Source organism: Passer domesticus, chromosome 4 (assembly GCF_036417665.1).
Source record: "Passer domesticus isolate bPasDom1 chromosome 4, bPasDom1.hap1, whole genome shotgun sequence".
In the NCBI taxonomy this organism is placed as follows: Eukaryota; Metazoa; Chordata; class Aves; order Passeriformes; family Passeridae; genus Passer; species Passer domesticus.
Window position 1 is genome coordinate 3,781,545 of NC_087477.1, and position 58,087 is coordinate 3,839,631.

The 58,087-nt window shown below is 50.5% G+C and overlaps 2 protein-coding genes and 1 long non-coding RNA gene across 7 annotated transcripts; 1 reads left to right on the plus strand and 2 right to left on the minus strand.

Annotated features, from left to right (window-relative positions):
• Positions 1-16,623: 16,623 nt before the first annotated feature.
• Positions 16,624-17,658, minus strand: LOC135299900 (uncharacterized). Its single transcript, XR_010361739.1, has 3 exons — positions 17,556-17,658; positions 17,256-17,445; positions 16,624-16,981 (listed from the first exon to the last, which is right to left on the minus strand). It is a non-coding gene; the product is annotated as an uncharacterized LOC135299900 (long non-coding RNA).
• Positions 17,659-17,774: 116 nt separating this feature from the next.
• Positions 17,775-25,306, plus strand: LOC135298417 (uncharacterized). Of its 5 annotated transcripts, none has more exons than XM_064415973.1 (2): positions 17,775-18,940; positions 21,049-25,306. In XM_064415973.1, exon 2 carries the CDS (start codon positions 23,066-23,068, stop codon positions 24,221-24,223), a length of 1,158 nt encoding a protein of 385 aa, XP_064272043.1. In that variant the 5' UTR covers positions 17,775-18,940; positions 21,049-23,065; the 3' UTR covers positions 24,224-25,306. The 5 variants fall into 5 exon arrangements, with proteins under 5 accessions (XP_064272043.1, XP_064272042.1, XP_064272044.1 ...); XM_064415972.1 differs by having other exon boundaries at positions 17,776-18,940; positions 20,946-25,306; XM_064415974.1 differs by lacking the exon at positions 17,775-18,940 and having other exon boundaries at positions 18,947-21,186; positions 22,056-25,306.
• Positions 25,307-25,746: 440 nt separating this feature from the next.
• Positions 25,747-26,793, minus strand: LOC135299901 (ribosomal RNA processing protein 1 homolog). The gene is made up of 3 exons (XM_064419301.1): positions 26,637-26,793; positions 26,314-26,521; positions 25,747-25,996 (listed from the first exon to the last, which is right to left on the minus strand). The coding sequence occupies exons 1-2, from the start codon at positions 26,658-26,660 to the stop codon at positions 26,318-26,320; spliced, it is 228 nt and encodes a 75-aa protein (XP_064275371.1). The 5' UTR covers positions 26,661-26,793; the 3' UTR covers positions 25,747-25,996; positions 26,314-26,317.
• Positions 26,794-58,087: the final 31,294 nt, after the last annotated feature.

Sequence of the window (58,087 nt, forward strand, 5' to 3'; positions counted from 1 at the left end):
CGTTAGAAGTCTCTTTTTCTCTAACTTAGCTGTCGAAGGAAGAGTTGAGAAGTATGTGCTTCACTCTCTTAAGGTTGATTTTTATATTTTGTCTAAAACATTTTTTTGCTGGCCTGCTGAGGTTTGTTCAGCAGGTCAGCTTAAGGTACTCTTTTTGCCTCTTGGGTTGGTGTTATCTTTTATATTAAAACCTGACTATACTATGTTTACAAGAATGTTTTAATAGCTATTACTTAAGTTAGATAGTGACTTTCTACTTGAAACCAATATGTGAATGGTAATATCGTCTTTCATATGGATGCTAGCGAGAAGAAAGAGGAAGGACTGGGTACACCCAAATTTTTCTATCTATGTAGATAATACCAAACTCTTTCGTACAAGGTTCAAAACCTCTGTCTACAGTGCTCTAAATGTTTTCCGTTCACTTTGTGATTACTATTACTAGACTATCTAAATTGTTGTGACTTTTAATTCTTGACATAAAGGTGGTAACATGCTTTATGGGTTAAATTCAAAGGCCCAGGGGTCTTTGGCTACATGCCAGGGTCTCTGAACCCCCTGCCAGGGATTTAAAGCCCCCTGGCTGGGGCTGGAATCATTTAGGATGGTCAGGGGGAGGTCCGGGCTTCTGACAGTGCCCAAAGGAATGAGAAAGAGAAGTGAAGTTTTATAAAGAATCATTATTTATTTGCTGAACATTGGCAAACACGAGGATTTACAGAACACATTTCATTACAACAATCCTCATAACAACAACAACAACAATCTACTGCACATATTTCCATGGGATCCTATGGAGTAACAATCTTCAAAACATATTTACAAAGAACTACTAACCTAAGAACATATTTACAAAAATATCCTAACTTTTCAAACATATATACACCGCCGTAATATCTACAGCCATCATCTGCATCAGTCCTGGAAGGAAGAAAGAAGCAAAGCTGGAGTCAGCTGCCAGCACTGGGCCCAGCTGGGCCCCAGGAGCTGGGACAGGGCTGGCAGGGCTGGTGTGGCCCCAGGCAAGTGCAGGGCAGGCCAGGGCTGGTGCTTGTGGCAGCACAATCCAGGCCCCCTGCGGGCAGCGTGTCCCTGAGCGGGGCCATCCAGCCCAGCCCCAGCCTGGCGCCAGGGCAGCCACTGTGTCTGTGGGCAGGGCATGGGGAGCATCTGCCTGTCTTACTTGTGGGGCTCCATCTTCATCCAAGGACCATGGGCTCCTCCTCATCCTTCTCATCCACTTCCATCGCCTCGATGTCATCCTCCTCATCAACTTCCATCTCCTCAACCTGCTCTTCCACGTCCACCTCCATCATCTCTTCCTCATTCAGCACCATGTCCACTTCCATCGCCACCACAGTGTCTCTGTTAATCTGCAAGAGACAGCACAATCTCACAGTGGGGCTCCTGTCCCACACCATCCATTCCCACATGGCTGCAGCCTGCTCAAGCAGGCTGCCTCCTCCCTGGAATGGCACAGTACCTCCACTGGCGCAGCAGTGCTCATCCTGCTGGGGTTGGTGCTCCAGAGCAGGCAGCAGGAAAAGCCCAGGCAGCAGCAGCAACAGCTGAGTGCTGACGGGCAGAGCGCAGAGCGAGCGCCAACTGAGCGCTGGCAGCAGGCAGAGTGTCTGCTGTGGTGGTTTCCAGGTGCTGGACGTTCCACCTGGAACACTGTGGGAGCTGTGATGTCACAGAAGTTTCAGGGCCGCTCCACACTGGGAGGTGGGCATGGTGGAATGATGAAATCCTTGAATGGTTTGGCCTGGAAGGGACCCTAAGGATCATCTGGTTGCAAGCTGAGCAGCCTCCCAGCACAGCAGGTTGCTGCGGCCCCTGTCCAAGCTGGCCTTGGATGTTGGCGGGCATGGGGTATGCACAGCCTCTCTGCGCTGGTCCCTGTGTCAGGGACAAGCACCCTGACAGGAAAGAACTTCTTGCCATCATGGAATGGATTCCAGCTCTTGCAGTTTGATCCCATTCCCCCTTGTTCTGTGACTTCACTTGCTGACAAAGAGTCCTCTCCCACTTCCCTGTGGGTCAGGCTGTTCCTGCAGTGTCACACATGTGGCTGAAGCTGCAGCCAGGAGAGAGAGAAGCCAAGCTGGCAGAGAGAGGAAATGGGGAAAGTGACATGAGAGATGAGAGGAGAAGGAAAAAGTAGAGACATGCAAGGCATTGGGTTGGGTGGGCTGTGGCATTCATGCCTTTTATTAGAGGCCAGGTTCTCTGGTGCACTCAATGACTGTGTGATTGCGGCGTGTCCACAGTGAGCCCGTGTGAGCGAGCTGCACTCCCAGAGGCCGGAGCACACTTGCTTCAAGTGCTGATGAATGAGGCCAGAGATGGGTCTTTGTGTGGAACTCCAAACGCTGTGCATTGCCATGAAGAGGGTCCAGGGCCAGAGAGAAAATGAGGCTGGGGTCTGAGGGTTTCATTCGGGGGGGAGAAGGGGTGAAGCCAGGACCAGCAGGGGAGAAGAGAGAGGAGAACATTCTCTGGAGAGTAGATATAAGGAAAAAATGGCAGTTGAAGTGGGTGATAGCAACAAAACCTGCGGATTGCAAGAGGCTGCAAGTGGCCATGGGTGAGAGCCTTGCATTCAGAGGGGTTTCTCTGTTTCACCTTGGTCCCCTTTGCCCTAAGGTATTACAGTTGCAATGAGAGGCCCCTGGGCCTCCACAAGTGCCCCCTTTTTGTTTTCAAGAATGAAGGCTTCTGCCATGGACTTTTGCAAGCGTTGAGCAAAACTGGATAGAATAACCAAGACAATGAATACAAGAAACAAAGCCCACAAAACAGTCTTGACTAAATCACAGAATCACAGAAACATGAGTTTGGAAGAGACCCCTAAGGTCATCAAGTCCAACCTATGCCCTAACATCTCAACTAGACTATAGCACCAAGTGGCATGTCCAGTCTTTTTTTAAACACATCCAGTGATGGTGATTCCACCACCTCCCTGGGAAGACAGTTCCAGTGCTTTATTATTCTTTCAGTGAAAATTTTTTTCCTAATATCTAACCTATACCTTCCCTGACGTAGCTTGAGACTGTGTCCCCTTGTTCTGTCAGTTGCTGCCCGGTGGAAGAGACCGACCCCCACCTGTCTACAACCTCCCTTCAGGAAGTTGTAGAGAGCAATAAGGTCACCTCTAAGCCTCCTCTTCTCCAGGCTAAACAACCCCAGCTCCCTCAAATGTTCCTCGTAGGGCTTGTTTTCCAAGCCCCTCACCAGCCTCGTTGCTCTCCTCTGGACACGCTCAAGTATCTCAATATCCTTCCTAAATTGAGGGGCCCAGAACTGGACACAGTACTCAAGATGTGGCCTCACCAGTGCCGAGTACAGGGGGAGAATGACCTCCCTGCTCCTGCTGCTCACACAAGTCCTAATGCAGGCCAGGATGCCGTTGGCCTTCTTGGCCACCAAGGCACATTGCTGGCTCATATCCAATCGGCTGTCAACCAGCACCCCCAGGTCCCTTTCTGCCTGAACACTATCCAGCCACACCGTCCCCAGCCTGTAACGCTGTAGGGGATTTTTGTGGCCAAAATGCAGAACACGGCACTTAGACTTATTAGACTTCATATTGTTGGACGTAAAGATGAAAGCCAGCCTTTCATGCCCCAGTCTTTCAACAGTCCAGTGAGCCAGTCGTTGTTGCCTTTTGTCTGGATCTTATTGATTTGATCTGTGAGCAGCTGGCCGCTCTGGTATACTGAGTCCCTATGTGAGAAGAGGTTGACATGCGTGGCCATGGGCAAGAAATTGTGGCTTGGCTGTGGAACCACCCATGCGAAGGCATGCGGCATAGTTAGGAGCATCCAGCTTCCTGCTGCAGTGGCAAGAAAGGACAGCATCCTTTGACTTTAGCTAATTTAGTAGTGGGTGGAGGCTTGGGTGGCCTGAAAGTAAAGAGATAGGGAGATTGCAATGTGAAACTGAAATTCTGGTCCCACTAAACTTTCTCTTCTGTAAGGCAAGGGTTTGAAGTCAGCTTATTAGAAGAATCAAATATCAAGGCTAGAATACAGTTTTTCCAATTGTTAAGCGGTATATCGCAGTTAGTGGTGTCTGAGCTCTCTTGGTGTTGGTCTGTGCGGTCCACACTGCTTAGGAGATCTTCTTCTGTCCTTCTTCTTCTTCTTTTGCAGGCTGCTGCTGTCTCTCTTAGGCTTTTGTTCTGTTTTTCTGATGGTGGCTGTGGTGTTTGCCTGGCCATTGGCAGAAGAGTTTTATGTTTTTTGCTGGGATGCGTCTTGGGCCTGCTGCTGTAGAGACACAAGCATATCCTCCCTCCCAAGTAATGAATGGGAAAGGGCCCATAATTTCTTTGGATTCAGGGTCTTTGATCAACACAGGTGGCTTTTCTTTTTATTGGGCTGCCAATTAAATATAAAATGCCTGATGACTGGGGGAGTTGTTGAAAAAGTTGAGCACATCAAGGGCCTTGGCCTCCAATGGGAGATACTATGTGGACTCCCTGTCTCTGTTGATCAAGGATCCTTTGGATGGAAGAGTGGGCCCTCTGGACTATGGACTGTCCTGTGGCAGAGTGTGGTATGGCTGTGACATGTTTTGTAGCCCACTGGTCAGAAAATGGTTGGAATCAGTGGGAGGTATAAGCAGGACCATGATCAGTTTTAATTTCCTGTGGAACAGGGAAGGTGGAAAAGGCTAAAAAGTAACGTTTTATAGCATCTTTTGATTTTTCAGCAGCATGGGCAGGGGCAGAAACCGCAGCGTTGTCGGTGTGGATTGAGACGGGGATGTATTTTAGTCTCCCAAAAGGGGCTTGGTGTGTGATGTGAGATTGCCCGATCTGGAGAGTCTTTAGTCCTCTTGGATTGAGTGCAGCTCTGACAGAAGCAAAGGCACGTTGCTGACAATTTGGGCAGGTGGCTGCCATGAATCTTGCCTGATCTTGGGTAATTTTAAAGATGCTGAGCGGTGCAGGAATGTTTTGATGGTAGAAGTGGTGGCGGATCCTAGCCTGGTCAGAAAGATTCCGTAGGGAGGTTTGGAGAAGCATTGCTGAGGCATCTGCTCTAGCATTGCCTACTATAAATGCAGGAAGGGTGGTATGAGACCTTGTGTGCATGATATAGTGTGGGTGTTGTCTGTGGGACAGAAGAGAAATGAAAGGGGAAAGCAAATGCTCTAGTTGGGGTTAGAAATGTCTTTGAAAATGGAATTTTCGGCCCGCTGCACTAGGTCATAGACATGTGCCGAATCAGTGATCAAAGGAAGAGGTTCTTTGAAAGTGGAGAAGGTCCTAAGGACTGCAGTCAATTCAGCAATTTGGGCAGGGTGAGGATCCCCTGGCTTGGCTTTTGTCTCTTGAGCAATGCGGGCCCAGGGCAATGCAGAGCAGGCCGGGAAGCAGAGCCCGGAGCCTTTGGAGGCTGCAAGCCTTAAACATCAGCCCCTGCAGCAGCCCAGATGCAGGTGCCACAGTTGCCAAGGCTGTCAAGGCCTTGAGAGCGGGCAGGTGGATTTTGCATCCCTGTGGGCTGATGGCGGCTCTGGAGCCAGGAGTGGCTGTGGCTGCAGCAGGAAGGGTGGCTGAAAGTTTCCTGCCTTGCTTTGGTGGCATGGCTGCAGGGGCCAGTGCAGCGAGAGCCCCCTCTGTGCTGGTGAGAGCTCAGCTCTTGGGGACGCGGCTGTGCCCCAGCCCAGGAGCAGCAGCAGTGGCCAGCGGCAGCAGTGGTGTCAGTGGGACCCCCTGTGCACAGGGAGCCCCAGCCGCGGGGTAGCCGTGGCAGCAGCCCCAGGGAGCTCCAGCCCCGGGATCCCGGAACAAGTGGAAATCCCAACTGTGCAAACGCTGCCTGTGCCTCTTGGGTTTTCTTTGGTTGAGGGGATTTCGAGGTACGTTAGAAGTCTCTTTTTCTCTAACTTAGCTGTCGAAGGAAGAGTTGAGAAGTATGTGCTTCACTCTCTTAAGGTTGATTTTTATATTTTGTCTAAAACATTTTTTTGCTGGCCTGCTGAGGTTTGTTCAGCAGGTCAGCTTAAGGTACTCTTTTTGCCTCTTGGGTTGGTGTTATCTTTTATATTAAAACCTGACTATACTATGTTTACAAGAATGTTTTAATAGCTATTACTTAAGTTAGATAGTGACTTTCTACTTGAAACCAATATGTGAATGGTAATATCGTCTTTCATATGGATGCTAGCGAGAAGAAAGAGGAAGGACTGGGTACACCCAAATTTTTCTATCTATGTAGATAATACCAAACTCTTTCGTACAAGGTTCAAAACCTCTGTCTACAGTGCTCTAAATGTTTTCCGTTCACTTTGTGATTACTATTACTAGACTATCTAAATTGTTGTGACTTTTAATTCTTGACATAAAGGTGGTAACATGCTTTATGGGTTAAATTCAAAGGCCCAGGGGTCTTTGGCTACATGCCAGGGTCTCTGAACCCCCTGCCAGGGATTTAAAGCCCCCTGGCTGGGGCTGGAATCATTTAGGATGGTCAGGGGGAGGTCCGGGCTTCTGACAGTGCCCAAAGGAATGAGAAAGAGAAGTGAAGTTTTATAAAGAATCATTATTTATTTGCTGAACATCGGCAAACACAAGGATTTACAGAACACATTTCATTACAACAATCCTCATAACAACAACAACAACAATCTACTGCACATATTTCCATGGGATCCTATGGAGTAACAATCTTCAAAACATATTTACAAAGAACTACTAACCTAAGAACATATTTACAAAAATATCCTAACTTTTCAAACATATATACACCGCCGTAATATCTACAGCCATCATCTGCATCAGTCCTGGAAGGAAGAAAGAAGCAAAGCTGGAGTCAGCTGCCAGCACTGGGCCCAGCTGGGCCCCAGGAGCTGGGACAGGGCTGGCAGGGCTGGTGTGGCCCCAGGCAAGTGCAGGGCAGGCCAGGGCTGGTGCTTGTGGCAGCACAATCCAGGCCCCCTGCGGGCAGCGTGTCCCTGAGCGGGGCCATCCAGCCCAGCCCCAGCCTGGCGCCAGGGCAGCCACTGTGTCTGTGGGCAGGGCATGGGGAGCATCTGCCTGTCTTACTTGTGGGGCTCCATCTTCATCCAAGGACCATGGGCTCCTCCTCATCCTTCTCATCCACTTCCATCGCCTCGATGTCATCCTCCTCATCAACTTCCATCTCCTCAACCTGGTCTTCCACGTCCACCTCCATCATCTCTTCCTCATTCAGCACCATGTCCACTTCCATCGCCACCACAGTGTCTCTGTTAGTCTGCAAGAGACAGCACAATGTCACAGTGGGGTTCCTGTCCCACACCATCCATTCCCACATGGCTGCAGCCTGCTGAAGCAGGCTGCCTCCTCCCTGGAATGGCACAGTACCTCCACTGGCGCAGCAGTGCTCATCCTGCTGGGGTTGGTGCTCCAGAGCAGGCAGCAGGAAAAGGCCAGGCAGCAGCAGCAACAGCTGAGTGCTGACGGGCAGAGCGCAGAGCGAGCGCCAACTGAGTGCTGGCAGCAGGCAGAGTGTCTGCTGTGGTGGTTTCCAGGTGCTGGATGTTCCACCTGGAACGCTGTGGGAGCTGTGATGTCACAGAAGTTTCAGGGCCGCTCCACACTGGGAGGTGGGCATGGTGGAATGATGAAATCCTTGAATGGTTTGGCTTGGAAGGGACCCTAAAGATCATCTGGTTGCAAGCTGAGCAGCCTCCCAGCACAGCAGGTTGCTGCGGCCCCTGTCCAAGCTGGCCTTGGATGTTGGTGGGCATGGGGTATGCACAGCCTCTCTGCGCTGGTCCCTGTGTCAGGGACAAGCACCCTGACAGGAAAGAACTTCTTGCCATCATGGAATGGATTCCAGCTCTTGCAGTTTCATCCCATTCCCCCTTGTTCTGTGACTTCAGTTGCTGACAAAGAGTCCTCTCCCACTTCCCTGTGGGTCAGGCTGTTCCTGCAGTGTCACACATGTGGCTGAAGCTGCACGCAGGAGAGAGAGAAGCCAAGCTGGCAGGGAGAGGAAATGGGGAAAGTGACATGAGAGATGAGAGAAGAAGGAACAAGTAGAGACATGCAAGGCATTGGGTTGGGTGATTTGTGGCATTCATGCCTTTTATTAGAGGCCAGGTTCTCTGGTGCACTCAATGACTGTGTGATTGCGGCGTGTCCACAGTGAGCCCGTGTGAGCGAGCTGCACTCCCAGAGGCCGGAGCACACTTGCTTCAAGTGCTGATGAATGAGGCCAGAGATGGGTCTTTGTGTGGAACCCCAAACGCTGTGCATTGCCATGAAGAGGGTCCAGGGCCAGAGAGAAAATGAGGCTGGGGAATGAGGGTTTTATATTGGAGGGCGAAGGGGCGAAGGAGGGGAGAAGAGAGGGAAGAACATTCTCTGGAGAGTAGATATAAGGAAAAAATGGCAGTTGAAGTGGGTGATAGCAACAAAACCTGCAGATTGCAAGAGGCTGCAAGTGGCCATGGGTGAGAGCCTTGCATTCAGAGGGGTTTCTCTGTTTCACCTTGGTCCCCTTTGCCCTAAGGTATTACAGTTCAATGGCAGGCCCCTGGGTCTCCACAACTGCCCCCTTTTTGTTTTCAGGAATGAAGGCTTCTGCCATGGACTTCTGCATGCGTTGAGCAAAACTGGATAGAATAACCAAGACAATGAATACCAGAAACAAAGCCCACAAAACAGTCTTAACTAAAGGTGAAAGCCAGCCTTTCGTGTCCCAGTCTTTCAAAAGTCCAGTGAGCCAGTCGTTGTTGTCTTTCGTCTGGATCTTGTTGATTTGATCTGTGAGCAGCTGGACGCTCTGGTATACTGAGTCCTTATGTGAGAAGAGGTTGACAAGCGTGGCCATGGGCAAGAAATTGTGGCTTGGCTGTGGAACCAGCCAGCTGAAGGCATGTGGCATAGTGAGGAGCATCCAGCTTCCTGCTGCAGTGGCAACAAAAGACAGCATCCTTTGACTTTAGCTAATTTAGTAGTGGGTGGAGGCTTGGGTGGCCTGAAAGTAAAGAGATAGGGAGATTGCAATGTGAACCTTAAATTCTGGTCCCACTAAACTTTCTCTTCTGTAAGGCAAGGGTTTGAAGTCAGCTTATTAGAAGAATCAAATATCAAGGCTAGAATACAGTTTTTCCAATTGTTAAGCGGGATATCGCAGTTAGTGGTGTCTGAGCTCTCTTGGTGTTGGTCTGTGCGGTCCACACTGCTTAGGAGATCTTCTTCTGTCCTTCTTCTTCTTCTTTTGCAGGCTGCTGCTGTCTCTCTTAGGCTTTTGTTCTGTTTTTCTGATGGTGGCTGTGGTGTTTGCCTGGCCATTGGCAGAAGAGTTTTATGTTTTTTGCTGGGATGCGTCTTGGGCCTGCTGCTGTAGAGACACAAGCATATCCTCCCTCCCAAGTAATGAATGGGAAAGGGCCCATAATTTCTTTGGATTCAGGGTCTTTGATCAACACAGGTGGCTTTTCTTTTTATTGGGCTGCCAATTAAATATAAAATGCCTGATGACTGGGGGAGTTGTTCAAAAAGTTGAGCACATCAAGGGCCTTGGCCTCCAATGGGAGATACTACGTGGACTCCCTGTCTCTGTTGATCAAGGATCCTTTGGATGGAAGAGTGGGCCCTCTGGACTATGGACTGTCCTGTGGCAGAGTGTGGTATGGCTGTGACATGTTTTGTAGCCCACTGGTCAGAAAAGGGTTGGAATCAGTGGGAGGTATAAGCAGGACCATGATCAGTTTTAATTTCCTGTGGAACAGGGGAGGTGGAAAAGGCTAAAAAGTAACGTTTTATAGCATCTTTTGATTTTTCAGCAGCATGGGCAGGGGCAGAAACCGCAGTGTTGTCGGTGTGGATTGAGACGGGGATGTATTTTAGTCTCCCAAAAGGGGCTTGGTGTGTGATGTGTGATTGCCCGATCTGGAGAGTCTTTAGTCCTCTTGGATTGAGTGCAGCTCTGACAGAAGCAAAGGCATGTTGCTGACAATTTGGGCAGGTGTTTGCCATGGATCTTGCCTGATCTTGGGTAATTTTAAAGATGCTGAGCGGTGCAGGAATGTTTTGATGGTAGAAGTGGTGGCGGATCCTAGCCTGGTCAGAAAGATTCCGTAGGGAGGTTTGGAGAAGCCTTGCTGGGGCATCTGCTCTAGCATTGCCTACTATAAATGCAGGAAGGGTGGTATGAGACCTTGTGTGCATGATATAGTGTGGGTGTTGTCTGTGGGACAGAAGAGAAATGAAAGGGGAAAGCAAATGCTCTAGTTGGGGTTAGAAATGTCTTTGAAAATGGAATTTTCGGCCCGCTGCACTAGGTCATAGACATGTGCTGAATCAGTGATCAAAGGAAGAGGTTCTTTGAAAGTGGAGAAGGTCCTAAGGACTGCAGTCAATTCAGCAATTTGGGCAGGGTGAGGATGCCCTGGCTTGGCTTTTGTCTCTTGAGCAATGCGGGCCCAGGGCAGTGCAGAGCAGGGTGGGAAGCAGAGCCCGGAGCCTTTGGAGGCTGCAAGCCTTAAACATCAGCCCCTGCAGCAGCCCAGATGCAGGTGCCACAGTTGCCAAGGCTGTCAAGGCCTTGAGAGCGGGCAGGTGGATTTTGCATCCCTGTGGGCTGATGGCGGCTCTGGAGCCAGGAGTGGCTGTGGCTGCAGCAGGAAGGGTGGCTGAAAGTTTCCTGCCTTGCTTTGGTGGCATGGCTGCAGGGGCCAGTGCAGCGAGAGCCCCCTCTGTGCTGGTGAGAGCTCAGCTCTTGGGGACGCGGCTGTGCCCCAGCCCAGGAGCAGCAGCAGTGGCCAGCGGCAGCAGTGGTGTCAGTGGGACCCCCTGTGCACAGGGAGCCCCAGCCGCGGGGTGGCCGTGGCAGCAGCCCCAGGGAGCTCCAGCCCCGGGATCCCGGAACAAGTGGAAATCCCAACTGTGCAAACGCTGCCTGTGCCTCTTGGGTTTTCTTTGGTTGAGGGGATTTCGAGGTACGTTAGAAGTCTCTTTTTCTCTAACTTAGCTGTCGAAGGAAGAGTTGAGAAGTATGTGCTTCACTCTCTTAAGGTTGATTTTTATATTTTGTCTAAAACATTTTTTTGCTGGCCTGCTGAGGTTTGTTCAGCAGGTCAGCTTAAGGTACTCTTTTTGCCTCTTGGGTTGGTGTTATCTTTTATATTAAAACCTGACTATACTATGTTTACAAGAATGTTTTAATAGCTATTACTTAAGTTAGATAGTGACTTTCTACTTGAAACCAATATGTGAATGGTAATATCGTCTTTCATATGGATGCTAGCGAGAAGAAAGAGGAAGGACTGGGTACACCCAAATTTTTCTATCTATGTAGATAATACCAAACTCTTTCGTACAAGGTTCAAAACCTCTGTCTACAGTGCTCTAAATGTTTTCCGTTCACTTTGTGATTACTATTACTAGACTATCTAAATTGTTGTGACTTTTAATTCTTGACATAAAGGTGGTAACATGCTTTATGGGTTAAATTCAAAGGCCCAGGGGTCTTTGGCTACATGCCAGGGTCTCTGAACCCCCTGCCAGGGATTTAAAGCCCCCTGGCTGGGGCTGGAATCATTTAGGATGGTCAGGGGGAGGTCCGGGCTTCTGACAGTGCCCAAAGGAATGAGAAAGAGAAGTGAAGTTTTATAAAGAATCATTATTTATTTGCTGAACATCGGCAAACACAAGGATTTACAGAACACATTTCATTACAACAATCCTCATAACAACAACAACAACAATCTACTGCACATATTTCCATGGGATCCTATGGAGTAACAATCTTCAAAACATATTTACAAAGAACTACTAACCTAAGAACATATTTACAAAAATATCCTAACTTTTCAAACATATATACACCGCCGTAATATCTACAGCCATCATCTGCATCAGTCCTGGAAGGAAGAAAGAAGCAAAGCTGGAGTCAGCTGCCAGCACTGGGCCCAGCTGGGCCCCAGGAGCTGGGACAGGGCTGGCAGGGCTGGTGTGGCCCCAGGCAAGTGCAGGGCAGGCCAGGGCTGGTGCTTGTGGCAGCACAATCCAGGCCCCCTGCGGGCAGCGTGTCCCTGAGCGGGGCCATCCAGCCCAGCCCCAGCCTGGCGCCAGGGCAGCCACTGTGTCTGTGGGCAGGGCATGGGGAGCATCTGCCTGTCTTACTTGTGGGGCTCCATCTTCATCCAAGGACCATGGGCTCCTCCTCATCCTTCTCATCCACTTCCATCTCCTCGATGTCATCCTCCACATCTATTTCCATGTCCTCAACCTGCTCTTCCACGTCCACCTCCATAATTTCTTCCTCATTCAGCACCATGTCCACTTCCATCGCCACCACAGTGTCTCTGTTAGTCTGCAAGAGACAGCACAATCTCACAGTGGGGTTCCTGTCCCACACCATCCATTCCTACATGGCTGCATCCTGCTCAAGCAGGCTGCCCCCTCCCTGGAATGGCACAGTACCTCCACTGGCGCAGCAGTGCTCATCCTGCTGGGGTTGGTGCTCCAGAGCAGGCAGCAGGAAAAGCCCAGGCAGCAGCAGCAACAGCTGAGTGCTGCCGGGCAGAGCGCAGAGCGAGCGCCAACTGAGCGCTGGCAGCAGGCAGAGTGTCTGCTGTGGTGGTTTCCAGGTGCTGGACGTTCCACCTGGAACGCTGTGGGAGCTGTGATGTCACAGAAGTTTCAGGGCCACTCCACACTGGGAGGTGGGAATGGTGGAATGATGAAATCCTTGAATGGTTTGGCTTGGAAGGGACCCTAAAGATCATCTGGTTGCAAGCTGAGCAGCCTCCCAGCACAGCAGGTTGCTGCGGCCCCTGTCCAAGCTGGCCTTGGATGTTGGTGGGCATGGGGTATGCACAGCCTCTCTGCGCTGGTCCCTGTGTCAGGGACAAGCACCCTGACAGGAAAGAACTTCTTGCCATCATGGAATGGATTCCAGCTCTTGCAGTTTCATCCCATTCCCCCTTGTTCTGTGACTTCAGTTGCTGACAAAGAGTCCTCTCCCACTTCCCTGTGGGTCAGGCTGTTCCTGCAGTGTCACACATGTGGCTGAAGCTGCAGCCAGGAGAGAGAGAAGCCAAGCTGGCAGAGAGAGGAAATGGGGAAAGTGACATGAGAGATGAGAGAAGAAGGAACAAGTAGAGACATGCAAGGCATTGGGTTGGGTGATTTGTGGCATTCATGCCTTTTATTAGAGGCCAGGTTCTCTGGTGCACTCAATGACTGTGTGATTGCGTCGTGTCCACAGTGAGCCCGTGTGAGCGAGCTGCACTCCCAGAGGCCGGAGCACACTTGCTTCAAGTGCTGATGAATGAGGCCAGAGATGGGTCTTTGTGTGGAACCCCAAACGCTGTGCATTGCCATGAAGAGGGTCCAGGGCCAGAGAGAAAATGAGGCTGGGGTCTGAGGGTTTCATTTTGGGGGGAGAAGGGGTGAAGCCAGGACCAGCAGGGGAGAAGAGAGAGGAGAACATTCTCTGGAGAGTAGATATAAGGAAAAAATGGCAGTTGAAGTGGGTGATAGCAACAAAACCTGCGGATTGCAAGAGGCTGCAAGTGGCCATGGGTAAGAGCCTTGCATTCAGAGGGGTTTCTCTGTTTCACCTTGGTCCCCTTTGCCCTAAGGTATTACAGTTCAATGGCAGGCCCCTGGGTCTCCACAACTGCCCCCTTTTTGTTTTCAGGAATGAAGGCTTCTGCCATGGACTTCTGCATGCGTTGAGCAAAACTGGATAGAATAACCAAGACAATGAATACCAGAAACAAAGCCCACAAAACAGTCTTAACTAAAGGTGAAAGCCAGCCTTTCGTGTCCCAGTCTTTCAAAAGTCCAGTGAGCCAGTCGTTGTTGTCTTTCGTCTGGATCTTGTTGATTTGATCTGTGAGCAGCTGGACGCTCTGGTATACTGAGTCCTTATGTGAGAAGAGGTTGACAAGCGTGGCCATGGGCAAGAAATTGTGGCTTGGCTGTGGAACCAGCCAGCTGAAGGCATGTGGCATAGTGAGGAGCATCCAGCTTCCTGCTGCAGTGGCAACAAAAGACAGCATCCTTTGACTTTAGCTAATTTAGTAGTGGGTGGAGGCTTGGGTGGCCTGAAAGTAAAGAGATAGGGAGATTGCAATCTGAACCTTAAATTCTGGTCCCACTAAACTTTCTCTTCTGTAAGGCAAGGGTTTGAAGTCAGCTTATTAGAAGAATCAAATATCAAGGCTAGAATACAGTTTTTCCAAATGTTAAGCGATATATCCCGGATAGTGGTGTCTGAGCTCTCTTGGTGTTGGTCTGTGTGGTCCATACTGCTTAGGAGATCTTCTTCTGTCCTTCTTCTTTTCCAGGCTGCTGCTGTCTCTCTTAGGCTTTCATTCTGTTCTTCTGAAGGTGGCCCTGGTGTTTGCCTGGCCATTGGCAGAAGGGTTTGATGTTTTTTGCTGGGATCCATCTTGGGCGTGCTGCTGTAGAGACACAAGCATATCCTCCCTCCCAAGTAATGAATGGGAAAGGGCCCATAATTTGTTTGGATTCAGGGTCTTTGATCAAGACAGGTGGCTTTTCTTTTCACTGGCCTGCAGTGACATGAAATGCAAAATGCCTGATGACTGGGGGAGTTGGCTCCATAAATGAGGTGTTGAAAAAGTTGAGCACATCAAGGGCCTTGGCCAGGCTCTCAATGGGAGATACTATGTGGACTCCCTGTCTCTGTTGATCAAGGATCCTTTGGATGGAAGAGTGGGCCCTCTGGACTATGGACTGTCCTGTGGCAGAGTGTGGTATGGCTGTGACATGTTTTGTAGCCCACTGGTCAGAAAACGGTTGGAATCAGTGGGAGGTATAAGCAGGACCATGATCAGTTTTAATTTCCTGTGGAACAGGGAAGGTGGAAAAGGCTAAAAAGGAACGTTTTATAGCATCTTTTGATTTCTCACCAGCATGGGCAAAGGCGAAAACCGCAGCGTTGTCGGTGTGGATTGAGACGGGGATGTATTTTAGTCTCCCAAAAGGGGCTTGGTGTGTGATGTGAGATTGCCCGATCTGGAGAGTCTTTAGTCCTCTTGGATTGAGTGCAGCTCTGACAGAAGCAAAGGCACGTTGCTGACAATTTGGGCAGGTGTTTGCCATGGATCTTGGGTAATTTTAAAGATGCTGAGCGGTGCAGGAATGTTTTGATGGTGGAAGTGGTGGCGGATCCTAGCCTGTTCAAAAACATTCCGTGGGGAAGTTTGGACAACCCTTGCTGGGGCATCTGCTGTAGCATTGCCTACTATAAATGCAGGAAGGGTGGTATGAGGCCTTGTGTGCATGATATAGTGTGGGTGTTGTCTGTGGGACAAAAGAGAAATGAATGCTGAAAGCAAATGCTCTAGTTGGGGTTAGAAATGTCTTTGAAAATGGAATTTTCAGCCCGCTGCACTAGGCCATAGACATGTGCCGAATCAGTGATCAAAGGAAGAGGTTCTTTGAAAGTGGAGAAGGTCCTAAGGACTGCAGTCAATTCAGCAATTTGGGCAGGGTGAGGATCCCCTGGCTTGGCTTTTGTCTCTTGAGCAATGCGGGCCCAGGGCAGTGCAGAGCAGGGTGGGAAGCAGAGCCCGGAGCCTTTGGAGGCTGCAAGCCTTAAACATCAGCCCCTGCAGCAGCCCAGATGCAGGTGCCACAGTTGCCAAGGCTGTCAAGGCCTTGAGAGCGGGCAGGTGGATTTTGCATCCCTGTGGGCTGATGGCGGCTCTGGAGCCAGGAGTGGCTGTGGCTGCAGCAGGAAGGGTGGCTGAAAGTTTCCTGCCTTGCTTTGGTGGCATGGCTGCAGGGGCCAGTGCAGCGAGAGCCCCCTCTGTGCTGGTGAGAGCTCAGCTCTTGGGGACGCGGCTGTGCCCCAGCCCAGGAGCAGCAGCAGTGGCCAGCGGCAGCAGTGGTGTCAGTGGGACCCCCTGTGCACAGGGAGCCCCAGCCGCGGGGTGGCCGTGGCAGCAGCCCCAGGGAGCTCCAGCCCCGGGATCCCGGAACAAGTGGAAATCCCAACTGTGCAAACGCTGCCTGTGCCTCTTGGGTTTTCTTTGGTTGAGGGGATTTCGAGGTATGTTAGAAGTCTCTTTTTCTCTAACTTAGCTGTCGAAGGAAGAGTTGAGAAGTATGTGCTTCACGCTCTTAAGGTTGATTTTTATGTTTTGTCTAAAACATTTTTTGTCTGGCCTGCTGAGGTTTGTTCAGCAGGTCAGCTCAAGGCACTCTTTTTGCCTCTCGGGTTGGTGTTATCTTTTATATTAAAAAGTGCGTATACTATGTTTACAAGAATGTTTTAATACCTATTACTTAAGTTAGATAGTGACTTTCTACTTGAAACCAATTTGTGGATGCTAACATCATCTTTCATATGGATGCTAGGGAGAAGAAAGAGGAAGGACAGGGTACGCCCAAATTTTTCTATCTTAGAACCTCTGACTTCTATGTAGACAATTCCAAACTCTTTCGTACAAGGTTCAAAACCTCTGTCTACAGTGCTCTAAATGTTTTCCGTTCACTTTGTGATTACTATTACTAGACTATCTAAATTGTTGTGACTTTTAATTCTTGACATAAAGGTGGTAACATGCTTTATGGGTTAAATTCAAAGGCCCAGGGGTCTTTGGCTACATGCCAGGGTCTCTGAACCCCCTGCCAGGGATTTAAAGCCCCCTGGCTGGGGCTGGAATCATTTAGGATGGTCAGGGGGAGGTCCGGGGTTCTGACAGTGCCCAAAGGAATGAGAAAGAGAAGTGAAGTTTTATAAAGAAGCAGTATTTATTTGGCGAAGATCGGCAAACACGAGGATTTACAGAACACCTTCCATTACAAAAATCCTTATAACAACAACAACAACAACAATCTACAGCACATATTTCCGTGGGATCCTATGGACTAACAATCTTCAAAGCATATTTACAGAGAACTACTAACCTAAGAACATATTTACAAAAATATCCTAACTTTTCAAACATATATACACAGGAGTAATAGGTACGGCCGTCATCTCCAGCAGTCCTGGAAGGAAGAAAGAAGCAAAGCTGGAGTCTGCTGCCAGCCCTGGGCCCAGCTGGGCTGGGAGGTGGGCCACAGGAGCTGGGACAGGACTGGCAGGGCTGGTGTGGCCCCAGGCAAGTGCAGGGCAGGCCAGGGCTGGTGCTTGTGGCAGCACAATCCAGGCCCCCTGTGGGCAGCGTGTCCCTGAGCGGGGCCATCCAGCCCAGCCCCAGCCTGGCGTCAGGGCAGCCACTGTGTCTGTGGGCAGGGCATGGGGAGCATCTGCCTGTCTTACTTGTGGGGCTCCATCTTCATCCAAGGACCATGGGCTCCTCCTCATGCTCCTCGTCCACTTCCATCTGCTCGATGTCATCCTCCACATCTACTTCCATGTCCTCAACCTGCTCTTCCACGTCCACCTCCATCACTTCTTCCTCATCCAGCACCATGTCCACTTGCATCTCCTCCACAGTGTCTCTGTTAGTCTGCAAGAGACAGCACAATCTCACAGTGGGGTTCCTGTCCCACACCATCCATTCCTACATGGCTGCAGCCTGCTCAAGCAGGCTGCCCCCTCCCTGGAATGGCACAGTACCTCCACTGGTGCAGCAGTGCTCATCCTGCTGGGGTTGGTGCTCCAGAGCAGGCAGCAGGAAAAGGCCAGGCAGCAGCAGCAACAGCTGAGTGCTGACGGGCAGAGCGCAGAGCGAGCGCCAACTGAGCGCTGGCAGCAGGCAGAGTGTCTGCTGTGGTGGTTTCCAGGTGCTGGACGTTCCACCTGGAACGCTGTGGGAGCTGTGATGTCACAGAAGTTTCAGGGCTGCTCCACACTGGGAGGTGGGCATGGTGGAATGATGAAATCCTTGAATGGTTTGGCTTGGAAGGGACCCTAAAGATCATCTGGTTCCAAGCTGAGCAGCCTCCCAGCACAGCAGGTTGCTGCGGCCCCTGTCCAAGCTGGCCTTGCATGTTCGTGGGCATGGGGCATGCACAGCCTCTCTGCGCTGGTCCCTGTGTCAGGGACAAGCACCCTGACAGGAAAGAACTTCTTGCCATCATGGAATGGATTCCAGCTCTTGCAGTTTCATCCCATTCCCCCTTGTTCTGTGACTTCAGTTGCTGACAAAGAGTCCTCTCCCACTTCCCTGTAGGTCAGGATGTTCCTGCAGTGTCACACATGTGGCTGAAGCTGCAGCCAGGAGAGAGAGAAGCCAAGCTGGCAGAGAGAGGAAATGGGGAAAGTGACATGAGAGATGAGAGAAGAAGGAACAAGTAGAGACATGCAAGGCATTGGGTTGGGTGATTTGTGGCATTCATGCCTTTTATTAGAGGCCAGGTTCTCTGGTGCACTCAATGACTGTGTGATTGCGGCGTGTCCACAGTGAGCCCGTGTGAGCGAGCTGCACTCCCAGAGGCCGGAGCACACTTGCTTCAAGTGCTGATGAATGAGGCCAGAGATGGGTCTTTGTGTGGAACTCCAAACGCTGTGCATTGCCATGAAGAGTGTTGTCCTGGGTTGACTATATGATGCTTTTATCCCCAATCGTCTTGTTCTGTTTACGCTGAATAATATGTTTTAAACCTTTAAGACTCTCTTCCAGACAGTGAGGACGGGAGGGAAGAAGCGCACAGTTTGTTTTCAGACTGCTCTCACTCGTCCACATTCCTGCTCCTGGACTGTGTTGTCTGCGGATGGACAGACAGCCGGACAGAGCTCCTTTTTTCCCTTTTTCTTTTTTTTAGTTAGTTTTAGCTGGCTGAGGCAAAGAAGTTCTCCAGATTGTGATTTTTTTCCTGTTTTCTTGGACCTGTTCAAGCCTGCTCTGCACTGAACACCCAGAAGAGCACCGGCAGCTCCACCTGTAGCCCCTGGCCAGGCCTAGGCCGCGGCGTTTCCAGCACCAGAGACTGATCAGAGACTGAGTGAGCCAAGCTGCAACCAAGAGAGAGGACTGTTCTGAGTTTGCTTTCCTTGGATCAGTGAGAAGTTTTATTGTTTAATATTGTTTGGTTTCTATTGTTTAATAAACAGGTTTCTTTCCACTTTTCTCCAAAGAAATATTTTCTCCTGAACCGGTTGGAGGGTGGAGGGGCAATTGGATCTGCTTTTGTAGAGAAGCCCCTTTGGGAGTTATCTCCCAAACTTGCCCTAAACCAAGACAAATACAGCTAGTGGCGCCCAACGCGTGGCTTGAGAAAGTGGAAAAAAAACCTTTATTGATTGTAGGTTTGTTGTGCTTGGTGTGTAGTAGGTTAAAGTACCCAGTAGCCATGTTATTTGAATTTGTAATGTCTCTTGGGGAGGCCTTTATGTGGCTCTGGTCTCTAGACCTTTTTGAGGTTTCAATACCTTTCTGGTCACTAGGATTATTGTCCCTATCACGTAGTTTTTGCGGTAAAGGGGCATGGATTAGATTAGCTATTGTGTTAGCCTTGGTGATAATGATTTATAAGGCGTTTACAAAAATACTGGCGTCTGTTTACGATATGTATGGTTTATGGTTTCTTCGTCTTACCCTGCATCCCAGTTCTAGCAGTATGTTTTGGGAATTTATTAGTAATTGCACCCAGCTGGTTAGAGGAGGAGCAGGGAATGAGGCTTTCCAGCCTTTCCTTTCCTTCTTCTCCTTTGAATCTGTTATGTCACTTTTGGAGAATGTTCAGTTTCCCCTGAATATTAAAGAGACCATCTTTCTGGCATTTAATCTAGTAGGCTTCCTCTATATGGTCTGCAGCTTCTCTAGAATGAGGGCTGAGATGTCTAGAAGAGCTGATGAGACCCCTGACCCAGAAGTAGACCCACGTGTGGAGAATCCTGAGTGGGGTGGAGAATGGGAAAATATGAGCCAAATCCTGAAAGAATTCTCTGACCCTATAGTCTGGGACTTTCCCCATGAACAAATTCAGAACCCAGCTGAAGTGGGGAAATATCTGAAAGAGAAGTATCTCAATGATAGCCCTAAGGAGAAAAGGATCATTGCAGTGAGCTGGGCCCTAGCATATGCTTATCGTACACTGCTAGATACTCTAGGGCAGCAGACCGAGGAACGGGGGCAGGGAGATACATCAAGAGCTATCCCAATCGCTCAAGTTGCAACCAACACCCCAAGCTCAAAACCAGCAGCTAAACCACATAGTGAACCTAAGCCAGTGGTTAAACCAAACAATAAGCCTCAACCAATAGCTGTTGCTACTAGCACTAAAAGTAAGAAGTGCACAGACAAGACCGATCGACCAATAGATGATAATGATGATGATGCAAAAGAAAGACCCTCAACATTTCCTAACATAAAATCAGGAGTCAAAGCAACTAACACAAAATCAGAAGCCAATATTAAGTCCTTCTCCCTAAAAGACCTGCGTGGCCTAAGGAAGGATTACACCCGACGATCTGATAAATCCATAATTAGCTGGTTAGTCTGTCTTTAAAATGCTGCAAGCGAAGCTACAATTCTGAATAACACAGAAGCGAAGCATTTGAGATCCCTGTCACATGATCCTGTCATTGACCAAAGCATGATGAGGGGGGCTAACCCTCACAGCCTCTGGGTACAGGTCTTAAACAGTGTAGCACAAAGATACCTGTGTGCCGATGATCTCTACATGCAGCAAACACAGTAAAAAACCATAGAACAAAAGATTCAACGCTTGAAAAAAATAACAATAAGAGAAATTATATTCTCAGATGACATAACAACTAAAAATCCAGACTTAGTACCATGCACATCTGTGATGTGGCGAAAACTAGTACAACTTGAACCACATGAATATGCATCTGCTCTAGCTATCATAAAGCGAGATAACACGGATGAGACTGTGCTTGACATGGCAAAGAAACTCCGAGCTTATGCAGATGCTGTGCATAGCCCCACACATGCCAGAATCGCAGCGGTGGAAACACGTCTGCAGAGATTAGAAGATAAGATAAAAAAGAATCATAAGAAGCTTAGAAAAGAGATTAAAGAAAACCTTCTCCAAATCTCAGCAGTACAGATCAGAGGTTCTAGTACCCAACGCAGACGTTCCCCAGATGGAGAAAGAAAGTACACCCCACGAGCTGAGCTGTGGTTCTTTCTGCGTAATTGTAGAGAAAACATGAAGCTATAAGATGAAAAATCCACCGCTGCTCTGGCCCGAAAAGTACGTGAATTAAAAGAAGACAAAGCTCAGAGAAGAAGTTCCACCACAAGGAAAGCAGCTCCAGTTACCCATAGCCAAACTGCCAGGTATGATAATAATAATGACATGTCTAATCCCCTTGAAAAAACCTCTAAGACATATGCCCAAAGAAAGAAAGATAACCAAGCTTAGAGGAGCCCTGCCGCTAGCCAAGTAGAAGCTAAAAAAAATCGTGTTTTCTGGACAGTATAGATTCGTTGGCCTAGCACATCAGAACCACAAAAGTATAAAGCTTTAGTCAACACTGGTGCACAGTGTACCATAATTCCATCAAGACACGTAGGGACAGAATCCGTTTCTATCGCTGGTGTGACAGGGAGATCACAAGACTTCACTTTAGTAGAAGCTGATGTGAGCTTGACTGAGAATGAGTAGAAGAAACATCCTATTGTGACTGGCCCAAAAGCCCCATGTATCCTGGGCATAGATTATCTGTGAAGTAGGTATTTCAAAGACCCAAAAGGACTGAAGTAAGCATTTAAGATAGCAACTATAGTAACAGAGGGCGTCCAGCAATTGAATACCTTGCCTAGACTGTCTGAAAATCCATCTACAATAAAGCTTCTAAAGAGAAAAGAACAACAAGTACCAATTGCCACTTCCACAGTACATCATCGACAATATAAAACCACTCGAGATGCTGTAATTCCCATCCATAAGATGATGCGAGAGCTAGAGAGCCAAAGAATAGTCAACAAAACCCACTCACCCTTCCACAGCCCCATCTAGCCTGTGCATAAATCTAAAAGAGAATAGAGACTGACGGTTAACTACCGTGCATTAAATAAAGTGAGTCCACCACTGAGCGCTGCTGTACCAGACATATTAGAGCTCCAGTATGAGCTTGAGTCCAAAGCAGCGAAGTAGTATGCCACTATCAATATTGCCAATACATTTTTCTCCATTCCGCTGACAGCAGAATGCAAGCCTCAGTTTGCCTTCACCTAGAGAGGTGTGCAGTACACTTGAAACCGACTGCCCCAGGAGTAGAAGCACAGTCCTACCATCTGCCATAGACTGATCCAAAGTACACTAGAAAAAGGTAAAACTCCAGAACATCTGCAGTATATTGATGACATCATTATATAGGGGAAGACAGCAGCAGAAGTGTTTGAGAAAAGAGAGAAAATTATCCAAATTCTCCTGAAAGCCGGCTTTACCATCAAGAAGAGCAAAGTCAAAAGACCTGCTCAAGAAATCCAGTTTCTAAGAGTAAAGTAGCAAGACGAACAGCGTCAGATTCCCACTGATGTCATCAACAAGATAACAGCAATGTCTCCACCATCGAACAAGAAGGAAACACAAGCTTTCCTAAGTGCCATAGGTTTTTAGAAAATGCACATTCCTGAATACAGTCAAATCGTGAGCCCTCTCTATCTAGTCACCCATAAAAAGAACACTTTCCACTAGAGCCCTGAACAGCAACAAGCCTTCGTCCAAATTAAGCAAAAAATCGCTCATGCAGTAACCCTTAGCCCAGTCAAAACAAGACCAGATGTGAAAAATGTGCTCTATTCTACAGCCGGGAACCATGGTTTGTCCTAGAACTTGTAGCAGAAAGTGCCTGAAGAGACTCGAAGCCGACCACTGGGATTTTAGAGTCGAAACTACAGAAAGTCTGAAGCCAACTATACTCCAACAGAGAAAGAAATTTTAGCAACCTATAAAAGAGTCCAAACTGCCTCAGAAGTAATAAACACCGAAGCACAACTCCTCCTGGCACCCCGACTACCAGTACTGGGGTGGATGTTCAAAGCAAAAGTTCCCTCTACCCACCATGCCACCAGTGCTACATAAAATAAGTAGATTGCTCTCATAACACAGCGTGCCCGTATTAGAAAGCTGAATTGCCCTGAAATTCTAGAAATAATTACAAACTAGCCAGAAAGTAAAAACTTCAGTCTCACTGATAAAGAAGAACAAGAAATGACACATGCTGAAGAAGCTCCTCCATATAACCAACTGCCAGCGGAAGAAACACAATATGCTCTTTTTACTGATGGTTCCTGTCGCATGGTAGGAATGAATCGGAAGTGGAAAGCAGCCGTATGGAGCCCCACACGACAGGTTGCAGAGGCCACTGAAGGAGAAGATGGATCGAGCCAACTTGCTGAACTCAAAGCTGTTCAACTGGCCTTGGACATTGCTGAAAGAGAGAAGTGGCCAAAGCTCTACCTCTACACTGATTCATGGATGGTAGCCAACACTCTGTGGGGATGGCTGGAGAGGTGGAAAGAGGCTAATTGGCAGCGTAGAGGAAAACCAGTTTGGGCTGTTGAAGAGTGGAAAGACATCGCTACCAGGGTAGGGAGGCTACCTGTGAAGGTCCGCCATGTAGATGCCCATGTCCTCAAGAGTAGAGCTAATGAGGAGCACAAGAACAATGAGCAGGTAGACCAGGCTGCAAAGATAGGGGTGTCCAAGACAAACCTAGATTGGGAGCATAAGGGAGAGTTATTCCTAGCTCGATGGGCCCATGATGCCTCAGGTCATCAGGGTAGAGATGCCACCTATAAGTGGGCACGAGACCGAGGAGTGGATTTAACCATAGACAGTATTTCTCAAGTTATCCACAACTGTGAGACGTGTGCTGCCGTCAAACAGGCCAAGCGGATGAAGCCCCTATGGTATGGTGGGCGGTGGTCCAAGTACAAGTATGGGGAGGCCTGGCAGATTGACTACATCACACTGCCCCACACACACCAAGGCAAGTGCTACGTGCTCACAATGGTAGAAGCCACCACAGGATGGTTGGAGACCTACCCTGTGCCTCATGCTACTGCCCAGAACACCATCCTGTGCCTGGAAAAGCAAGTCCTGTGGAGACATGGTACCCCTGAGAGGACTGAGTCAGACAACAGGACTCATTTCAAGAACAGCCTTATTAGCACCTGGGCCAGAGAACATGGCACTGAGTGGGTGTACCATAACCCCTACCATGCACCAGCTGCGGGAAAAGTGGAAAGGTACAATGGGCTGCTAAAAACCACCTTAAAAGCCTTAGGTGGGGGATCTTTCAAAAATTGGGAGCAGCATTTGGCAAAGGCCAACTGGTTAGTTAATACCCGAGGCTCTACTAACTGATTGGGCCCTGCCCAATCTGAGCCTTTGCATAGAGTAGATGGAGACAAAGTCCCAGTGGTACATGTCAGGGGTTTGTTAGGGAAGACAGTTTGGATCAATCCTACCTTGAGTACAGACAAACCCATTTGCGGAGTTGTTTTTGCTCAGGGACCAGGTTGCACATGGTGGATAATGCAAAAAGATGGAAGAACAGGATGTGTACCTCAGGGAGATCTGATTGTTGGGTGAGAACTATGTATAAATATCACTGTTTGCTGAATGTTACCACCATTGTCTGTGTATAGCTGTATATTAGATGTATAATATATGTGTTTGTAGAGTAAGAATATATATTAGTTTTAGTAGTAAGCCGATGATATGGGGATAAGGGGTGGAATGTCCTGGGTTGACTATATGATGCTTTTATCCCCAATCGTCTTGTTCTGTTTATACTGAATAATATGTTTTACACCTTTAAGACTCTCTTCCAGACAGTGAAGAGGGGAGGGAAGAAGCGCACAGTTTGTTTTCAGACTGCTCTCACTCCTCCACATTCCTGCTCCTGGACTGTGTTTTCTGCGGATGGACAGACAGCCGGACAGAGCTCCTTTTTCCCTATTTTCTTGCTTTTAGTTAGTTTTACCTAGCTGAAGCAAAGAAGTTCCCTGGACTGTGATTTTTTCCTTTTTTCTTGGACCTGTTCAAGCCTGCTCTGCACTGAACACCCAGAAGAGCACCAGCAGCTCCACCTGTAGCCCCCCTGTCTGGGCCTGGGCAGCAGCATTTCCAGCACCAGAGAGACTGATCAAAGACTGAGTGAGCCGAGCTGCAACCCAGGGAGGTGGCCGTTCTGAGTTTGCTTGTTTTTTTGGATCAGTGAAAAGTTTTGTTGTTTAATATTGTTTGGGTTCTATTGTTTAATAAACAGGTTTCTTTCCACTTTTTCTCCAAGGAGATATTTTCTCCCAAACTGGTTGGAGGGTGGAGGGGCAATTGAATCTGCTTTTGTAGAGAAGCCCCTTTGGGGGTTATCTCCCAAATTTTCCCTAAACCAGGACAAAGTCCAAGGGACAAATTTGTGCCAATGAACTTCACACCTTGAACTAGGAGGATCTGTGCTCAGCAGAGTCTGGGGACAGAGAGGGTTTCCAAAGGAAATCTTGGTCCATGTGGGGCTGAGGCTCCCTCCAGGCTGGCTCCAGCCCCTCAGGGTGCCCACAGCCCAGTGCCCCCTCCTTAGCCCTGGGGCTGCCCAGGGAAGAGCCATGGCTGAAGCTCTGCAGGAGCACACAGGCTCAGCCCTGCTCCAACATGGGATTCATGGGCCAGGGCACGCTGGGCTTTGCCCCTACAGCTCCCAAGTGTGTCCAGAGAAACTGCAAGGAGAGGCTCACCTCTGTCAGTGGGACCCCTCTGTGCACAGGGACCCCCACTCCTGGGGAGGCTGTGCCAGGGACCTCCAGCCCTGGGAACCTGGAGCAAGTGGAAAGCACAACTTGTCAAAATGCTGCCTGTGCCTGAAGCAAATGCAAGGAGAACTGAGATGTGAAAAATAAAATTTGTTTATTACAGAAGAACAGAAGCAAAAATACAGAAGATATTTACATTCTAAGAATGTTTGTAACAACAACAATTGATAGAACATATATAGAGAAAAACCTACCTAGCAAAACTATGTGAAATGTATTTACAGAAGTCCAAAATAGCCCTAAAATCTATATTCTAAAAAACAACAACAAAGTGTAAAACATATATACAAAAGGGTGGTGCCTCTGTCGGTGATGTCTATCGCACCTGGAAGAAAAGCAAATGCCACGGTCACTCCAGTCAGGCACAGAAGGCTCTTGCATGTGCCCCCAGGCTGGCACATGCTTACCCAGCAGCAGGACTCTGCTACCAGAACTGAGCCTGGCTGGGTCTGGCATGGAGCTTGTGTGGAGCAAAGCAGGCACAGGACGGGCTGTGGATGGCCACCAGAATCCAGTGGCCTGGCTACAATGTCCCTGAGCAGGGAGCACCCAGCCCAGCCCCAGCCTGGCAGCAGGAGACCCACTCTGCCTGTCCTGCTGCTGGCATTGCTCTTCATGCCAAGATCATGGCCGCTTCCTCACCTTCTTAATCAATATCCATGTCCTCAATGGACTCTTCCATATCCACATCCATCTCTTCGTCCTCATGCACATCCACGTCCATCTCTTCTTCATCATCCTCATCCACATCCATCTCTTCCTCTCCAGGGTCTTCTCCGTCTATTTCCATCTCCTCCTCCATATCAATCTTGGTATCTACCTCCATCTCCTCCTCTCTGTCTGGGACAGCCTGCAGAGGTAGGTAGCAAAAGCTCAGAGCGGGTCCCTGTCCCACTCCATGCCCACAGAGCTCCAGCCCACCCGGGCAGGTGGGGGGTGTCCACCTCCATGGAATGGCACCATACCTTCCTCAGAAGAAAGGGGAGCATCCTGCAGGGCTGGATGATGAAATCCAGGCACTCAGGAGCTGTCAGGAATGATCGAGGTGATCGGGGTATCGGGGGGATAAGAAGAGTGAAAGGCGAGGGCAGGAGCAAGGTGCAGAGCGTGTCAACACAGCGGCCAAGGGTTGTGTTGTGCCCTTTGCTGGGCGCTGGACGTTCCAGCTGGAGCGTGGGCTGTGACATCACAGTTCCCAGGCTCCATCTGAAGTGGACAGTGGAGACCATGGAATGATGGAGTCCCTGAACGGTTGGGCTTGCAAGGGAGCCTGAAGAACAACATCTTGTTCCCAGCTGAGCAGTCTTCCCCCAGAGCATGCTGCTGAGAGCCCTGTTGCCAAGGATGGGACATGCACAGCCTCTCTGCACAGCCTGGGCCAGTGCCCCACCACCCCCAGTGGAAAAGAGCAGCTTCCTTAGATGCAGCTTCCATCAACCTGCTGCAGTTGAAAGCCATCCCCCCTTGTCCTGTCAGCACAGGCCCTGCTGAACACTCTGTCCCCTTCTTTCCTGCGGGACCCTTCCAGTCCTGCAGAGCCGCAGTGAGGCTGCCCAGTGTCTCCTCTCTCCAGGCTGAGCATCCCCAGCCCCACTTGCCCAGCAGTCAGTCACATCAGGGCCAGTCAAGGCTGAAGGGTAGCAAATAGCATCAGGAACTGAGAGATGCAAGCTTTAGACCCAGGTGTCCTGGCTTGTAAAATAAGCATGTATTCTATTTTTGCCATCTGTTGGGGGTTAGGCAGTTTTTCTTATCTCTTTCAAGAACAATGACACTGCCAGGAAGATAATCTCCTGCTAATGGGCTATTGAATTACTCACTGTGGCTGGTAAGATTAGTTACATCATCCCATTGGGAGATGCTCCACCCAGAGGGAGGAGCCAAGCATCCCTGCCACCATAAAACAAGCGTTTCTGAGACCACAGACAGCCTTCTTCGCTGGATTTCCCAGAGGAATCAGGAACCAAGGCCCAGCTGCTCCTTCGCCGCATTTTCAGAAAGGATCTACACCCTTCTGCAGATCGCCGCTCCAGGAGGAGCAGCCACCATCTGGCTGGACTACTATCAACACCCTGACTTCTCAGGGTGTCAGGTTTTTCTCACTCTGCCAGTGGTTTTTTGCTTGTGCTAAATTACATTGTTATTTAGGGTTTTTTTTCTTCCTAGTAAAAAACTGTTATTCCCATTCCCATATCTTTGCCTGAGAGCCCTTTTAATTCTGAAATTGTGATAATTCGGAAGGAGGGGGTTTACCTTTTCCATTTCACAGGAGGCTTTTGCCTTCCTTCACAGACTCCTGTCTTTTCAAACCAAGACAGATTTTGGCACCTGAACAGGGGCTCGAGGGCATTGAGAAAAAAAAAAAAAAAGGGATTAACAGTTCTTAGGTAGTTTAATTTTTAAGTACCACCATGTGGTCTAGTTTTCCCTGGTTTGGGTGGCATGTGGTCGCAAGTGTATACTTCCCATTTACAGGCCCTTATCTAAATATGGGTCCTATAACTAAAGCCACTGTGTCTGTTATCAAGTTTGTCCTCTGGGTGAAGGATTCATGGATCTTTAATTTCCTCTGGATGGCAGGTACATGGATTCAGAGCTATCACACACTAACTGCATGTTTTTGGAGTTACTTTAATAATGGTACCTACTGTGAGGAAATGACACGGGGGGAAACTTTCTCCCAACCTTTTAACCATCTTTTTGGGTCTGCTCCACCAGTTTTCGAAGGGTTAAGATCCACTCTAAGTGCTAATGATATCATACAATGGATGGTGTTGCTGATATGCCTGTTATGTTTAGCACTCAGAGATAAGAGAAGATTAACCTGGATAAGTACCCTGACACTTACACCAGAGACTAGGGATGCTGCTGCAGAGCCTGACACTACCCCAGAGACTGGAGATGCTGCTGCTCCAGAGCCTGCCCCTGCCCCACAGCCTGCCTCAGAAACGAACCACCCAGATTGGGTGAGGGTGCTGGTTAAGGAGATGCAGGAGATGCAAGAGATGCTGAAGGAGTGCATTTCACCAGCTGGTGAGAAGCCCGCCTTTTGCCTTGAAGAGGGACAGTCTAATAGTACAGCTGTGGAACCCACAAATGTTACAACTGTCCAGGCTCCAGCTGAACCACAAAGGCAGTCACAGCCAGCAGCAGTTGCCCCGGTAGAAACAAGGAGGTCTGAGATGAAAGCAGAGCACCCAGATAGAGATAGGAATGGAGGAACCTCACAACCCACAGGGGAGCCAGGAGTTGCGATCATCACCGAGTCCCTGACGTACGAAAGTCTCCGTAATCTGCACAAAGACATTGTGCGACGAGGGCGTGAGGCTTATACTACCTGGCTACTCCGGGTCTGGGACCTTATGGGTACAGGCGTGCAGCTGGACGGTGGTGAGGCAAGGAACTTGGGACCCTTAATCCAGGACTCAGGTATGAATCAGATTTTTGTAAGGGAGCCAGGATCCCTTTCTCTCTGGGAGCGGCTTTTAATGAGTGTCAGAGAGAGGTTTGTCCACAGGGAGAGAATGCAGGAGCACCACCATAGAATGCGTTGGAAGACCCTGGAGGAAGGGATCCAACAGTTAAGGGAAGTGGCAGTATTAGAGGTACTCTTTGGGAGGGATGGACAACATAATAATGACCCCGACAAGGTCAGGTGCACAGGGCAAATGCTGTGGAGTCTGGCAAATCTGGGGCCATCTCAGTACACCACTTTCATTGCAACAATTGATGCTGACACTAACCGAGAGACAGTGGGCTCTGTTGCCAACAAACTTAGGAATTATGAGAGTATGATTAATGGCCCAATGCAGGCTCATATCTCAGCTGTGATTAAGGAGTTCAAAGAAGAGATGAGGGAGGAAATGAGGAAGGTTAATGCAGCACCCGTACGAGTCACAGGCCCCAAAGTCAGAGCCCAACATTCCCCAGCTAGAGAGAGAGGGTACACCCCAAGGGCTAATCTGTGGTTCTTCCTGCGTGACCACGGGGAAGACATGGGGAGGTGGGATGGGAAACCCACTTCTGTCCTGGCAGCACGGGTCTGTCAACTCAAGGAGGGAAACTCTAACCAGGGGAGTTCCACCAAGGTGAAGGTAGCCTCAACCTCCCATGACCAAGCTTTTGGGTACGATCTGTCAGATCCCCTTGAAGGGACCTCTAGTATGTATACCCAGAAGAGGAATAATAACCAGTGTTAGAGGGGCCCTGCCTCTAGTCAGGGAGAGGCACGGGAAAACCGGATCTTCTGGACAGTGTGGATCCGATGGCCTGGCACATCAGAGCCACAAAAATACGATGCCCTAGTTGATACTGGTGCGCAGTGTACCCTGATACCATCGGGACATGTGGGGGCAGAGCCTGTTTCTATTGCTGGTGTGACAGGGGGATCACAGCAATTGACCCTGGTGGAAGCCGAGGTGAGCCTGACTGGGAAGGAGTGGCAGAAACATCCTATAGTGACTGGCCCAGAGGCCCCGTGTATTCTGGGCATAGACTTCCTCCGGAACGGCTATTACAAAGACCCAAAGGGACTCAGGTGGGCTTTTGGCATAGCTGCTGTAGAGGCAGGGGACATTAAGCAATGGAACACCTTGCCTGGACTGTCAGAAAACCCGTCTGCAGTAGGACTCCTGAGGGTGGAAGAGCAACTCGTGCCAATTGCGACCTCGACAGTGCACCGCCGGCAGTATCGGACGGATCGAGATGCCGTGATCCCCATCCACAGAATGATTCGTGAGCTGGAGAGCCAAGGGGTGGTCAGCAAAACCCACTCACCATTCAACAGCCCCATCTGGCCTGTGCGCAAATCTGACGGAGAATGGAGATTGACTGTGGACTATCGTGCCTTGAATGAAGTGACTCCACCGCTGAGCGCCGCTGTACCGGATATGCTGGAACTCCAGTACGAGCTGGAGTCCAAGGCAGCGAAGTGGTATGCCACTATTGATATTGCTAATGCGTTTTTCTCCATTCCTCTGGCAGCAGAATGCAGGCCTCAGTTTGCTTTCACCTGGAGGGGCGTGCAGTACACCTGGAACCGACTGCCCCAGGGGTGGAAACACAGTCCCACTATCTGCCATGGACTGATCCAGACTGCACTAGAAAAGGGTGAGGCTCCAGAACACCTGCAGTACATCGATGACATCATTGTGTGGGGGAACACAGCGGCAGAAGTGTTTGAGAAAGGTAAGAGGATCATCCAGATACTGCTAGAATCTGGCTTTGCCATCAAGAAGAGCAAAGTCAAGGGACCTGCCCGAGAAATCCAGTTCCTGGGAGTGAAATGGCAAGACGGACGGCGCCAGATTCCCACTGAGGTCATCAACAAGATCACCGCTATGTCCCCACCAACCAGCAAGAAGGAAACACAAGCTTTCCTAGGTGCCATAGGTTTTTGGAGGATGCACATTCCCGAGTATAGCCAGATTGTGAGCCCTCTTTACCTGGTTACCCGCAAAAAGAATGATTTCCACTGGGGCCCTGAGCAGCAACAAGCCTTCACCCAAATCAAGCAGGAGATCGCTCATGCTGTAGCCCTTGGCCCAGTCAGAACGGGACCAGAAGTCAAAAATGTGCTCTACTCTGCAGCCGGGAACAATGGTTTGTTCCTGGAGCCTTTGGCAGAAGGTGCCTGGTGAGACTCAAGGTCGACCATTGGGATTCTGGAGCCGAAGTTTCAAAGGGTCCGAAGCCAACTACACCCCAACAGAGAAGGAAATCTTGGCTGCCTATGAAGGAGTTCAAGCCGCCTCAGAGGTGATTGGCACGGAAGCACAACTCCTCCTGGCAGCCCGACTACCAGTGCTGGGGTGGATGTTCAAAGGAAAGGTTCCTACTACCCACCACGCCACCGACGCCACATGGAGCAAATGGATTGCCCTCATCACCCAGCGCGCCCGTATTGGAAACCTGAATCGCCCTGGGATTTTAGAGATAATTACAAACTGGCCAGAAGGTGAAAACTTTAGTCTCACTGACAATGAGGAGCAGGTACAAGCGACAAGAGCTGAAGAAGCTCCACCCTATAACCAACTACCAGCAGAGGAAACACGTTACGCTCTTTTCACTGACGGTTCTTGTCGCATCGTAGGGATGAACCGGAAGTGGAAAGCAGCCGTATGGAGCCCCACACGACAGGTTGCACAAGCTACCGAAGGAGAAGGTGGATCGAGCCAACTTGCTGAACTCAAGGCCGTTCAGCTGGCCCTGGACATTGCTGAAAGGGAGAGGTGGCCAAAGCTCTACCTTTATACTGATTCATGGATGGTAGCCAATGCTCTATGGGGCTGGCTGGGAAGGTGGAGAAAAGCCAACTGGCAACGTAAAGGAAAACCAATCTGGGCTGCTGATATATGGAAAGACATTGCCTCTCGGGTGGAGAAACTAACGGTGAAAGTCCGTCATGTAGATGCCCATGTCCCCAAAAGTCGGGCTAATGAGGAACACCGAAACAACGAGCAGGTAGATCAGGCAGCGAGAATAGAAGTGTCAAAGATAGACTTAGATTGGCACCATAAGGGGGAGTTGTTCCTGGCTCGATGGGCTCACAATGCCTCGGGTCATCAGGGCAGAGATGCCACCTACAAGTGGGCACGAGACCGAGGGGTGGATCTAACCATGGACAGTATTTCTCAGGTTATCCACGACTGTGAGACATGTGCTGCCATCAAACAGGCCAAGCGGGTGAAGCCCCTGTGGTATGGGGGGCGGTGGTCCAAGTACAAGTATGGGGAGGCCTGGCAGATTGACTACATCACACTGCCCCAGACATGCCAAGGCAAGCGCTACGTGCTGACCATGGTGGAAGCCACCACTGGATGGCTAGAGACCTACCCTGTACCTCATGCCACTGCCCGGAACACCATCTTAGGCCTGGAAAAGCAAGTGCTATGGAGACATGGCACACCTGAAAGGATTGAATCTGACAACGGCACCCATTTCAAGAACGGCCTTATCAACACCTGGGCCAGAGAACATGGTATCGAATGGATATATCATATCCCCTATCATGCTCCAGCTGCTGGCAAAGTTGAACGGTGCAACGGACTCCTTAAGACTACCCTGAAGGCACTTGGTGGGGGAACATTTAGAATCTGGGAAAATAACCTGGCAAAAGCAACCTGGATGGTCAACACCCGAGGGTCCATCAATCGAGCTGGCCCTGCCCAGTCTGAACCCTTGCACACAATAGATGGAGATAAAGTCCCTGTGGTACATATGAAGGGTATTTTAGGGAAAACTGTCTGGATTAATCCCACCTCAGGCAGAGACAAACCCATCCGTGGGATTGTTTTTGCTCAAGGACCTGGTTACACTTGGTGGGTAATGCAGAAAGATGGGGAAACCCGTTGTGTACCACAGGGAAACCTGGTCTTAAGTGAAAACTGAGTATAAGATTTCATTGTGACACAGATGGAAATAGAATAAGGGGTGGATAATGTCCTGGCTTGTAAAATAAGCATGTATTCTATTTTTGCCATCTGTTGGGGGTTAGGCAGTTTTTCTTATCTCTTTCAAGAACAATGACACTGCCTGGAAGATAATCTCCTGCTAATGGGCTATTGAATTACTCACTGTGGCTGGTAAGATTAGTTACATCATCCCATTGGGAGATGCTCCACCCAGAGGGAGGAGCCAAGCATCCCTGCCACCATAAAACAAGCGTTTCTGAGACCACAGACAGCCTTCTTCGCTGGATTTCCCAGAGGAATCAGGAACCAAGGCCCAGCTGCTCCTTCGCCGCATTTTCAGAAAGGATCTACACCCTTCTGCAGATCGCCGCTCCAGGAGGAGCAGCCACCATCTGGCTGGACTACTATCAACACCCTGACTTCTCAGGGTGTCAGGTTTTTCTCACTCTGCCAGTGGTTTTTTGCTTGTGCTAAATTACATTGTTATTTAGGTTTTTTTCTTCCTAGTAAAAAACTGTTATTCCCATATCTTTGCCTGAGAGCCCTTTTAATTCTGAAATTGTGATAATTCGGAAGGAGGGGGTTTACCTTTTCCATTTCACAGAAGGCTTTTTGCCTTCCTTCACAGACTCCTGTCTTTTCAAACCAAGACATATGGTCAGTTTCCATGGCAACCATAACCAGCCCCCTGTTGCTATGGTCAGTTTCCATGGCAACCATCCCCAGCCCCCTGTTGCTATGGTCACTTTCCATAGCAACCATCCCTAGTCCACTGTTACTATGGTCAGATTCCATGGCAACCATCATCAGCTACCGTTGCTATGGTCAGTTTCTATGGCTACCATCACTAGTCCCCTGTAGCTATGGTCACTATCCATGGCAACCATCACCACCCCCCAGTTGCTATGGTCAGTTTCCATAGCAATCATCCCCACCCCCCTGTTGCTATGGTCAGTTTCCACGGCAACCATTCCCAGCACCCCGTTGCTATGGTCAGTTTCCATGGCAGCCATCCCCAGCCCACTGTTTCTATGGTCAGTTTCCATGGCAACCATCCCCAGCTCCCGTTTCTATGGTCGGTTTCCATGGAAACCATCCCCAGCCCCCCGTTGCTATGGTCCGTTTCCATGGCAACCATCGCCACCGCCCGTTGCTATTGTCGGTTTCCATGGCTAGCATCACCAGCCCCTTCTTGCTATGGATAGTTTCCATACCAACCATCCCCAGCCTCTCGTTGCTATGGTCGGTTTCCATGACAACCATCCTCAGCCCACTGTTGCTGTGGTCAGTATCCATGGCAACCATCCCTAGCTCCCTGTTGCTATGGTCAGTTTCCAAGGAAAACGTCTCCAGCCCTCCGTTGCTATGGTCGGTTTCCATGGCAACAATCGTGAGCCCCCTGTTGCTATGGTCAATTTCCATGGCAACCATCTACACCCCGCAGTTGCTATGGTCTATTTCCATGGCAGCCATCCCCAGCCCCCTGTTGCTATGGTCAGTTTCCATGGTAACCATCAACACCCCCCAGCTGCGATGGTCACTTTCCATGGCAACAACCCCAGCCCCCTGTTGATATGGTCGGTTTCCACAGCAACCATCAACACCCCCCAGTTGCTGTGATCAATTTCCATGGCAACAACCCCAGCCCACTCTTACTATGGTCAGTTTCCACGGCAATTATCAACAGCCCCCAGTTGCTATGGCCAGTTTCCATGACAACCATCCCCAGCACCTTGTTACTATGCCAGGTTCCATGGCAACCATCACCAGCCCCCCGTTGCTATGGTCAGTTTCCATGGCAACCATCCCCAGCCCCCAGTTGCCATAGTCACTTTCCATGGCAACCATTCCCAGCCCCTTGTTCCTATGGTCAGTTTCCATGGCAACCAACCCCAGCCCCCTGTTGCTATGGTCAGTTTCCATGGCAAACATTACCAGCCCCCTGTTGCTATGGTCAGTTTCCATGGCAACCATCCCCAACCCATTGTTGCTATGTCAGGCTCCATGGCAACTATCACAGCCCCCGTTGCAATGGTCAGTTTCCATGGCAACCATCCCCAGCCCCCTGTTGCTATGGTCACTATCCATGGCAACCATCACCACCCCCCAGTTGCTATGGTCAGTTTCCATAGCAATCATCCCCACCCCCCTGTTGCTATGGTCAGTTTCCACGGCAACCATTCCCAGCACCCCGTTGCTATGGTCAGTTTCCATGGCAGCCATCCCCAGCCCACTGTTTCTATGGTCAGTTTCCATGGCAACCATCCCCAGCTCCCGTTTCTATGGTCGGTTTCCATGGAAACCATCCCCAGCCCCCCGTTGCTATGGTCCGTTTCCATGGCAACCATCGCCACCGCCCGTTGCTATTGTCGGTTTCCATGGCTAGCATCACCAGCCCCTTCTTGCTATGGATAGTTTCCATACCAACCATCCCCAGCCTGTCGTTGCTATGGTCGGTTTCCATGACAACCATCCTCAGCCCACTGTTGCTGTGGTCAGTATCCATGGCAACCATCCCTAGCTCCCTGTTGCTATGGTCAGTTTCCAAGGAAAACGTCTCCAGCCCTCCGTTGCTATGGTCGGTTTCCATGGCAACAATCGTGAGCCCCCTGTTGCTATGGTCAATTTCCATGGCAACCATCTACACCCCGCAGTTGCTATGGTCTATTTCCATGGCAGCCATCCCCAGCCCCCTGTTGCTATGGTCAGTTTCCATGGTAACCATCAACACCCCCCAGCTGCGATGGTCACTTTCCATGGCAACAACCCCAGCCCCCTGTTGATATGGTCGGTTTCCACAGCAACCATCAACACCCCCCAGTTGCTGTGATCAATTTCCATGGCAACAACCCCAGCCCACTCTTACTATGGTCAGTTTCCACGGCAATTATCACCAGCCCCCAGTTGCTATGGCCAGTTTCCATGACAACCATCCCCAGCACCTTGTTACTATGCCAGGTTCCATGGCAACCATCACCAGCCCCCCGTTGCTATGGTCAGTTTCCATGGCAACCATCCCCAGCCCCCAGTTGCCATAGTCACTTTCCATGGCAACCATTCCCAGCCCCTTGTTCCTATGGTCAGTTTCCATGGCAACCAACCCCAGCCCCCTGTTGCTATTGTCAGTTTCCATGGCAAACATTACCAGCCCCCTGTTGCTATGGTCAGTTTCCATGGCAACCATCCCCAACCCATTGTTGCTATGTCAGGCTCCATGGCAACTATCACAGCCCCTGTTGCAATGGTCAGTTTCCATGGCAACCATCAGCAGCACACTGTTGCTATGATCAGTTTCCGTGGCAACCATCCCCAGCCCCCGCTTGCCATGGTCACTTTCCATGGCAACCATCACCAGCCCCTTGTTGCTATGATCAGTTTCCATAGACACCATCCTCAGCCCCCCTTGCTATGGTCGGTTTCCATGGCAGCCATCCCCACCCCATGTTGCTATGGTCAGTTTCCATGACAACCATCCCCACCTCCGGTTGCTATGGTCAGTTTCCATAGCAACCATGCCCCCGGTGCTATAGTCAGTTTCCATCGCAACCATCACCAGCATGCCTGTTGCTATGCTCGGTTTCCATGGCAACCATACCCAGCACCCCGTTGCTATGGTCAGTCTCTATGGTAACCACCCGCAGCCCAATGTTGCTATGGTCACTCTCCATGGTAACCATCCCCTGGCCCTTGTTGCTATGATCAGTTTCCATGGCAGCCATCCCCAGCCCACTGTTGCTATGGTTAGTTTCCATGGCAGCCATCCCCAGCCCACTGTGGCTATGGTTAGTTTCCATGGCAACTATCACCATCCCCCTGTTTCTATGGTCGGTATCCATGGCAGCCATCCCCAACCCCCTGTTGCTATGGTCAGTTTCCATGGCAACCATCCCCAGCTCCCGTTTCTATGGTCGGTTTCCATGGAAACCATCCCCAGCCCCCTGTTGCTATGGTCCGTTTCCATGGCAACCATCGCCACCCCCTGTTGCTATTGTCGGTTTCCATGGCTACCATCACCAGCCCCTTCTTGCTATGGGTAGTTTCCATACCAACCATCCCCAGCCTCTCGTTGCTATGGTCGGTTTCCATGACAACCATCCTCAGCCCACTGTTGCTATGGTCAGTATCCATGGCAAACATCCCTAGCTCCCTGTTGCTATGGTCAGTTTCCAAGGAAAACCTCTCCAGCCCTCCGTTGTTATGGTCGGTTTCCATGGCAACAATCGTGAGCCCCCTGTTGCTATGGTCAGTTTCCATGGCAACCATCAACAGCCCCCAGTTGCGATGGTCAGTTTCCATGGCAACCATCACCAGCCCCCTGTTGATATGGTCGGTTTCCACGGCAACCACCAACACCCCCCAGTTGCTGTGATCAATTTCCATGGCAACAACCCCAGCCCACTCTTGCTATGGTCAGTTTCCACGGCAATTATCACCAGCCCCCACTTGCTATGGCCAGTTTCCATGGCAACAATCCCCAGCCCCTTGTTACTATGTCAGGATCCATGGCAACCATCCCCAGTCCCCCGTTGCTATGGTCAGTATCCATGGTAACCATCCGCAGCCCACTGTTGCTATGGTCACTTTCCATGGCAACCATCACCAGACCCCAGTTGCTATGGTCTGTTTCCATTGCAACCATCAACACCCCCCCAGTTGCTATGATCAATTTCCATGGCAACCACCCCCAGCCCCCTCTTGTTGTGGTCAGTTTCCATGGCAATCAACCCCACACCCATGTAGCTATGGTCAGTTTCCAGGGCAACCATCCCCGGCCCCCTGTTGGTATGGTAAATATCAATGGTAGACATCACCAGCCGCCCGTTGCTATGGTCAGTTGCCATGGCAACCATCATCAGCCCGCCATTGCTATGGTCAGTTTCCATGGCAGCCATCCCCAGCCCCCCGTTGCTATGTCAAGTTTCCAGGGCAACCATCACCAGCCCCCTGTTGCTCTGGTCAGTTTCCATCGCAACCATCCCCAGCCCCCTGTTGCTATGGTCAGTTTCCAAGGAAAACATCACCAGCCCCCTGTTGCTATGGTCAGTTTCCATGGCAACCACCCCAGCCCCCTGTTGCTATGGTCGGTTTGCAAGGAAAACATCACCAGCCCCCTGTTGCTATGGTCAGTTTCCATGGCAACCACCCCAGCCCCCTGTTGCTATGGTCGGTTTGCAAGGAAAACATCACCAGCCCCTTGCTGCTATGGTCGGTATCCATGGCAACCAACCCCAGCCCCCTGTTTCTATGGTCAGTTTCCATGGCAAACATTACCAGCCCCCTGTTGCTATGGTCAGTTTCCAAGGAAAACATCACCAGCCCCCTGTTGCTATGCACGGTTTCCATGGCAGCCATCACCAGCCCCATGTTGCTATGGTCAGCTTCCATAGCAATCATCCCCACCCCCCTATTGCTATGGTCGCTTTCCATGGCTACCATCACCAGACCCCTGTTGCTATGATTAGTTTCCACGGCAACCATCACCAGCCCCCTGTTGATATGGTCCGTTTCCATGGCAACCATCAACACCCCCCAGTTGCTATGATCATGGCAACAACCCCCAGCCCACTCTTGCTGTGGTCAGCTTCCACGGCAATTATTACCAGCCCCCTCTTGCTATGGCCAGTTTCCATGACAACCATCCCCAGCCCCTTGTTACTATGCCAGGTTCCATGGCAACCATCAGCAGCCCCCCGTTGCTATGGTCAGTTTCCATGGCAACCATCCCCAGCCCCTAGTTGCTATGGTCAGTTTCCATGGCAAACATTACCAGCCCCTAGTTGCTATGGTCAGTTTCCATGGCAACCATCCCCAACCCATTATTGCTATGTCAGGTTCCATGGCAGCTATCACAGCCCCCTTTGCAATGGTCAGTATCCATGGCAACAATCCGCAGCACACTGTTGCTATGGTCAGTTTCCGTGGCAACCATCCCCAGCCCCCGGTTGCCATGGTCACTTTCCCTGGCAACCATCACCAGCCCCTTGTTGCTATGATCAGTTTCCATAGACACCATCCCCAGCCCCCCTTGCTATGGTCGGTTTCCATGGCAGCCATCCCCACCCCATGTTTCTATGGTCAGTTTCCATGACAACCATCCCCACCTCCAGTTGCTATGGTCAGTTTCCACAGCAATCATCACCAGACACCTGTTGCTATGGTCAGTTTCCATAGCAACCATCCCCACCCCCCGTTGCTATGGTCAGTTTCCATCGCAACCATCACCAGCACGCCTGTTGCTATGCTCGGTTTCCATGGCAAACATACCCAGCACCCCGTTGCTATGGTCTGTTTCCATTGCAACCATCAACACCCCCCCAGTTGCTATGATCAATTTCCATGGCAACCACCCCCAGCCCCCTCTTGTTGTGGTCAGTTTCCATGGCAATCAACCCCACACCTATGTGGCTATGGTCAGTTTCCACGGCAACCATCCCCGGCCCCCTGTTGGTATGGTAAATATCAATGGTAGACATCACCAGCCGCCCGTTGGTATGGTCAGTTGCCATGGCAACCATCATCAGCCCGCCATTCCTATGGTCAGTTTCCATGGCAGCCATCCCCAGCCCCCCGTTGCTATGTCAGGTTTCCAGGGCAGCCATCCCCAGCCCCCTGTTGCTATGGTCAGTTTCCAAGGAAAACATCACCAGCCCGCTGTTGCTATGGTCAGTTTCCATGGCAACCACCCCAGCCCCCTGTTGCTATGGTCGGTTTGCAAGGAAAACATCACCAGCCCCCTGTTGCTATGGTCAGTTTCCATGGCAACCACCCCCAGCCCCCTCTTGCTATGATCAGTTTCTATGGCAACCATCACCAGCCCCCCGTTGCTATGGTCAGTTTTCATACCAACCATCCCCAGCCCGCCGTTGCTATGGTCAGCTTTCATGGCAGACATCACCGCCATACTGTTGCTATGGTCAGTATCCGTGGCAACCATCCCCAGCACCCCGTTGCTATGGTCAGTTTCCATGGCAACCATCCCCAGCACCCCGTTGCTATGGTCAGTTTCCATGGTAACCACCCGCAGCCCACTGCTGCTATGGTCACTTTCCATGGCAACCATCCCCGCCCCTTGTTGCTATGGTCAGTTTCCATGGCAGCCATCCCCAGTCCACTGTTGCTATGGTCAGTTTCCATGGCAACCATCCCCAGCTCCCGATTCTATGGTCGGTTTCCATGGCAACCATCACCAGCCCCCTGTTGCTATGGTCCGTTTCCATGGCAACCATCGCCACCCCCCGTTGCTAAGGTCGGTTTCCATGGCTACCATCACCAGCCCCTTCTTGCTATGGATAGTTTCCATAGCAACCATCCCCAGCCTCTCGTTGCTATGGTCGGTTTCCATGACAACCATCCTCAGCCCATTGTTGCTATGGTCAGTATCCATGGCAACCATCTACACCCCGCAGTTGCTATGGTCTATTTCCATGGCAGCCATCCCCAGCCCCTTGTTGCTATGGTCAGTTTCCATGGCAGCCATCACCAGCCCCCTGTTGCTATGGTCAGTTTCCACGGCAGCCATCCCCAGCGCTTTGTTGCAATGGTCGGTTTCCATGGCAACCATCACCAGACCCCCATTGCTGTGATCAGTGTCCATGGCAGCGACCCCCAGCCCCCTGTTGCTATGGCCAGTTTCCATGACAACCACCCCCACCCCCTGTTGCTATGGTCAGTTTCCTTGGCAGCAATCATCACCAGACACCTGTTGCTATGGTCAGTTTCCATCGCAAACATCACCAGCCCGCCTATTGCTATGGTCAGTTTCCATGGCAACCATCCCCAGCCCCCCGTTGCTACGAACAGTTTCCATGGCAACCATCACCAGCCCTTTGTTGCTATGATCAGTTTCCATAGCAAACATCCCCGGCCGCAGTTACTATGGTCTGTTTCCATGGCAACCATCAACACCCCCCCAATTGTTATGATCAATTTCCATGGCAACCACCCCCAGCCCCCTCTTGTTGTGGTCAGATTCCATGGCAATCATCCCCAGCCCCCTGTTGCTATGGTCAGTTTCCATGGACACCATCCCCAGCCCCCCATTGCTATGGTCGGTTTCCATGGCAGCCATCACCAGCCCCATGTTGATATGGTCAGTTTCCACGGCAATCATCACCTGACACCTGTTGCTATGGTCAGTTTCCATAGCAACCATCCCCCCGCCCGGTGCTATGGTCAGTTTCCATGGACACCATCCCTCCGCCCGTTGCTCTGGTCAGTTTCTATGGCAACCATCACCAGCCCGCCTATTGCTATGGTCAGTTTCCATGGCAACCATCCCCAGCCTCCTGTTGCTATGGTCAGTATCCATGGCAGCGACCCCCAGCCCCCGATTGCTATGGTCTATTTCCATGGCAACTATCACCAGCCCCCAGTTGCTATGGTCTGTTTCCATGGCAACCATCAAGGCCCCCCAGTTGGTATGATTAATTTCCACGGCAACCACCCCCAGCCCCCTCTTTTTGTGGTCAGTTTCCATGGCAACCAACCCCATACCCCTGTTGCTAAGGTCGGTTTCCATGGTAGCCATCACCAGCACCCCGTTGCTATGGTAAATTTCCATGGAAACCATCCCTAGCCCCCTGTTGCAATGGTCGGTTTCCAGGGCAGCCATCACCAGCCCCCAGTTGCTATGGTCAGTTTCCGTGGCAACCATCCCCAACCCCCTGTTGCAATGGTCATTTTTCATAGCAACCATACCCAGCCCCCTATTGCTATGGTCGGTTTCTAAAGCTACCATCTCCAGCCCCCTGTTGCTATGGTCGGTTTCCCTGGCAACCATCAGCAGCTCCAATTACTATGGTCGTTTTCCATGGCAGCCATCACCAGCCACCTGTTGCTATGGTCGGTTTCCAAGGAAAACGTCACCAGACCCCTGTTGCTATGGTCAGATTTCATGGCAACCATCCCCAGCCTCTTGTTGCTATGTCAGGTTCCATGGCAACCATCCCCAGCCCCCCGTTGCTATGGTTAGTTTCCATTGCAGCCATCCCCAGCCCCTAGTTTCTATGGTCGGTTTCCAAGGCAACCATCCCCAGTCCCCTGTTGCTATGGTCGCTTTCCATGGCAACCATCCCCAGCCCCCCGTTGCTATGGTCGGTATACAAGGAAAACATCACCAGCCCCCTGTTGCTATGGTCAGTTTCCATGGCAACCATCCCCAGCTCCCCGTTGCTATGGTCAGTTTCCATCGCAGCCATACCCAGCCCATTGATTCTGTGGTCGGTTTCCATGGCAACCATCCCCAGCTCCCCATTCCTATGGTCCGTTTCCACGTCGACCACCATTAGTACCCCGTTGCCATGGTAAATCTCCATGGCAACCATCCCCAGCCCACTGATGCTATGGTCAGTTTCTATAGCAGACATCAAAAGCCCCTTGTTCCTATGGTCCGTTTCCTTGGCAGCGATCCACAGCCCCCTGCTGCTATGGTCAGTTTCCATGGCAATCATCCCCAGCCCCCTGTTGTTATGGTCTGTTTCCGTGGCTACCATCACCAGCCCCCTGTTGCTATGATCGGTTACCATGGTAACCATCACCAGCCCCCTGTTGCTATGGTCAGTTTCCAAGGAAAACGTCTCCAGCCCCCTGTTGCTATGGTCAGTTTCCATGGCAACCATCCCCAGCCTCTTGTTGCTATGGTCGGTTTCCATGACAACCATCCCCAGCCCGCCGTTGCTTTGGTCAGTATCCGTGGCAACCATCCCTAGCTCCCAGTTGCTATGGTCAGTTTTCCAGGAAAACATCACCAGCTCCCTGTTCCTATGGTCAGTTTTCAGAGCAACCATCACCTGCCCCCTGTTGATATGGTCTGTTTCCACGGCAACCATCCCCAGCAGCCCGTTGCTATGGTCAGTTTTCATGGCACACATCACCAGCCCACAGTTGCTATGGTCAGTTTCCATAGCAACCATCACCAGCCCCGCGTTGCTATGGTCGGTTTCCATGGCAAGCATCCCAAGCTCCCCGTTGCTATGATCAGTTTCCATGGCATCCATCCCTAGCCCCCTCTTGCTATGGTCAGTTTCCAAGGAAAACATCACCAGCCCCTTCTTGCTGTGGTCAGTTTCCATGGCAACCATCCCCAGCACCCTGTTGCTATGGTCAGATCCCAAGGAAAACATCACTAGCCCCCTCTTGCTATGGTCAATTTCCATGGCAAACATCCCCAGCCCCCCGTTGCTGTGGTCAGTTTCCACGGCAACCATCACCAGCCCCCTCTTGCTATGGTCCGTTTCCATGGCAATCATCAACACCCCCCAGTTGCTATGATCAATTTACATGGCCACAACCCCCAGCCCCGTCTTGTGGTGGTCAGATTCCATGGCAATCATCCCCAGCCCCCTCTTGCTATGGTCAGTTTCCAAGGAAAACATCTCCAGCCCCCTGTTGCAATGGACAGTTTTCATATCAACCATCACCAGCCCCCTCTTGCTATTGTCTGTTTCCATGGCTACCATCCCCAGCCCCCCGTTGCTATGGTCAGTTTCCACGGCAGCCATCACCAGACCACTGATGCTCTGGTCAGCTTCCATGGCAACCATCCCCACCTCCCCGTTTCTATGGTCAGTTTCCACGTCGACCACCATTAGTACCCCGTTGCTATGGTAAATCTCCATGGTAACCATCCCCAGCCCACTGTTGCTATGGTCAGTTTGCATGGCAGCCATCAAAAGCCCCTTGTTCCTATGGTCAGTTTCCTTGGCAGCGATCCACAGCCCCCTGTTGCTATGGTCAGTTTCCATGGCAATCATCCCCAGCCCCCTGTTGTTATGGTCGGTTTCCGTGGCTACCATCACCAGCCCCCTGTTGCTATGATCGATTTCCATGGTAACCATCACCAGCCCCCTGTTGCTATGGTCAGTTTCCAAGGAAAACGTCTCCAGCCCCCTGTTGCTATGGTCAGTTTTCATGGCAACCATCCCCAGCCTGTTGTTGCTATGGTCGGTTTCCATGACAACCATCCCCAGCCCGCCTTTGCTATGGTCAGCTTTCATGGCAGACATCACCGGCATACTGTTGCTATGGCAAGTATCCATGGCAACCATCCCTAGCTCCCTGTTCCTATGGTCAGTTTTCCAGGAAAACATCACCAGCCCCCTGTTGCTATGGCCAGTTTTCATAGCAACCATCCCCAGCACTCCATTGCTATGGTCAGTTTCCATGGCAAACATCACCAGCCCACTGTTGCTATGGTCAGTTTCCATGGCAGCCATCCCCAGCCCCCTCTTGCTATGGTCAGTTTCCAAGGAAAACGTCACCAGCCCCCAGTTGCTCTGGTCAATTTCCACGGCAACAATCAGCAGCCACCTGTTGCTATGGTCACTTCCCAATGAAAACATCACTAGCCCCCTCTTGCTATGGTCAGTTTCCATGGCAACCATCCCCAGCCGCCTGTTGCTATGATTAATTTCCACGGCAACCATCACCAGCCCCCTGTTGATACGGTCCGTTTCCATGGCAAGCAGCAACACCCCCCAGTTGCTATGATCAATTTACATGGCAACAATCCCCAGCCCACTCTTGCTATGGTCAGTTTCAAAGGAAAACATCTCAAGCCCCCTGTTGCAATGGTCAGTTTTCATAGCAACCATCACCAGCCCCCTGATGCTATGGCCAGTTTCCATGGCAACCATCCCCACCTGCCTGTTGCTATGGTCCGTTTCCAAGGAAAACATCACCAGCTCCCTGCTGCTATGCTCGATTTCCATGTCAGCCATCACCAGCCCCATGTTGCTATGGTCAGTTTCCACGACAATCATCACCAGACACCTGTTGCTATGGTCAGTTTCCATAGCAATCATCCCCACCCCCCAGATGCTATGGTCAGTTTCCATGGCAACCATCACCATTCCCCGTTGCTATGGTCAGTTTCCATGGTAACCATCCGCAGCCCACTGTTGCTATGGTCACTTTCCATGGCAACCATCCCCCGCCCCTTGTTGCTATGATCAGTTTCCATGGCAGCCATCCCCAGCCCCCTGTTGCTATGGTCACTTTCCATGGCAACCATCGCCACCCCCCGTTTCTATGGTCGGTTTCCATGGAAACCATCCCCAGCCCCCTGTTGCTCTGGTCAGTTTCCATGGCAACCATCCCCAGCTCCCCATTGCTATGGTCGGTTTCCATGGCAGCCATCACCAGCCCCATGTTGCTACGGTCGGTTTCCATCGCAACCATTCCCAGCCCCCCGTTCCTATGGTCAGTTTCCACGGCGACCACCATTAGTACCCCGTTGCTATGGTAAATCTCCATGGCAGCCATCCCCAGCCCACTGTTGCTATGGTCAATTTCCATGGCAACCATCACCCGCCCCCTCTTGCTATGGTCAGTTTCCAAGGAAAACATCTCCAGCCCCCTGTTGCAATGGACAGTTTTCATATCAAACATCACCAGCCCCCTGTTGCTATTGTCTGTTTCCATGGCAACCATCCCCAGCCCCCCGTTGCTATGGTCAGTTTCCAAGGCAGCCATCACCAGACCACTGATCCTCTGGTCAGTTTCCATGGCAACCATCCCCAGCTCCCCGTTGCTATGGTCAGTTTCCACGTCGACCACCATTAGTACCCCGTTGCTATGGTAAATCTCTATGGCAACCATCCCCAGCCCACTGTTGCTATGGTCAGTTTCCATGGCAGCCATCAAAAGTCCCTTGTTCCTATGGTCAGTTTCCTTGGCAGCGATCCACAGCCCCCCGTTGCTATGGTCAGTTTCTATGGCAACAATCCCCAGCCCCCAGTTGCTATGATCAGTTTCAATGGCAATTATCATCAGCCCGCCAGTTGCTATGGTCAGTTTCCATGGCAACCATCCCCAGCACCCCGTTGCTATGGTCAGTTTCCATGGTAACCATCCGCAGCCCACTGTTGCTATGATCACTTTCCATGGCAACCATCCCCCGCCCCTTGTTGCTATGATCAGCTTCCATGGCAGCCATCCCCAGCTCCCGATTCTATGGTCGGTTTCCATGGCAACCATCCCCAGCCCCCTGTTGCTATGGTCCGTTTCCATGGCAACCATCCCCACCCACCGTTGCTATTCTCGGTTTCCATGTCTACCATCACCAGCCCCTCCTTGCTATGGACAGTTTCCATGGTAACCATCCCCAGCCTCTCGTTGCTATGGTCGGTTTCCATGACAACCATCCTCAGCCCACTGTTGCTATGGTCAGTATCCATGGCAACCATCAACACCCCCCAATTCCGATGGTCAGTTTACATGGCAGCCATCGCCAGCCCCCTGTTGGTATGGTCAGGTTCCATGGCTACCATCACCAAGCCCTTCTTGCTATGGTCAGTATCCATGGCAACCATCACCAGCCCCCTGTTGCTGTGATCAATTTCCATGGCAACAACCCCAGCCCACTCTTGCTCTGGTCAGTTTCCACGGCAATTATCACTAGCCCCCAGTTGCTATGGCCACTTTCCATGGCAACCATCCCCAGCCCCTTGTTACTATGTCAGGATCCATGGCAACCATCACCATTCCCCGTTGCTATAATCAGTTTCCATGGTAACCATCCGCAGCCCACTGTTGCTATGGTCATTTTCCATGGCAAGCATCCCCCGTCCCTTGTTGCTATGGTCAGTTTCCATGGCAGCCATCCCCAGACCAATGTTGCTATGGTCAATTTCCATGGCAACCATCACCAGCCCCCTGTTGCTATGATCAGTTTCCATGGCAACCATCCCCAGCTCCCGTTGCTATGGTCAGTTTCCGTGGCAACCATCCCCAGCCCCCTGTTGCTATGGTCAATTTCTATGGCTACCATCACAAACCCCCTGTTGCAATGGTCAGTTTTCATAGCAACCATACCCAGCCCCCTGTTGCTATGGTCAGTTTCCATGGCAAGCATCACCAGGTCTCGTTACTATGGTCGGTTTCCAAGTAAAACGTCACCAGACCCCTGTTGCTATGGTCAGTTTCCACGGCAGCCATCACCAGCGCCCTGTTGCAATGGTCGGTTTCCATGGCAACCATCCGCAGCACACTGTTGCTATGGTCAGTTTCCATGGCAACCATCACCAGCCCCCGGTTGCCGTGGTCACTTTCCATGGACACCACCCGCAGCCCCCTGTTGCTATGGTCAGTTTCCATGGCAACCATCCCCAGCCCACTGTTGCTATGGTCGGTTTCCATGGCAGCCATCACCAGCCCCATGTTGCTATGCTCGGTTTCCATGGCAACCATCCCCAAGCTCCCCATTGCTATGGTCAGTTTTCACGGCAGTCATCACCAGACCACTGTTGCTATGGTCAGTTTCCATGGCAACCATCCCCAGCTCCCCGTTGCTATGGTCGGTTTCCATGACAACCACCCCCACGCCCTGTTGCTATGGTCAGTTTCCACAGCAATCATCACCAGACAGCTGTTGCTATGGTCAGTTTCCATCGCAACCATCACCAGCCCGCCTGTTGCTATGGTCAGTTTCCATGACCACCATCTCCACGCCCCCCTTGCTGGGGTCGGTTTCCATGGCAACCAGCCCCAGACCTTTTTTGCTATGGTCAGTTTCCATAGCAACCATCCCCAGCCCCCAGTTACTATGGTCTGTTTCCATGGCAACCACCCCCAGCCCCCTCTGGTTGGGGTCAGATTCCATGGCAATCATCCCCAGCCCCCTGTTGCTATGGTCAGTTTCCATGGACACCATCCCCAGCCCCCCGTTGCTATGGTCAGTTTCCATGGCAATCATCACCAGACACCTTTTGCTATGGTCAGTTTCCATAGTAACCATCCCCCCGCCCGTTGCTATGGTCAGTTTCCATGGCAACCATCCCCCTGCCCGTTGCTATGGTCAGTTTACATCGCAACCATCACCAGCTTGCCTGTTGCCATGGTCAGTTTCCATGGCAACCATCCCCAGCCCTTTGTTGCTATGGTCAGTTTCCATAGCAACCATACCAGCCCCTATTACTATGGTCAGTTTCCATGGCAACCATCCCCAGCCCCCTGTTGCTATGGTCAGTATCCATGGCAGCGACCCCCAGCCCCAAGTTGCTATGGTCTGTTTCCATGGCAACTATCACCAGCCCCCTGTTGCTATGGTCAGTTTCCATGGCAACCATCCCCAGCCCCTTGTTCCTATGGTCGGATTCCATGGCAACCGTCCCCAGCCCCCTGTTGCGATGGTCCGTTTCCATGGTAACCATCGCCACCCCCCGTTGCTATTGTCGGTTTCCATGGCTACCATCATCAGCCCCTTCTTGCTTTGGATAGTTTCCATACCAACCATCCCCAGCACTCCGTTGCTATGGTCGGGTTCCATGGCAACAACCGTCAGCCCCCTGTTGCTATGATTAGTTTCCATGGCAACCATCCCCAGCCCGGCGTTGCTATGGTCACTTTCCACGGCTACCATCACCAGCCCCCTGTTTCGATGGTCCGTTTCCATGCCAACCATCAACACCCCCCAGTTGCTATGATCAATTTACATGGCAACTACCCCCAGCCCACTCTTGCTGTGGTCAGCTTCCACGGCAATTATTACCAGCCCCCTGTTGCTATGGCCAGTTTCCATGGCAACCATCCCCAGCCCCTTGTTACTATGCCAGGTTCCATGGCAACCATCACCAGCCCCCCGTTGCTATGGTCAGTTTCCATGGCAACCATCCCCAGCCCCCAGTTGCCATAGTCACTTTCCATGGCAACCATTCCCAGCCCCTTGTTCCTATGGTCAGTTTCCATGGCAACCATCACCAGCCCCCTATTGCTATGGTCATTTTCCAAGGAAAAGATCACCAGCCCCCTGTTGCTATGGTCACTTTCCATGGCAATCATCACCAGCCCGCCAGCTGCTATGGTCAGTTTCCATGGCAACCATCCCCAGCCCCCTCTTGCTATGGTCAGTTTCCAAGGAAAACATCACCAGCCCCCTGTTGCTATGCTCGGTTTCCATGGCAGCCATCACCAGCCCCATGTTGCTATGGTCAGTTTCCACGGCAATCATCACCAGACACCTGTTGCTATGGTCAGTTTCCTTAGAAATCATCCCCACCCCCATGTTGCGATGGTAAGTTTCCATGGCAATCATCACCAGCCCGCCAGTTGCTATGGTCAGTTTCCATGGTAACCATCCGCAGCCCACTGTTGCTATCGTCACTTTCCATGGCAACCATCCCCCGCCCCTTGTTGCTATGATCAGTTTCCATGGCAGCCATCCCCAACCCCCTGTTGGCATGGTCAGTTTCCAAGGAAAACGTCTCCAGCCCCTTGTTGCTATGGTCAGTTTTCATGGCAACCATACCCAGCCTCTTGTTGCTATGGTCGGTTTCCATGGCAACCATCCCCTGCCCCTCGTTGCTGTGGTCAGCTTTCATGGCAGACATCACCAGCATACTGTTGCTATGGTCAGTATCCATGGCAACCATCCCTAGCTCCCTGTTGCTATGGTCAGTTTCCAAGGAAAACATCACCGGCCCCCTGTTGCTATGTGTGAGAGTCTGTCTGAAACTTCCCTCATTTTTTGCCTCTCGATCGTCATGAAAGCCAAGACCACCGGAGAAAGGGAAAGATCCTGTTCTGAAAATCCAGGTCTGTCTGGTCCACCAAGCCAGATTATTGCCTACGGGTGTGTTTGCTCAACTCATGGAACACTGCACCCAAGAAGGGGCAGTGTGCTCTCCTTCGCCTGCATCACCTAGCAACGCTAGTGCTGGAATTTCTCCACCCTTCTGACTTGGCTGGACTTTCTCTCTGGAATGACCTTCCTGGAGGTCGCCACAAAAGGACCCTCCACTCACCGTACATCAACCACCGTGACAGATGGACTGAGATGGGAGAAGGTTCTCCCCTCAAGGACTGAGACGTGCGACCCCTACATGGAAAAGCTCCCCTCTTTTGCCAAAAGGACTAAGACTGAAATCCCCACCGTAGGGTGAAGGAAGGCGTGTGTGGGGACCGGAGCAAGTTTTGCAAGCGACCACTGGACCGAGAAGACAATGGTTCCTGCCTACGACATCTGCTGCTGACAACGCCTGCTCCTGATGGACTACTGATGGACTCCTTGTACCCTTTATCAATAGACTATTTTGAAATGGGTCCCCTTCCCCCTTTTCAAAAGGACTATAAAAAAGGTTAGACCTGACTGATACCTTTGAGATCTCCCCTGACGTGAAGACGACAGGCCTCTTCGTCGACCGGACTTCGAGGGACTTTGTCATCCACACGTCTGGTAGCTATATACCTCCTTGCCCTCTCTCTCTCTTCTTTTTCTTTTCCTTATTCTTTTCCCTTTCTTCTTTCCCCCTTTCTCTAACACATCTTTGCTATGGCTATTTAATAAAAGTACATGTATTTTGATTTTACTGCAAATCCCCTTGTCGTGTCAGTTTTTGCACCCTGAGATCAGTGAAAAAAGAACCTCCACGAATCACGTCCTTAGGACGGATCGTGTCAGCAAGTCACGGGCTGTGCCAAGTTCTGCGTGGAGAACGATCATGTGTGACTCGTTTGCCTCTGGTACACTCTCCTTTTAGTGTTGTTATTACCGTTTGTGTTCTTTTTTCACTGCTCTTTCTAGTAAATTGTTCTTATCTCAACCCGTGATCTTTACCTATTTGTGCTCTTCTCTCCATCCTGCCACAGGGAAAGTGGTGGGGAAGTCAGTGAGGGGCACGTGCTCTGAGGGGTATCAGTGTGAGCACTCAACTAGGGAATACCATTCCTACACTGCAACAATGTGGAAAACTCAGTTTCCTAAGGTACTTTCCTTGGCTAGACCTACAGGAAAATCAGCCTGCTGAAAAGCAACTGCTGTCATTGAACTGAAAGCCTGCTAGGTGACACCTGTTTTAAAGCACAGATTTAATAAAGTTACACAAGCAGCAAAAATTAAATATTGCCAAATCGTCTTTATAATAATATTTTAAATTATTTTAAAATCCAAGATGGGAGAAACTCCTGTGAATTTTTCCAATGCCACAGTGGCAAATAATACAAAGAATGTAAAGCAAATTACAACTGAATATTTTCAGCCCCTAAAAAAAAGTTAAGCAAAACAGCAGAAAGAGCTACATTTCAGCTGCATTTCCAAAGCAGATGGTTGATTTTAATGCTTAAGGCTACAGAAGGGGAAATGAGAGAATCTGTGTGTTGAAAAAAAAAAAACAAACCATAATGGAACTGTGCACATGCATTCTGCTCCTCCTTGAAACGGGAATTGTCATATTCAAAATATCACTGAAAGTTGAGGCCAAAATTTCAAGCGACTTGATGTCAATCAGCTGTGTTGAATCTTTGAAGAGGGCATTGCTGGTCTGGCTTCACAGGCACCTGAATGAATTATGAACAGAAAATCTGTATGTTCCAAATTATACTTTCTTGGATAAGTCAGATTTTCCAAAGATTCAACAAACAGGTTTGGGTTTGGTTTATTTTCTCCCTCTAAAAAGAGCTAAAAGAGTTCATGCACTCGCTTAGTCAGGTCAAGGTCCTGAAGGGTCACTCAGCCAGTATTGAGGTCACAGACAGTGGATTCCAGAAAGATGTCCTTGATTTTCAGACTTTTCACAGACAAAATACCAAGAAAGAAAAAATTGAAATCAATTGAATTCAGACTGCTTTGCTCTCCATGAAACCACAAACCCACACTCTACCCTTCTCATCAATACAAACACAGAAACACTGGCAGCCTTGGTTGGCAGAAGATGGAAAACTGTCATTTCCAGACACTCACTGAGAGCAGGCAATGTGAAAGCCCCGCCCTGGGTTTCACAGCCACTCCCCTCCTGTGCCCATCCCTTCAGGGCAGGCCCAGCATCAGGACGAGCTGTGGGAAGAGCTGGTGACAGTGGCAGGTCCCTCTGCCCAGGGCAGAAGGCACAGCACCTCTGCTCCTGGCTGGAACAGGGGCCACTTGCCCAGCTAGACCTGGTGTCCCAAAAAGAGGAGGGGCCCTGGCCCCAGGGCTCTCCCCAGCCCTGCAAGAGGCCAAGCCACCAGCAGCTCTAGCAGGGCTCTTGCAACTCTTTACTCAAGGAAAAGGAAATCAATTGGTATTTCCCTCACACACTCCCTAGACACTGGTTTCTCTCCCTCCTAATGCCCTTCCCCTTCCCCTTGTGCCCCCCGTGGGTGACACTCCTGTGCTGGGGGCACAGCCAAGGGCCCCTGCAGTCGAGGGCCATGGCAGCAGTGCTGCCTCTTCCACAGGAAATCCTGCTGCAGCTGCCACACCTGCAGCATATCAGATGCCAAAGGCAGAGCGGGCAGCAGGAGCATCTGCTCTCTCACAGGACCATGCCCTCAATCTTCCTATCCAAACATCTGGATACACAGTGACTCCACAGCCCGAGGTAATCCAATCGGGGACACTCCCCTCTGATGTTCCAGCCCAGAAGGTAGAACTAATTTCAGTCACCCGAGCTTTGGAACTGAGTAGAGCAAAATGAGTTAACATTTGAACTGATTCATTATACACTTTTGGAGTGCTACGGGTACATGGGATTTCTGGAAAGAAAGGGACCTTTTGACCTCTCAAGGCACATCAATCAAAAATGGAAAAGAAATCTTGGACACACTTGAAAGTATCCAGAAACCAGAGGAAGTTGCCATCAGGCAGTGCAGAGCACACCAAGTGGATAGGACCAAATTTGAATTGGGGAAACATTTAGCCAACGAGGCTGCAGAAAAAGACATGTTAGAAAACAAAGCTTTATCTTTAATACCCTTGCCAGAGATACCTCTCCCAGTAGAAAAAACAGAGTATAATGCTAGGGACTGTCAATTAAGTGAAACTGTAGAAGCGTGATTTGATCCACAAGGCTAGGCACTTATCCCAGCTGGGCAAAGAGTAGTCCCAGAATCACTCCTCTGCGAAAAAATGGATTGCAAACACAAAGCTACTCATTGGAGTATTGAAAAACTCTTGAAACATTTGCAAAAATCTGTAATTGGGTCTGAAATGGCTCAGATTGTACAATCAAGACTCCAAAAGTGTATAGTTTGTAAAAGAGACAACTGTAGCACAGCTTGCAATGTAGTGCTAAGAGCCATAAAATCTGGAGATGTTCCAAGGGAATAATGCCTGATGGATTTCATTGAATTTCTCAGAAAATGGGGGTATCAATCCCTCCTACATCTGGTGGATACCTTTTCTGGGTGGCCAGAAGACTTCCCTTGTCATACCAACCAATCTAGGGAAGTGGCTAAAATACTGTTGAATCAAATAATACCTAGATTTGGGGTACCTTTGGGAATGTCATAGATAGAGGTTCCCACTTTCTTGCAGAAGGGGTACAAGAGGTTAGGAAAGCCTTGGGAATAGCTTGGGATCTTCATGCTCCTTACAGGCCCCAAGCTAGTGGCAAAGGAGAGAGAATGAATTACACAATCCAATTGAACTTGGGTAGAATACGTCAGGAAATCTCCTTGACATGGTTCCAAGCCTTACCCATGGCTCTGCTTTGAATCAGGATTCAGACATGGGGCACCAGCAAAATCTGGCCCTGTAAGCTGCTGTATGGTTGACCCTACCAAGTACCACACATTTCAGGAAACACACACATATAAGGAGAGGTTGATTTGAATAATTACCTCATTTCTCTCAGCAAAACTCTACAGGACTTACAGCGAGCAGTGGCGATCTCCAGACCAACAGGACTGGACATAGCAGTGAACAAGTTCCAACCAAGAGCTTGGGTGTACTTGAAAGGCTGGGGAAACTGCTCTGCTACAGCCAAAGCAGGACCTTCCCGAGTTCTGCAGACAATATTGCTGCATTGAAACAGACAGGGTAAAATTGGGGGTACACTGTGAGCAAGGGTGCTCACAGTGTACCGGAATCAAAAGAGCCAAAGCCTCTTAGCTCAAGAAAACATGTATTTGGGATTTGAAGAAATCCTTGTAAAAATCTTTGCACTTTGTAACATCAGCTGAGCCTGCCCCCAGCCTGGCTGATGGGACCCTGTCAGCAAAGGAAGTGCAGGAAGCCTGGAGAGGAGACAGCGGTGCTTGAGGAGGCTCTGTGCCCTGCCAGCTCAGCACAGGACTGGGAATCCAACCACCTGACTCCTGCACTCCGTGGGAGCATTCCCTTCCTGGCCAGGCTGCGCTGAAGCTGTGCTGTGCCCGGCGCTGTCCATGGCCCTGGCGCTGTGCGTGCCGCACGGACAGTCCCGTTTGTGGCTCCGCACTGCCCGAGGCTCTCCCCCCTCACACAGGGCCCCGCCCCGCCCCGGGCGCCCCCTGGCGGCTGCCCGGCCCCGCCCGCCCCGCGCAGGCGCGCTCCCTGCCCATGGCGCCGCCCAGCGGCAGCCGCCCCTCCCTGCAGGCCCGGGCCGGGCTCGGGCCCTGCTGCTCGTCCTGGCCCTCGGCTCCCTTCTTTCCAGAGAGAGGAAGGCTCCAAAGGAAGCGTTTCCAGCTGTGGCCCTCTGCTTTACTCTGTGGGGCCGAACGTCTCCCCTGAAGGTGGCCCTGGTGCGTCCATGAGTGCTGGTGCGGGAAAAGGCCCCTTCCTTCTGCCGCCAGCCGTCATCAGTGGCTCAAAAGCAGCACCCAGCTCTGGAAGGAGAAACAGCCCGTGGCACAGTGGTGCCATCCCTGCCCAGACGGGGCTTTCTGCCACAGCAGCAGCAGCAGCAGCAGGGCTTGCCTTGGCTTCACCTGGAAAGCCAGAAGCCTCTGTAAGTCAGCAGGTTGCCAGGCTGCATCAGCTCCTGGTGGGGGTGAATCCTGCTAGCTCTGACCATTTCCAAAAGGTTATAAAGGCAGCAGTACAGACATACATGCAGAGCAACCAGCATCCCATAAATGTGTAAAACTGTGTGGGTTTTGTGGCATTCTTAGGGCTGTCATGCTGACGGTGCCTCCTGCACAGCTTGTGTGCCATGCCATTGCTGGGCCAGCCTTGTCCCCAAGCTGTCACCCCCAGACTCGTTCTCTGGCTGCTGTTGCATCTCAAAGCACGATTGCCCAATTGCTGAGTTCCAGCTCTCAGGCTGGAGCACCAACCCGTGCTGTTGCATGTGAACGAATGGTCTGTGTCCACTTCATTGTGCTGGCAGAAGCCACTTTTGCTGAGACACAGGATAAAGAAAGTAGAGGAAAAAATCAGTTGGAAACTCTTGTATGGAAAATCAAGGTGACTGTGACATTGTGGAGAGGGAGAGAGAATGATGCATCTGACTCCACCTTATCAGAAGCCTAAATAATTACTTTCTTATACCATACTATATACATTGCATCTAAACTGAATCTGCCCCACACTCACCCTTGCTCACAGCTGCACAGAACTGCATCCGCTCTGATTCTCTCGTGTCTGTCTCGTGGCAGTCCCGACACACACATTCTCGTGGCCCTGATAGGCCAAGGGAACAAAACATCCTCACTTTGGGTAAACAATCTCCATACTGCACTCTCCTTTGGCACAACACAGTCATAAGAATTTTCTCCTTCTCTGATGTTCAGAAAATGTGAAACCCAGAAATATTCCTGGGAAGAATTGTGTCTTGCTTTTCTCTATGAAGAGAACGTGGCAACACTCTTGGGCTGGGGGCAGGCTGTTGGAGCTTTCTGTAGTTTTCCTTTGAGGAAACAGCAGTGTTTTGTGAATGGTGGGCAGAAAACGGTATGCCTGGCTCTGGGGACTGTTTTGCAAGCAGTGCATGTTTGAAACTATTCCCTGATCTCTAGCCTGGAGGAAATTAGGGTCACCCAGAAACATCTTAAAGCTTCAGGATTATGACACCAGTAAGGCACAAATGTGGGGTCTGTAGATCCACAGGCATTCCTCATCTAATCAGACATTTCTTGAAAATTGTCCTGACTTTCCGTGTGACACGCAGAGGGAATTTGCATCAGGACAATATGCAACCTCCCAGCTGTCACATGTGGTGTCTGACCAGCTGCTCTCTCCACTCCACTTGCTGGGCTCATGCCAGAGGTGGTCCTGGGGCTGGGAAACACCTCGACTTGTGTAGAGCCCTTCCAAAATGCTACCATGGCTGCAAGAGCAGGCAAACAGCAAAAGCCCAGATCTTTCTCCATTCTTTTTAGTTTTTAACTGGGACCTGGTGGTTTTTCCAGGCACTTTCTGTTCGTGCTCAAGAAGGTATTTTTAGGAGGGGGAAAAAAATTGTTTTCAAGGGCAGAGGAGAGGAGGGGGAAGGAAGCTTCTGAACTTTGGAAAGCTTGTGGTTGCTCTGTTTTCCTGAGCCTGCCTTGCTAAGGTGTGCCCACCAGCTGAGCTATTTGGACTCTGCCTCATAATTCTCTTTTAGGTGGGACTTGCCCATTTTGGTGGTTTTCCTCCCCCCACCAGCTTCTACATTGTCCCACATTGGGATTTAAGGTTCTTTTCCTTCTTTCTGTGTGTCCATTGGAGTCAGATCCCCGTGACTGCCAGATGCATACTGCAGGGAAGCTGCCATAAGTGAGGCACAGGCCCCAAAGGCTTCTTTGAGGTGCTGTAATTGTGCAGCAGCAGTGTGCTGTGTGTGCAGCAGGTTGGTTACTTGGCTTTTTCTCCCCACTTAGGTGTCATTGTTCCTTCAGCAAGCCCTACAGTTTGCTGGTTGATGTTAGCCATGCAGCAAATGAGTGGGAATGACAGGCATTCCAGCTGAGGGAACTCTCCAGGATATTAGCAAAGCACAATTTCATCCACAGCATTTAAACAAATGTTCTTGGTTTTAGTCAGAAGCACTGCTGGGCAAAAGGGCACATTGCCTTTGGCTTCCTCACATGCTGGCTCTTTCTGAGTGTTCAGCTTGGCATACAGGGTGAATGGGCTTGGTGCCTGTTCTGTGTTACTCTGGGATCCTTTGAGCTGTGGGTTATGGACTGCAAGGGGGTTTTGTGCTGCTTTGGGGCAGAGGAGAACTTTCTGGGCTTTTCTGTTGCATTAGCTGTAGAGGAGGTTTGGTTGCCATGCATGAACTCACAGAGCAAGCCAGAGCAGCTGCTATTGTGATGTCAGCAGAGGGTTGCCACGTCACAGCGTTGTCACCAGGAGGTTTTCCTGGTGCCTGCAAGGCCTCAGCGTGCAGAGCAGCTCTTGGCGTGCTCCTTGCAGGAGGATCACCTCGTCTGAGCTGTTCTCAGATTACGGCCAGTGTTCCTTTTTCTCTGTATTTTCTTGCACAGTCCTTGGACTTGTGCAAGTGTCCTGTTTTTCACCTTTTTACTTGCACAGTCTCAGGACTTGTGCAAGTGTCCTGTTTTTACCCTTTTTACTTGCACAGTCTCAGGACTTGTGCAAGTGTCCTGTTTTTCCCCTTTTTACTTGCACAGTCTCAGGACTTGTGTGTGTCCTTTTTTTCCCCTTTTCATTTGCACAGTCCCGGGACTTGTGCAAGTGTCCTGTTTTACCCCTTTTTTACTTGCACAGTCTCAGGACTTGTGCAAGTGGGGTTTTTTTCCATTTGTGTTTCCTGGCCTACGGACTCGAGCAGCCCTGCTCAAAGGATGGAGCGAGTCCGTAGAGCAGTCAGCAGCACCTTTTCATTGGCGGCTTCTTGGAAAGCTTTTCTTCGTTTGGCTGGTAAATAGAAGTTGTTTTTTCCTTTGGGGCAGCACGTTGGAGCAAAAATGGCATAAAGATGCCATATGTCTGGTAAAGCTCCTGTCAAGAGCTTCAGCTGGAGAAGGGGGTGTCTCTTGTCCGGCAGGGTGTAGGAACCTCCAAAATGCAGACTGGGAGAGCTTTGCAGGCATCCTACCAAAAACTGTGCAGGTCTCTCCAGAACTCAGGAAAAGCATCTTTTGCTTGCATTCCATCCTTAAAGGATGTGCCTGTCTAACTGGACCCCCTCTGTGTGCTCCAAGAGCCATTGGCTCTGCGCTGCAGGGCAAACTGCCGAGCACTTTGTGTGTGCTCCTGAAGCCTGGAGCTGGGCCTGTGCTGTGTCCCAACAGAACTGCAAGTGCTGAGAGGGGATTGGTGGAAGCTTTTATTGGGAATTGTTTACAGCAACCACATGGCACATGCTGCATGCAATTTACAAAACGAAAAAGCAAGTCCAGGAAAGAGAGGAGAAAAAAGCTGCTTTAGCTGTAGGCTGGACAGT

Excerpts from the sequence above, each read along its gene's own strand:
- LOC135299901 (XM_064419301.1), bottom strand. The coding sequence starts at position 26,660 with ATGCTCCCCTTTCTTCTGAGGAAG. Across the intron at positions 26,522-26,636 it reads TCCCCTTTCTTCTGAGGAAG|GCTGTCCCAGACAGAGAGGA; the intron begins GTATGGTGCCAT and ends CTACCTCTGCAG.
- LOC135298417 (XM_064415973.1), top strand. The coding sequence starts at position 23,066 with ATGACACATGCTGAAGAAGCTCCTCCATATAACCAACTGCCAGCGGAA.